Consider the following 72089-nt stretch of genomic DNA (forward strand, 5'->3'; position numbering starts at 1 on the left):
TGCCAAAATCTATCACACAAGCTCGGAGCATATCTTCAAGTGTTTGAATGGTTCGTTCGCTTTGACCGTCAGTCTGGGGGTGGTAGGTAGTACTCATATCAAGTAGGGTCCCCATTGCCTTCTGGAGTGACTGTCATAATCACGAGGTGAATCTACTATCTCGGTCAGAGATGACAGATATCGACACTCCATGTAGTCTCACCACCTCCTTGATTTAGATTCGGGTTAGTCTCTCCATCTTATAGTTTTCTTTAATTGGCAGGAAATGGGCGGACTTGGTCAACCGATCGAAAATTACCCAAATGGAATCAAGACCGTCTGTCGTCTTAGGTAATTTGGTTATAAAGTCCATGGTTATCCTTTCCCATTTCCACTCGGGTATGACAGGTTGTTGTAGCAATCCCGAGGGCTTCTGATATTCCACTTTAACCTTGACGCAAGTGAGGCACCTGCTCACGTAAGTGTCAATTTCTGCCTTCATGTTTGGCCACCAATATTGTTGCTTCAGATCCAAGTACATTTTATCAGCATCAGGATGGACTGAATATCTTATTTTGTGCGCATCGTTCATGACCACGTCTCTGAACCCTCCAAACTTTGGAATCCATATTCAGATCATGAGGTAATAAGCTCCACCCTCTTTGATTTTGAGATTCTTCTCCATCCCACGTAGCGCTTTGGTCGCAACGTTTTCTGGCTTCATGGCCTGCAATTGAGCATCCCTTATTTGCGTGGACAAGTGGGAGTGGATGGTCAATGTTAGGGTTTTCGTTCGCCGACTCGTGTATTCCTTCCTGCTCAGGGCATCGACCACCACATTAGCCTTGCCCGGATGGTACTTGATATACATTCTTAGTCGTTGAGCAGTTCTACTCACCTTCGCTGCCTCATGTTTAGCTCCTTTTGATTTAGAATGCGCTGGAGGCTTTTGTGGACCGTGAAGATGGTGCACTTTGTACCATAAAGGTAGTGCCTCTAAATCTTCAGGGCGAAGACCACAACTCCCAGCTCAAGATCATAGGCGGTGTAATTTACTTCGTGGGTATGTAATTGTCTGGACGTGTAAGCTATCACTTTTCCACGCTGCGTAAGAACACAACCTAACCCTTGATTTGAAGTGTAGCAATATACTACGAAGTCTTCAGTTCCCTATGGCAAGGATAGTAGCAGAGCACTACAGAGGGCTCGCTTCAGGGCTTGAAAAGAAGCTTCTTGCTTTCCAATCCAGTTGAAGGGTATGCCTTTTTGGGTTAGAGTGGTGAGGGGCTTGGCGATCTTAGAGAAATTCTGAATGAATCTTCTATAATATCCGACAAGACCCAAAAATTGCATGATCTCCGTTGGCGTCTTCAGAATTGCCCAGCCTTCAATAGCCTTGATCTTGAAAGGATCTACATGAATTCTTTCCTAACTGACTACATGACCCAAGAAATTCACACTGCGAATCCAAAACTCGCATTTGGAGAATTTTACATATAACTTATCTGCTCTCAACGTCTCCAGAATCTGTCGTAAGTGATGACCGTGCTCTTCCTTGTTTCGATAATAGATGAGTATTTCATCGATGAATACATTTACAAAGTTGTCTAGGAATGGGCGAAAAAATCGATTCATGAGGTCCATAAATGTTGCGAGGGCATTCGTTAGACCGAAGGGCATAACAACGAATTCATAGTGGCCATATCGAGTTCGGAAGGCAGTTTTGGGGATATCTTCTTCCCGGACTCGTCGCTGATGATATCCTGACCTTAGGTCTATTTTTGAAAAGTAACTGGCTCCTTGAAGCTGGTCGAATAGATCATGAATCTGAGGGAGGATCAGGCAAGGTCCTGGCATTGTCGTTGTTGAGTAAAATTATCATAAAAAGCCCATTTTTGCCAGTTCCTCCACATCCATAACAAGTATGACTGGCCCCGGCATTGTCGTTGTTGTTGTTGTTGTTAGGCTGTTGGTTTGGTTGGGGTTGAGATCTACAGTACCGGGGGGTATGCCCGTTGCGGTTGCAGTTGGTACATTGCATTTCTCGGCACTCGCCATTGTGATGATAGTTACATTTACCACACTTGGGTAGAGTACCAACGTAAGGCTTTGTAGGAGTTGGTGTGGTTGAGGTTGGAGCGGCGGGGGCTGGTGTGGTTTGAGCGGTAGCAGCGTGAACTGCCACTGTTTGCGGTTTCTTGGAAGATCCTGAAGGTTGTCCTCCTTTCCTTTTATTTCCCGAATTCTTCTTGTAACCTTCTTCCTTCTTGGCTTCAGTCTCAGTAGTTTTGGTACCTTTCTTGTTTCCATGGTCATAGAGCTTCTGAGCTAGGTGTTTTCCACTATCAAAAGTTTCAGGGTTTGCTGCAATCACGTTCCCTTGAATTGGGGGAGTTAACCCCCAAATGAATCCTTCGATCTTCTTTCCCTCTGAGGTGATCATTCCCAGACACAAAAGTGCTAACTCACTGAATCTGGAAATGTAAGCCTTGATTTCTGACTTTTGCACTGTGAGGTTCCATAACTCTTGTTCTAGTTTCTGTACTTCCCCACAGGGACAGGACTCTGCCATCAACATCTCCTTAAGCTCTTCCTAAGACATAGCGTTTGCGAACGGCAAGGTCATGGCCTTCACATGACCATTCCACCAGGATAGGGCTTGGTCAACAAATGTGCAGGCTACAAACTTCACCTTGCTTTCTTCCAGACATTCACAGATTTCAAAGACAAACTCGGTCTTTTCAATCCAGCGCTTCAAGGCTATCACGCCGCCGGTTCCATTGAATTTTCGGGGGTTTGTATTAGAGAATTCTTTGTAAGTACATGCTTTCGTAGTCCCTTGATTCATTCCCTGATTGGAGCTTCATGTTCCTTGACCATTTCCACCACCATTATTTCCATTATGAATGTGAGCCAATGCTGCCATCACTGCTTCCGAAACTGCTGCCTGGAAAGCAGTGGAGTTTATTTGGCTGGGTCGGCGGTGGTAGTGGTGATGCAGCCGTGTTGTTGTTTTTGGGCACCGGTCTTCGAGGCATCTTCTATCATGCCTAGATTAAACCTTGATCCATCTCTAGATCTCATGTGCCCATGGGGGTGTAGGGCCGTTGGGACCCATACTATGCGGGGGCACCCTAGCTACGTATGGCAGATTGATGACTTCGGACTCCGCGTCTGACTCATCCGCATCATCCCGTCCGACTCATCCGCATCATCCCGTCCGACTCCTCATCCTCTAATTCCACCACTGGTTCAGCGGGTCCCTCTCCGGGTTCCTCCTCTGGTTCCTCTTCTGGTTCTGGCTCCTCTTCTGGTTCTGGCTCCAACCATCCTCCGTTCCCCTGGTTGGGGAAGTAAGGATCTCCGGGTATATGAAATCTGACCATAGAGTCTGCATGGAACTATATGAATGCAACAAAATGGATACCATGTAAGAATACTCCTATAGTATTTTAATTGTTTATGCTTGGGTTCCTTAAAACTTCTTGGAGTTAGAATTGGTAAGATTCTAGATTCATTGCCCACCACAATCACTTCCAAGCATATGTTGGTCGTATTTTGCATAAATATAGTTGATCAGGCTATATTTATCCCCAATGCGACTACATAACTGCCCGAGTTTAACCGCGATGTTCAATTCCTCCAAAGACTTTTATTATTTCTTATCGTGATAGTACCCTAAAATGCACACATAGGTATGTATTTTATTTTTGTTCAGAGTATTTTAGTCCCAATGTATTTATAGTTCCATATCTTCTATGATTAGATATGTCAGTTCACTATAAACATTGCTCTCATACCAATCTGTCACACCCCCGAACCAGAACGGCGGAAACGTCCGGGGGCGGGTGACATCATCTTGTAATATCATCACAGTGTATATAAATGAATCATAGACAACATCATCACCATACATTTAATAATACAATATACAAGGTTTACATCATTGTATTTGTTCACAAGAATTACATGCCAAAATATTAAATGTATGATGGAAGCAAAAATACGACAAAAGTCCACATGTTCTTGATGACCGACCTGCTTAACGAGTCCCTGAGAATACAAGTTATTTTGAAAACGTCAACATATATAATGTTGGTGAGTTAATAAGCATGTTTGTATGAAAACTTTATATCATTTTGTAAACACCAGAAAATCCGATATTTTCTGTAAAAACGGTTTGTAAGTTTTGGTTCAAATCTTGTGTTAAAGCATGCATGTTCTTGTTTGATAATGTATAAAGAGAGTTTCCCAGAAAATCCTCTATTTCTTGTATAATGAAAAAGTGTGGTCTTAACCTCCAAGACCCGGGTAATGAAAATGTATAGTACGTAATTTGTATCACGAAGGAATATATGTATTTTGTAAATTTATTTGTTTGTTATTCTATATGTGAGTCACTATAACCATGCTTGATATGACTGATATGCATGTCATGACGTTCTTCAGGCGTCGCGTTAGGTAAGACATTTGTCACCCTATACTGGCCCGTCTAGCTGTAGCGAACATCTCAGGTGCGAGAGTGTCAACCCCGTATAGATTTATAACTACATGACTTATGATGTACACTACGTAGGTACGAATGAAGGCATGTCTCACAAGAGCCTTAACTAAATTTACGCAAACGGTGTATCACATTGTTTAGTGTTTTAAATAATGTTTCGACTATGTATTTTGACTACAAAGCATTGGTGATAAAAATATATATTTGTTTTTAGCAAAAATGTCAAATATTTAACGTTATCAACCCGATTAGTATAAAATGTGTCGTAAGGCCCAATAATAGAGTGAATGGGAATATAAGGCCCAAATAACATGTAATGAGAACACTGTTAGATAAGGTATCTAAGTCCGTAACTATATTTGGTATGTACTTGACCCGACCCGGCATGGTCCATTTGTGTTGCACTTCACCAAAACAATTTGTATGGATAATCTTTTGAGAATAGTATAGTTATGATTTATTAATATATTATAAGTTATAATATATTAATATGAAATCATATTATTTAATTAGTATTGATCAAGAATTAATTTAGAATTAATTTACTGATCAAAAGGAGCGAATTAAATATGCACTCTTATATATATAGAATGGGCCAAGTTCATTTAGGACGGGCTAATCTTGCATGGATAGTCCATGGAGTTTTTAACCCATGGATCCTATGGAAATGAAAGGTCATGGGTATTAGGGTTTACATGAATGTAACCCTAATCCTCCAGACTATATAAAGAGGTCTTTGGCCATTGAAATGGAACTAGTGTGTGTGAGAACAAGTGTGGGCCGATTTCCATAAGTGCTTCATATTCGCTCAAGCTTTCCAAGGTGTTTTGGTGATTTGTGATTCCACTTGAGGCATCCACATTATTGGTGCTAGGCTCTCAAGACTCCAAGCAATAAAACACAAGAAAAGGTTTATTATTCTACTAAGGTTTTATATTACAAGTACCCCATAACATGCTAGTTAGGTTGAGAACCTTGGAAAATGAATATTTGCATGTATAATAGAGAAAACATAGATTCAAGGTTTCTAGGGTTGCATGTACACCATAGGAGTCTTAGAATGCTCATATCCCATCAGTGGTATCATAGCCTATGCTTCTTTTCAATTATACTTGATGCTACATGTTTTTCCAAAGTTGAAATTCTGCCATTTTTTGCATCTGACTACTCACCACGATGTGGCAGTCTTTACCACGACGTGGTTGTTGGATTAATGTCTAAGTCCATAACTATATTTGGTATGTACTTGACCCGACCCGGCATGGTCCATTTGGGTTGCACTTTACCGGCATAATTTATATGGATAGTCTTTTTGTGAATAGTATATTTACGATTTATATGAATATATTATAAGTTCTAATATATTAATATGGAATCATATTATTTAATTAGTATTGATCAAGAATTAATTTAGAATTAATTAAGTGATCAAAAAGAACTAATTAAATATGGACTCTTATATATATGGAATGGGCTAAGTTCATTTAGGTTGGGCTAAGCTTTCATGGATGGTCCATGGAGCCTAATCCTCCATAATATATAAAGGGGTCCCTGGCTCACAAAATTGGCACAAGTGTGTGAAAATAAGAGTGGGCCGATTTTAGTGTGCATACATATTCTCTCAAGTTCTTCCAAGGTGTTTTGGTGATTTGTGATTCCATTTGAGGCTTCCACACTATTGGGGCTAAGCTCTTAAAGCTTGAAGACATCAAGCTACATCAAAAGGTATGTCATCTAACTAGAACTTTGTAGTATAGGTGCTTCATAATATGCTAGTTAGGATGAAACCTTGGAATAGTTAATATTTGCATGTATAATAGAGAAAACATAGATCCAAGGTTTATAGGGTTGCATGTACACCATAGGAGTGTTAGAATGCTCAAAACCCAATAGTGGTATCAAAGCCAGGTTGTTTTCTGTTATATTGATGCAAATGTTTTATTTTCAAGTTGAAAAAAAGGAAAAAAAAACATGACGTTTGTCAAATTTTAAGATAATTACTTGTTTTGTGAAAAACGAATTATTTGTAAAATTTGAATCATTTGTTATATGAGTTGAATTAGGTCAAATTTAGTAAAAGATAAAATGATATGATTATTTTATTAGTTTTAAAAGTTTGATATAAATGTTTTAAGGAGTTACATATTTTGTCATAAAATTTTGGAGCTCAAAAGTTTCTTTTAAAAGTTGTGATCTTAAGGGTTTTTGAAACTTCCATAAGTTATGGATATGAAAGTTTTTTTTAAAATTTTTTTTTTGATTCAAAGTTTTTATGGAGTTACAAAATTTGGTGTTAATGTTTTAAAGAATTCCATAACTTGTTCTTAAGTTATGGAACATGGAAAGTTTCATCATAAAACACCATTAATTCCATAAGTTATGAAATCCAAAGGTTTTCAAGAATTACAAAACTTGCCCTCAAGTTTTGGAATTTGAGAAAAGTTTTTTATGAAAAAAAGAATTGAATTCTAAAACTCTTGGGTTCATAACTTAAACAATTAATTAAATGGTTTTAATTTTGAGTTTAATAATTGGAATTATGATGTTTTCTTGAATAGTTCAAATTAACTCTTATGGACTTTATTAATAGTTAATTAAAGCGTTTAATTAAAAGAGTATTATTAATCCATAAATATATGGTTTGAGTTTAATTAAATTAAAAGTCTAGTTTAATTAATAGATTAAACCACCAAGTATTTTAAATGTCTAAAATACACCCTTATACTATTATAATATTAAAAGTTTAATATATTATATGTATAAGAGCAAGTCGTCTTACCATTAGTAGGCCTCATTCACGAAGTCGGTCTATAAGGGGGGTATAAGGTTACTGCCTATAAAATGGCAGTTTAATGGGTGTCCACTCTCACTCACCGCTTCCTTGACCGGTGGAGGGTCGTTAGCCGAACAGGTAGGACAAGGACTATAATTCTCCCTTCATTATAAGTATAATGATAAATACTAAGTAACTAAACACTTATAAATTCCCAATCTTAGTTACTTAGGAAAATGTGAATAAGGTGCTAATCCATGAAATTACACGTTGCACTTTGTTTAAGCTGTTAGTGGAGCGTGTGTGGTTAACCGGCACACTAACCTGGACTTAACAAGGTAGGCAAAGGGGGGTATAAGGTTGTTGCCTATTATAATATTAAAAGTTTAATATATTATATGTATAAGAGCAAGTCGTCTTATCATTAGTAGGCCTCATTCACGAAGCCGGTCTATAAGGGGGGTATAAGGTTGTTGCCTATAAAATGACAGCTTAATGGGTGTCCACTCTCACCCACCGCTTCCTTGACTGGTGGAGGGTCGTTAGCCGAACAGGTAGGACAAGGACTATAATTCTTCCTTCATTAAAAGTATTAAGTATAAATACTAAGTAACTAAACCTTTTATTAATTCCCAATCTTAGTTACTTAGGAAAATGTGAATAAGGTGCTAATCCATGAAATTACACTTTGCACTTTGTTTAAACCGTTAGTGGAGCGTGTGTGGTTAACCGGCACACTAACCTGGATTTAACAAAGTAGGCAAAGGGTAACTTAATATTTATCATAGTATCGGTGGAGCTCGTGTGGTTAACCGACACATCGATTGAGGGGTAAATATTAAGGGTACCAAGTATATTTGCATGGTTACTTCACACCTTGTTTTGTGATCCTCGGCATCCCAGTCACAAAACCTGAAGGGCACACTCGAGATTGAAACATGCCATTGAAAAGTTCAATGAATCTCAAAAGAATCAAGGAGTTTCAAAACCAATTAAAATCTAATAATACATTTCGTTTATCTTGGTGGAAATTGATGAATCATCATTCACCTACCTTCAAATATTTTATAGCTTGGATTACGGCATCCCTCTTCCAAGTTATAAAATAGTTTGTTGGGTCCTAGCCTTAATATATCATATTGGGTGTTATATTAAGGACTTAAATCAACTTTACGTGAATTTCTCCCATTGTTGATGTCTGGTTTAGACAACAATGATCTTCCCAAACCAAGATTTCCTAATGAATATGACTTCCCGAGTTTGGCTCATGGAAGTCATACTTCTCTTCCTCCACCTCCTCCAATTATTCTCCCTAACCCACAAGTTCAAGGGCACTCAAGCCCTAATGGCAAGCAAGGTCTATGTGTGATCACATCTTAGAGATGAAGTCACATATTGACAAGCCGGGAGACTTGGGTGTCAAAGTCTTGAGAAAGTTGGATGTTCAATCACTTTCTAAGTCACATAGTGAGTTCCTTTGGGACTACTATGAAATAGACTATGACATGAACCTTAATGATCATATCTATTTGCTTGGTGCTGCTGAATCAGCAATGATTTGGAACGATAGTAAAGAAAATTTGATTAGAAGATCAACTTCCCAAAAACTTTATGGACAGTGACAATGGTGACACTGGAAATCCAGAAAAAGCATTCTCTTCCCAATGGAAAGGGATTGACCATAGTCAACCCGGTTGACCAAATGGTAAAGAGAAAGGCTAAGTCTGAGATAGTCCCATTACCAAAGGGTCCATATGTTTATTTTGCCAAAGAAAGGGACGTTGATTGCAAAGCTGCCAAATTTACCTAAGGATGTTAAAGTCAATAAGTTTGAGTCTACATCAGGTAGAGCCCATTATCTAACTCTGTTAAGTTCTATTCTGAGATCCTCATTACATGATGTGACTGGGTCACATGTTGATGTTTTAAGAATCAAATAATAGAGAGAAATCTTAAAGGAAGTATATGCTGATTCTGATCGCGAAGGTGGATTTCGATCGAATCAGAATTTTGAGCAGTTGCTTAAGAAGTTATGATATATTGCTAAGGAATAGATAACAACAATTTTCCCTGTGGATTGTAAGGATAAGTTTTTCCGCAAAGTTTTAAAAATAAAAGAAAATTGTTTAATTTTATTTATTTGAAGTATCCTTACAATGACATTTGTGGAAAATTGTTGCTGACAGCAATATTGGAAAATGGATTTGATTCTTTCATTTGTGGTAGTGTCTAAATTTACCAAATCAGGAAAGTTCCTCATCACCCAAGTTTCAATTGAACCGAAACTTGGAATCATGCAAGTTGAATAGTATGATGAATGAGAACTTTCAAGCATTGGAAAATCAAGACTAATTACTTGTTCACATGGATGTGTGAGTCAATTGAAGGACTAAAGGGATCGAGTACACATTCTTGTGCACTGGTCATGTCCACCACAAAGCTCGTTAAGACTATTTGATTTACTAAAGTTTAGTAAATATGGTTATACTTACAAGTTTAAGTATAATTCTGAAACATTGGAAAAGTCTCAATGTATGGCAGAACGAATGGGAAGAATCAAATTAGGTAGAAAGATAAAAGTTTCTCAAATCTGAAAAGATGGGAGAGTACTTTAGTATCATGTTTGTGATCATCTTAATGATTTATAAATCATATCACAATTAGTCCTCTAAAGGTCATCTTAGTGCATTCTTATGACTAAGAAGAGGAGTCATGAATTGTTGAAATGGTTAGATCAGGAAGATGAGTCATACTTCGTTCCAAAACAATTCTTAGAGTCATACTCCAAGATTGTAACTTGAGTGACATATCTTAAAGAAAGGTTTAAAACACTTGTCAAATGTAAGAGTAAAAGTGTCCTACTCTTGTACATTTGAAATTGGTAAGTTGTGATGTTTTGGATAAAACAAAGACCAACTAAGGCCAATTGTGTGAAGTGTTTGTCTTGATAAAGAATCCGCACTATCTCTTGAATATTTGGCAAGATAGTCTTATATGTCAAGAAGATAGTGGGAGTCTTAAAGATCCTAAAAAGAATTTTAAGAACTAATCAAGAATAAAACCTGAGGTTCTTCACTAGCACACGACTTGAGGTTTATAACCTATCGTGTTGACATATTCTGTGCCCATTCCAGTTAAAGTTGGCTTTGCATAGGAGTTCTGAAAGTTCTCAATTGGTTGCATAACAACTTGGAAGCAATGGCAGGCCCTGTACTGCCAGGTGGCAAGAAGTTAAGATTGCATAAGTTCAGTCCATATGAGTTTGGATTTGTCATTATCCCTGTCTTGTGACTATGGTTTTGACGATTCACATGGATAAGAACACATACACCATAAAATCTAAGGGTCATAAGATTTCTCTCCGATTCATGAAAATGATGGTGAGGAAACACTTCCACCAAGTAGATTTGAAGCAGATGGCAAAAGGTCTAAACAATTGAGACTATGATTACGGCATCCCTTTTCATAGTTCTGAAATTGTTTAGACACACATGCATGCTATCTAAGGAAAGGTGTATGATTTTGATAAAGTTTTATCAAAGCATCTCGTATCAGAAATCTAAACTTTGGTAAGAAAGTCAATAAAGTATTGATTTCTAGAAGTCCAGCTGATTTCTGAGTACATGTCAAAGCTAGTGGGAGCATAAGTGTTATGCTAATAATCATCATGTTAGTAGGAGCATGATAATTATTGTTAGTGTTGCAAGTTAGCAATGTTAATTATAGAAAACAAAAGTTTCAATTCGTGAGGCTGCAGGGATTGAAAAAGTTGTTTTGCTATAATTAAGGGAGAGGATATACTTCATTTCAGTTCTAAAGGCTTAGATTGAGACCTTAATCATCTTTAGTCAAGAATATATATATGAATTTCATGTTGGATTGGTTCAACTTAAGGAAATTCTATATATTGCGTTCTCAAAATTCGATTATGATTACGGCATCCCTCTTCATAGTCAAATTTTGAAAACATGGCAAATAAAAATATTGTAGCAAAAGACTGGTCTAGAATCATGTCTTTATGTGAGACATCATGAATCGTGTACCATTTGCTTTCGGTACAGTATCGATTGCATGTGCTATAATATTTGTCATTTCTAAATTTTTCCAAATGCCCAGAGGCATTAAGAAGGGAAAAGGTCTAGAATTGGATATGACTAAAATGATTAAGCAATTGTCGAGGATAATCTGAGGTTTACCAAAGATTGGTTGCTCATGGACAGTTGGAAGTATAGTGCTAATTTTGGAAGGACCATATTGACATATTCTGAAAAGAGGCATCTCTTATTCAGAAGTGATAGTCAAAATGAGAATATGGAGTTGTCTCCATAGGTGGAAGTTATCTGTGTAAGATTAGAAAACTTAATGCAAGAAGCATGTCCAAAGCAATGTACTTTGAATATGAGACTTAGTTTCCATGGAGTTGATCTCCATTGGAATACCTTATAATGACTGTTGACAAGTCTTTGTGACTTTGTACATATTCATTACAGGAGGGTCAGTGCATATAAGTTTAAAATCTAAACAGATTTCGATAAATGATAGGAATTTGAAATTCTCACATTTTTCGATAAGGATTTGGGAGTGTGAAATTAGAATCATTGAAATTATGTTCAATTGGTTTATTTCACAAAGTAAGGATCATAGACAAACATAGAGTGCATACTTGGTGTATGGCAAAGCTATTGTTTAAGAAAAACATAGTGTACATGCTTGGAGCATGGGACAACTAGTGTTTTTAATTCAAGTATAAAGTTGATAAAACCGAAACAATGAATAATGAGTAATCAGTATGGTGATAAATAAAAGTGTTTATTTAGCGATGACACATGTGAGTGCTTGGCCAAGCCAGGACTGATTTGATTTGTTCAATCAGTCAGTCATCATAAATCGAAAATCGGGAAACAACAAATGGACAGAGAGAATGATTATAATCCATGTCTCAGTCCATATGATATCTAGAATGGAAGAATATATGATCCCTTATCTATTGGACAAGTCATTGACAAGGTCAGAGTTCGACAGCGGCTTTAAGAGCTACGAATGCCAGTTAGGTTTTGAAGTCATACTCAATAATAGCTTTAGACTTATCCAAGTGGGAGACTGTTGGATTAATGTCTAAGTCCATAACTATATTTGGTATGTACTTGACCCGACCCGGCATGGTCCATTTGGGTTGCACTTCACCGGCACAATTTATATGGATAGTCTTTTGAGAATAGTATATTTATGATTTATATTAATATATTATAAGTTCTAATATATTAATATGGAATCATATTATTTAATTAGTATTGATCAAGAAATAATTTAGAATTAATTAAGTGATCAAAAAGAACTAATTAAATATGGACTCTTATATATATGGAATGGGCCAAGTTCATTTAGGTTTGGCTAAGCTTTCATGGATGGTCCATGGAGCTTTTAACCCATGGATCCTATGTAAATGAAAGGTCATGGGTATTAGGGTTTACATGGATGTAACCCTAATCCTCCATAATATATAAAGGGGTCCTTGGCTCACAAAATTGGCACAAGTGTGTGAAAATAAGAGTGGGCCGATTTTTGTGTGCATACATATTCTCTCAACTTCTTCCAAGGTGTTTTGGTGATTTGTGATTCCATTTGAGGCTTCCACACTATTGGGGCTAAGCTCTTAAAGCTTGAAGACATCAAGCTACATCAAAAGGTATGTCATCTAACTAGAACTTTGTAGTATAGGTGCTTCATAATATGCTAGTTAGGATGAAACCTTGGAATAGTTAATATTTGCATGTATAATAGAGAAAACATAGATCCAAGGTTTATAGGGTTGCATGTACACCATAGGAGTGTTAGAATGCTCAAAACCCAACAGTGGTGATGCCCCTGTATGCAGAATTTCGGGGTTTTGCTCAGTATTGGATGAGGATCATTACCCTAAACTGTTTTTTGAGCCTAGAAACCTGTTTTTTTAAAAGGGTAATGTTCTTGCTTGTCCAATTGAAAGGTGATTGTCAAAATTTCATACTTTGTTTTAGTTGATATGATTAATCTAAATTACATGGAATTTGTTTAATTTGAATTACCTTAATCATATGAGTTTGATTTAGAACTTGAACATTCTTGTTAGTTGAATTGTTGTTCTTGATGATTTTAATGGACTCCATAACTTATCCTTAAGTTATGGAATTCCAAAAGTTTTCTTTTAAATGGATCATTAAAAGTCATAGGTTATAAAAAATGAAGAGTCTCATTTTCATGAACCATTAAACTCAGATGTTATGAAGTTTAAAGGTTTTTGAATAGTTTCAAAACTTGCCCTCAAGTTTTGGAATTTGTAAAGTCTCACACACACTTTAATTCCAAACCCTAGTTTTTTAAAAGTTAAAATTCAACCCTTATACTTTATAGTATTATAAGTCAACAATATATATATATATATATATATATATATATATATATATATATATATATATATATATATATATATATATATATATATATATGTATAAGAGCAAGTCAGTCTTACCGTTAGTAGGCCTCATTCACGAAGCCGGTCTATAAGGGGGTATAAGGTTGTTGCCTATAAAATGGCAGATTAATGGGTGTCCACTCTCACCCACCGCGTCCTTGACTGGTGGAGGGTCGTTAGCCGAACGAGTAGGACAAGGACTATAATTTTCATTAAAAGTATAATGATAAGTATAAAGTAACTAATTTGTTTTTAAATTTCCAATCTTAGTTACTTTAGGAAAATGTGAAATTGGTGCTAACCCATGAAATTACACTTTGTACCTTACCAAGTCGTTGGTGGAGCGTGTGTGGGTAACCGGCACACTAACATGGACTAGTAAGAGTGGCAAAGGGTGACTTAATGTTTATCATAGATCGGTTGAGCGCGTGTGGTGAACCTGCACATCGATTAGGTGATAAAAAAATTAAGGGTACCAAATTAATTTGCATGGTTATTCACACATTGTTTGTGATCCTCGACATCCCAGTCACAAAAATGGAGTGGGCACAATCAAGATTTAAACATGCCATTGAAAAGTTCAATGAATCTAAAAAGATCTAGGAGTTTCAATCCAATTAAAACCTAATAATTTATTTCGTTTTTCATTGTGGAAATTGGATAATCGTCATTCGCCTACCTTCAAATATTTTATAGCTTGGATTACGGCATCCCACTTCCAGGTTATAAAGTGTTGTGTTGGGTCCTAGCCTTAATATTACATTTGGGTGTCTTATTAAGGATTTTATATCTAATCTAAACTTGTCTTTCTTCTTTTCAGATGTCTTCCAACAATGCTGCTTCTGGCTCAAACCCTACGGGCTCCTTCTTTCTTATGAACCTCTCTGGGAGAGTTATCTTTGATGGTTCTAACGTTAATGATTGGATTAGGAACATCAGGATGGTCACACGTTACGAGGACAAGGAATATGTCCTCGACAAGGAGCTGAAAGAAATTGATGAGTCTACTTCTACTCCACAGGAGATCGCTGCCTTTAGGGCACATGAGAGAGATGCCACCAAGGTGACATGTATCATGTTGGCCACAATAACAACTGAACTCCAGAAGTCCTATGAGGACTTTTACTCTTTTGAGATGCACATGGACCTGATGGAAAGATACCATCACAGTGCTCGTCAAGAGAGGTATAAAATCATCTCCTCCATGATAACAACCCAAATGAAGGATGGTGAACCCATCACGGGCCACATGCAGAAAATGCAAAGGTTTATGGACCGTTTACTAAAGTTGAATGTGAACTTCCCCGAGGATTTGGCTATTGACATCATACTGCACTCCTTACCTACTTGTTATGATCAATTCCGAATGACCTATCACATGAACAAGGAAGAGGTCACACTCAGCAAGCTTCAAGGACTTTTGAAGACCGCCGAAAGTGGTCTCAAAGGTAAATCGGTTGTTACTACTCCTACTCCTAACACCGCCCATATTCTGGTAATCGGGAAAAGTAGAGGGAAAAAGAGGAAGACCCCTTCGAAGGGTACCAAGGGAAGGTCTCTTGATGGCTCCTATTCGAGTGGAACCAAAGGTGGTTTTGTCACTCCTTCTTCCAACCTAATGGAAGCTGAATGCTTATATTGTCATGATAATGGGCACTGGAAACGAAACTTCCCTAAGTATCTGCAAGATGTTAAGGATGGGAAGGTCAAACCTACCCATGCAGGTATTTACACTATATTGTCTAATAACTCACCGCATACTAATTCTTAGGTCGTTGATACAGGTTGTGGTATTTATATATGTTCTGATTTGCAGGACCTAAGAAGAAGTGAGGATGTGGAGCACGGAAAGATAAACTTGATCATGGGGAATAGGAAAGCTTCACCTGTCACCAATATTGTAGTTTATTCTTTGTTGCTAAGTAGCGGGTTAATGTTAGATTTTAATAAGTGTTGTTACTCGTCTGAAATGGCGACAAATATTATTTCTTTTCACGGTTTATACAAACAAGGATTTACTTTTTCATTTAATAATGAATGTGGTGGTATTAATGCTTTTTATAATAATGTTCTTTATTTTAAAGCATTACCTTGTGATGGTGTATATGAAATTGTGTCGGTTGTAAACAACTTAGGAAATAATGTGTTGCATATCGATTCTTCCACTAGTTTGGATAAGGCATCCTTGCGTTATTGTCGTCTTGGACATGTCAAGAAGAAGCGCATAGGCCAACTCCAAAAGGCTGGAGTCTTGGAGTCATTTGACTTAAAGTCGGATGATAGTTGCGAGTCTTGTTTGATTGGAAAAATGATAAAGTCACCCTTCACTGGTACTTGTGCTAGGGTGAAGGTTTGTTGGACCTCATACACAAAGATGTGTGTGGATCCTTCATAACCGCCACTAGGGATGCTAACCGTTTCTATGTGACTTTTGATGATGATTACAGTAGATATGGTTATGTCTACTTAATCAAGCATAAGTCAGAAACCTTTGAAAAGTTCAAAGAGTTTAAACAGGAAGTGGAGAATCAGCTGGGTAGGAACATTAAGATCCTATGATCCGATCGAGGGGGAGAGTATCTTAGTACAGAGTTCCTTGACCATCTTAAATAATGTGGAATTGTTTCACAACTGACACCTCCCAGAACACCACAGCTTAATGGTGTGGCTGAGAGGCGCAATCGAACCTTGTTAGACATGGTTCGTTCCATGATGAGTCGAGCTTCGTTACCAATCTCATTTTGGGGGTATGCCTTAGAGACTGCCGCCCATATCCTTAATCTAGTCCCTACCAAGAAGGTTGCCAAAACACCTCACGAGATGTGGACTGGGAAAGTTCCCAATTTAGACCACATCAAGATTTCGGGTTGCGAGGCTTTCATGAGACGTGAGACTCAGGTTAAGCTCAAACTTCATAGTGAGCGGTGTATTTTCATCGGCTACCCACATAAATCCGTTGGTTACCTCTTCTACAGAGCCAGAGATAATGTGGTCTTTGTGGCAAGGAGAACGGTCTTTCGCGAGAGAGAATTTATAAACAAAGGAAACAGTGGGAGGCAAATTGACCTTGAAGAGCTTCAAGAGTCAAGTGGTGAAGGAACCTCAAACCCTAGCAATCAACCTGAGGAGGAAACTCCTATTGAACCAACTGACGAGTCTGTATCTCTGAGGCGTTCCACTAGAGTTAGGAATCCACCTGAGCATTACTATGGTTTCCATATTACTGCGGAAGGTGATACATTTATCAGTGATAGTACACTGGTAAAATTGGATGAACCTAACAACTATAGGGAAGCCATGGTAGGCCCTGAGTCCGCTAAATGGAAAGAGGCTATGGACAGTGAGATTCAGTCCATGTATGACAATCAAGTTTGGAACTTGGTTGAAAATGTACCGGGTCGTAAGACGGTCGGGTGCAAATGGATCTTCAAGAAGAAGACCGACATGGATAGGAAAGTGCACACTTATAAGGCGCGACTGGTTGAGAAGGGCTTCACTCAAACCAGGGAGTGGATTATGATGAAACCTTCTCACCAGTAGCAAGGATTAAGTCTATTAGGGTAATGCTATCCATTGCTGCATTTCATGATTATGAAATATGGCAAATAGATGTCAAAACCGCTTTTCTTAATGGAAAGTTGGCTGAGGATGTTTACATGAGTCAGCCAGAGGGTTTTGTCAGTGCAGAGTACCCTAATAGAGTGTGCAAGCTTGAGAAATTCATTTATGGATTGAAACAAGTATCTTGCAGCTGGAATCTTTGTTTTGATGAAAAAGTCAAAGAGTTTGGTTTTTCGAAAAGCGAAGATGAGTCCTGTGTATATGTCAGAGCTAGTGGGAGTATAGTTAGCTTTTTGGTATTGTATGTAGATTACATACTACTCATGGGAAATGACATCCCAACTTTGCAAGAGATTAAGTCCTGGCTTGGGAAGTGTTTCACTATGAAGGACCTTGGAGAAGCTGCCTATATCCTAGGGATAAGGATATTGAGAGCAAGGAGTAAAAGACTAATTGGACTTAGTCAAAGCACCTACTTCGACAAGGTGTTGAAAAGGTTCAACATGCCGAATTCCATGAAGGTGACTTACCGATCCAACATAATGTCAAATTGAGCAAGGCTCAGACCCGAGTACAGAGGCTGAGATAGCTGAGATGAGTCGATTACCATATGCTTCCGTTGTGGGCTCGATCATGTGTGTTATGACTTGTACCCTCCCTGATGTGGCCTTTGCTTTGAGCATGGTCAGCAGATATCAGGGGAATCCTGACAAGGCTCACTGGACTGCGGTGAAGAACATTCTCAAGTACCTACAGAGGACTAAGTAACTGGGTCCTTACCCTTGGTGGGAGTGATGACTTGAGAGTAGTGGGGTATAGTGACGCTAGCTTTCAGACTGATAGGGATAATTTCCACTCTCAGTCGGGCTGGGTCTTTACCATGAATGGGGGAGCAATTACTTGGAAAAGTTCCAAACAGGAGACAGTAGCTGATTCGACGTGTGAATCAGAGTACATAGCAGCGAGTGAAGCGGCGAAGGAGGCGATATGGCTGAGGAACTTCATCGGAGACCTTGGAGTTTTACCAGCTATAAAGGAGCCTATGAAGATTTTATGTGACAAAAATATCGTCGTTGCCTTAGCTAAGGAACTGAGAGATCATGGCAGATCCAGACACATTGACAGAAAATATCACTTCATAAGACACAGGATAGAAGAAGGACTCCTCGTGGCAAAGAGGGTATCGTCAGAAGAGAACCCAACAGATCCCCTCACGAAGGGACTGACTAGGGTTAGGAATTTGCAGCATGCGAGGCGCATCGGGCTGAAGGACGATATTAGTTTTATATATTAGATAGCTATTTCTGAAACTTGTAAAATTTAATTGACATTTGATGATTAAATAAAAGTTATTGTTTATTTATAAGTAAGGTGGTACTATCTTGTGTCAATCGTTTACTATTGTTTCAAATTTGCATGTTTTGATTTCCAGAATAATTACTTTATTCAAACTCTCCACAGTCAGTCCTACTCTGGAAGTAGGTATGAATCAAGACTGTCATAAATTGGGTTTGTAGATGTCTAAGGTGTTAGACATAGCAAAAGTTGCTACAACATTCATGAGTGCTCATAAGTTCTGAGTATTAGATTAAACCCACGCTCACTTGTATCATTTCATGGAATTTGTCTCGAGTGATCGTGAGACGGTAATATCATATAAGTCTTCAAACCAAGAGATATGAGTTGTTGCCTATGAGTTGGTTATGCATTGATTGTACGAAAACGCATCAGTAACTTGATGTTATAAAATTTGCTTTTGTGTATGATTCAACAAGTAGTAGAACAAGCATATGAGTTGAAGTTTATTTGTTCCTTTTATTCCTTGGAGGATTAAAAGCGATATCTAGGCCCCTCGATGATTTTGTTTTGACCTATGTGTTGGGCCCGGTCAGAACCAAATTGATGTGTTCAGTTTAGTTCTATGTCAAAAAAATCGGAAATCAGGAAACAAACTGCTGGAAAATAAGTACGACATTATTCCATGTATTTGTCCAACTGATATCTAGAACAGAGGATTGTATGATCACTTATCTAAAATGACGCTTCATAGTTCAATAGAGTTTTAAGAGCTACGATTGCTGGTTGGTTCTTGAAGTCATACTTGCAACTATAGTTACCAGACTTATCCAAGTGGGAGACTGTTGGATAAGGTGTCGAAGTCCGTAACTATATTTGATATGTACTTGACCCCACCCGGCATGGTTCATTTGGGTTGCACTTCACCGAAACAATTTGTATGGATAATCTTTTGAGAATAGTATAGTTATGATTTATTAATATATTATAAGTTATAATATATTAATATGAAATAATATTATTTAATTAGTATTGATCAAGAATTAATTTAGAATTAATTTATTGATCAAAAGGAACTAATTAAATATGGACTCTTATATATATAGAATGGGCCAAGTTCATTTAGGATGGGGTAAGCTTGCATGGATAGTCCATGGAGTTTTTAACCCCTGGATCCTATGGAAATGAAAGGCCATGGGTATTAGGGTTTACATGAATGTAACCCTAATCCTCCATACTATATAAATATGTCTTTGGCACATGAAATGGCACTAGCCTATGTGAGAACAAGGGTGGGACGATTTCCATAACTGCTTCATATTCTCTCAAGCTTTCCAAGGTGTTTTGGTGATTTGTGATTCCGCTTGAGGCATCCACTTTATTGGTGCTAGGCTCTCAAGACTCCAAGCAATCAACCACAAGAAAAGGTATGTTATTCTACTAAGGTTTTATATTACAGGTACCCCATAACATGCTAGTTAGGTTGAGAACCTTGGAAAATGAATATTTGCATGTATAATAGAGAAAACATAGATCCAAGATTTCTAGGGTTGCATGTACACCATAGGAGTGTTAAAATGCTCAAATCTCATCAAACACAAGGCCCAATGAGCATGTAATGAGTATGTAAAGCCCAATAAACATGTAAATGAGTATATAAGTCCCAATAAGCATGTAAATGGGTATATGAGGACCAATAAACATGTAAAGAGGTATATGAGGCACATTAAACATGTAATGGGTATAACAAGGCCCAATTTGGGTAAAAATCTCGTAAAGAGACCATTTATTATCAAAATGAACGTTTTAGTCCAATTATTGCTAAAAATGACATAAAAGGCCCACTTTTATTAAAAATGACCATTTTGGTTCACAAAAAACAAAATTTGACAATAAAGACCATTATTTGCCAAAATTAATGTTTTTGGCCCAATAAAGCTAAAAATTACAACAAAGGCCTGTTTTTGTTGAGAATGACATTCATTAAAGCCGAAAATTACAATCAAGGCCCAGTTTTAGTAAAATGACATTTTTGGTCCATTAAGCTGTAAATTTACAAATAAAGCCCATTTTTGATAAAATGACATTTTTAGCCCATGAATCCGCAAATTTCCAAGTACGGCCCACTTTTTATTAGAAATTTACACTTTTGGCCCATAAAACCGTGAGTTGTCATAAAAAGACTCACTTTTGCATATTTGACAATTATGGCCTCTCTTTAGATTTTCTGTAGTTTTATGGTATCCATTAGCATACTTAATCTTTTCAACATTATAGTGATTTACATCAAGTAACTTGTTTTCCTAAGATCTTCAAGACTTGGAAGATATATCGATTTTATGAAGGTTTAACATAGTTTCATAACATATTTACACAACATATCATGAAAATACACACAAGCATGCATAAATACTTAGATTTAACACAAAACCAACTTGTCTTCTCCCCCAAAAGTTAGTAAATCATGAAAAAGGAGGGGTATGAAGCTCACCTTGTTGATGGATCGATTTTGATGAAGAAATGAAAGAGAATGAAGGTGTTTCTGGTCTTGGATGCTTCTTTGAGATGAGTTTTTGAATCTTATAGGGTTCTAAGAGTATGATCACGAAAAAAAGTGTTTATGAGGAATAATCTAGCTTAAAATGGAATAAATCAACTTGAGTTTATATTGTCTTTCCAAAATGTGGAGCTTGAAGTGATCTTCTTGAAAACACCCACACAAACTCACGAATTTTAAAGAAGGACAAGAGGGTTCTTGATGTTCTTAGAGAGATAAAGAATTGAGAGGATTTTGTGATTGGAAAATGGATGAAGTGAGGAGGGGTATGAGGATCTTCGACCGAGTTTAAGGAGAGGAGAGGGGAGGTAGGGTGGTTTTTGCATGAGGGTTATAAGTTAGATGCATGGAGATATGATAAACAATAACATTGTTATATAAAAGCCGAGAATATGTTAGCCCAATAAAGATTTTTTGGCCCAAGGAGGCCCAATATGGGTTTTCGGTCCATGAAGGCTAAATAAATGGGTTTTCGGCCCATAGAATTAAAGAAGATGGTTTTCTGCCCAATAAGGGCGATGAAGAGTCATATGGCCCAAAATACTATTGCTTACTGAATGTCGGCCCAATTAGGGCCCAAATAAGGGTTCTTGGCCCAAACAAACCAAGTTGATGGGTTACTGGCCTACTAGGCCCAATAAATGAATCCTGTTCCAATAAGAGGTTTGAACCGGGAAGTTAGGGTCACAAGCCCAAAGTTGAGTGAATGTAGTGTATGGAATTAGGTTTAGAGCTTGCACGAGTGAGTTTTGATTCGAATTGTCGTTTTTGAATGAATAATTTATATAACATTATACTTAGGGTTACAAGATACACCAAAAGTTAATTACACATGGACTGAATTTCCTAGCCTTAAAATCCTAGTTGTGACACTGGCTCAAGTTACGTTTGAGCTTCGCGAGTTCCACATCATTCTCTACCTATACTCTCAAATTGACGTGTCGGTTAACCACACGAGCTCCATCAACAAGTTATAAAGAGAATGTGCAACTTTTATGGATAACATAAGATTCACATTAAATAGATTGTAAATTAACCATGCAAATCACATGGTCCCCGACTTAAGTTACGCATGAGATTCGTGAGTTCTATATCATTCTCAACTTATACTCTCAAATTGATATGCCGGTTAACCATACGAGATCCACCAACAAAATATAAAGAGAATGTGCAATTTTCATCGATAATATGAACTTCACATTCTATTAATAAAACGAGATTTTGTTTTATACTTGTATTTATAATAATTTAATATTGATCATTATCACTATCAAACCCTTTCGGTAACTTCATTCTCAAAACGCAAGAGGTTGGTGAAGGTGGTAAGCGCGAAGCATATTAAAAACCGACCTCATTAGGAATCAAAGAGACCTCCTTAAACCCCTACATCAGAATGGGGGAGCCTAGTCATGGTAAGACTGACAATGTTAATATTTTAAATATACGAGGGTGCATGTGACTCTAACACGCACTAGAGGTGAGTTCATACCCCTACGTTTTCACTATTTTCAATGTTTTTAGGGGGCGATACAAGTTAAACAAAAGGACTCTTTTGTTATCATTCAAACCATTTTAAACCGTTACAAACCATTTGCAATTGTTTCAAACCGATTTATCACTGCAATTATCAAAATATATTTATTATACATTTTAACCCTTATGTAACATGCCGAGAAAAAGGGAACGTTATACAAATCTTTTATTTCTGCTTTATACACACTGATAAATTGCAAAGGTTTTCATTCATTACAGAGTATACATTCAAACTATAATAAACATCGTTTGTGAATCACTACATTATTTTGTTAAGTTCAACAAACGATACATGAACATACACTTAAACTATAATAGGTATAGTTTGGGAACCACTACAATATTTTACAAGTAAAAGAACATTATACATAAACAAGTATATAAACTATAATAGGTTTAGTTTACGGAACACTACTCTATTCCACTATTTCAAGGATACACTACTAGAAATAATTATATAAGTATAATTATTTTACATTACAAAGTACACTATTACAAGGCAATACATACAGTTTCAAGTACAAAAGAACACTACTACACTACACGTAAATTAGTTAATACAGGGTTGTGAGGCACTACTTCATTGTACCCATTAGGGTACAGGTCTAAATCCTACAAATTATAACCAGAGTCTCCTGGAGGGAGAGCATGAATTTGTGTATAGATCTATACGGGACTGACAATCTCGCACCTGAGCTGCTTGTAACAGCTAGGCCGGCAGGCCTGGGGTGACAAATGTCACAACATTCCGATGCCTGAAGAACGTCGTAGAGGTCACTAGGTCATATCATGCATGGTTATATGAAACTCACAATAGTATTAACTACAACATTTGTTTACGGGATCAACACTACTTCAGGGGTTTTATTTTAAATAATAAAACTACAGTACACTATGTACACTACAACTGGTGGATTTCCAGGCATTCATACAAAGGGTTTTATTTTAAATAATGAAACCACAGTACACTATTTTACACTACAGCTGGTGGATTTCAGGCACTCATACAATAAGGTTTTCATACAAATACTACTACATTACACTACTTTTCCAGTACAGAGTACACTAGTACACCATACCATTTCGAGAAACATTCATGATATAGTTTTGTTTATTAATAAGACTACCGTTCACTATTTCATAATACAGTAACTACATACATTTTGGCCTTAAGGCCTAAGACTACATTTCATTCACTAAGAAAATATAGGATTTTCTGGAAGTACATTATAACATTTTCAAAGAACAAAGACAAGCTTTCCATCTCAATTACATACTTATGAACTCACCAACTTAAATGTTTATACACTTTCAAAACCAATTGTATTCTCAAGGAACCGGTAGACAGGTACACCCACAGGTTTTGAGAAGACAGAGCTTAATGAGTCGCGTCTTTTATACTTTTGCTATACATTTTGATGTCATACAAACTATGTATTGAACAGATGTAAACACTATATTTTATCAATGTAATGGTTGTATTTGATTTGATTACTATTATGCAATTGTTGTGATACTGAACATGACGTCCTCCGCCCCCGAACGTTTCTGCCATTCAGGTTTGGGGGTGTGACACTAGGTTACTACAAACATTGCATTTTAAACTATTAGAACGAGCAGTTATCAAATGTACGTTGTAAACTGACATATTGAAGTAAAATGGAAATTCCTTGAGTTAGAAGTTAACTAGGGTTATTCAACTAGTTGACATGTACATATAATCAGTTCACTCTGATTTTCATATGAACAACTTGGAATGTCTATGAAGGAGTTATGTAGCATGTTGAGGTTTCCTTTTGGAACTAACATGGACAATCATAGAAACTCATAGTTCAAAACACTCTCATATTTTTACTATCATGACTAGAAGTGTCAAGAAGAAGAAAGCCAATTGCCCATGGGTTAAAAGGTGATTAGTGTTGGTATACCTAATCTAGTCCCAAATGCCAAGGACAAAGGAAGGCTTATTCTGAGACATGTTCTGATAGCTATTTGTTTCCATAACAAGAAAGGACTTAGAAAGCATACATGCCCAAAATATATATTTGAGGTGAAATGACTGAAACATGAAGAAGTTAAACTTGATCATGGATCACGAGCCCTTGCTACTTTCCATAGGATCAAAAGATAACTAGTTCTCCAATGTTTGGTGTTCAATCATATATATGGATTCATAATGCTATCAGAACATTACTTCTAAACCTTGAGTATTTTACTAATGATTAAGTACTGACATTTGCGAGAATGTGCAGTGAAAAAAATGAAGTAAGGAGAGTGAAATATGGATAAGATAAGTTGATCATGAATGTCAAGCCCTTGCTACTATTCATGGGTTCAAAAGACAACTCTTTTCCCAAATGTTTAGTCTATGGTATTATAATTGAAATTGTTTATACTATGATTCATGAGATAGTTCTGACTTATTTAAATGTGGAGCATTCTAAAATGTTAAAAGAAAGTCATGAAATCTACGAAGCACGTATAGTAACAATAGTTCAAAGTTGATTCAAATATTTGAATAAGATGTATTATTGTGGGAATATCTATTGAAATTAGTTCCCCTAATGGATCATTCAGATTGACCACAATATGTACGGACTCAAATACATCCAAAAGGTTTGGGTGAAGTGTATTTGTGGAATCATAGTCCTGGATACATAAATGAGAGATGCATTACCAAGTATCCAGTTGGATCAGATTTTGGATATAATTTGACCTCGAGTCTTGTGATAAATGCAAATATTGTTTATCAAGATAGATGATGAATACATCACTAGGTGATGTGAATATCTGTTGGAATTAGTTTGAACTAATGGACCGTTCAGATTAACCACGATACATGGTAAGACCGGCTTCGTATGAACATGAGTCTAGAACCTTTCAGGTGTTCAGAGCTCATAAAGAGAAGTTAATAATCAACTGGGCAAAAGGATGAGACACTCATAATGAGAATCTCAGTCCAAAGATAATCGATCATATGAGGAATTATGAAAGAGTTTCACGATCTATCTCCACCCAGAACACTACCACTAGGAAGTGTTAGTTGGATAGAGAAACAAATCATTCATTGATTTTTTACTATATGACTCGCACTATGCTTACTAACAATTCATGTACAGTACCATGAATAGTGTTACGAGAAGTCCTTTGGTCTTGTATCAACTAGTACGGTTCATAAAGCACTCTATGATATGTGAAGTGGGATTTAGTCCTCGCTACCACATATGGAAGTCTACGATTATGAGGCTTACACTCGTCGTGAAGCACTCGAGAATCTAGAAGTTTGAATAGAGATGTATTATCTCGTTGGAGAACCCATCAAGCATTTTGGATAATTATTTAACAATCCTTTTGAGAAAAAAATGTGTGTTGCTCGAAGGGCGGTCTTCCAAGAGAGGGAGCTGATTTCCAAAAGGGCTAGTGGGAGCCACAATGATCTTGATAAGATTCGGGAGTCAACCAACGAAGAGCCTAAAGTTGGACCTAACATTCAACTCGAGATTGAAAGAGCTTTTGAGCAAACTGACATATTTCCACTTTTTCCTTATAAATCTGATAGAGGAGGTCATATACACTAGTTATATAAGATTTTATATTGATAAGGTATATGAGTCACTGGTAGATAGAAATAAAAGTTTACCAGCTATCGGAAGCTATGGCAGGCCCTAAAGGCTACAACATAGAAGGAGGAAATGGAGAGCGAGATTTAGTCTATGTATGTGAAAACTTGGTAGATCAAGCACTTGGCCTTATCCATTAGGTGTAAGTGGATCTTCAAGAAGAGACAAACATGGATAAGAACAAGCACATAATCAAACCAAGATAGGTTGTGAAGGATGTGTAAACTTGATAAGTTCATTTATGGACCAAAATAAGCATCTCGCAAGTGGGATTATTATTTCAATGAGAAAGTACAAAGAGTTTGAATTTCGAGAAATAAAGATGAGCCATATATATGTCAAATCTAGTGGGAGTAATTGGAATCTTTGTTTCAATGAGAAAGTTCAAGGAGTTTGTATTTTGAGAAACATAGATAAACCATATATATGTCAATGCTAGTGGGAGCATTCTAGTCACCATTGTATTATACATAGATAATGTATGATTCATTGGAAAGTATATTCTAACTTAGCAAGTGTAAAAACTTTGCTTGGTATGAGAATTGTTTCGCTATGATATACATGGGAGTTACAAAACACGTACATAATAAGGATCTATAGAGATAGATCAAAGTGATTCGTTTGATTAAGCTCAAGTACATGGAATGTTGATGAAAGTCGACATGCAAAACTTGGAAAGGTTCATGCTAAATATGGCATAATATTAAGAAATGCTAATGTCCTAGTTTTACTATTGAACTAGAGGTTATGAGTCGTGTCCCACATGCTTCTGCTATGGGATCGATCATATATGGCATGACATGTACCAGTTTTGATGACTCGTATGCCTTTAGCATGACAAGTTCGATTAGATCAATTTGACGAGAATGAACGAATCAAGATCAATAACATTCTTAAGTGTCCTAGGAGGACAATGGAAATGATCTTGACAATATGGAAGAGATCATTAGAAAGGTTACATTGATGCTAAGTTCCATACTGATAAAGATTATTCAGTTCGCAGTCAGAATTCGTGCTTTTACTGAATGGTGAGATATTAGCATGGAAGAGTACCAAGTAATACACCATAGTGGATTTAAAAAACTTAGAGTATATTGCAGTTAGTTAAATTGCAAAGAAAACAATGTGAATAAAAGAGATTCATTAGTGAAATCTTTGTTGAAATTCAATCATTGATGGTCGTTTTGGAGGCTCTTTGTGAATTTAAGGGTGAACTTACCTCGAGTATGGATCCCAAGTCACACAAGCTCACATGATACATATTCAGCAAGTTCCATCACATTGGATAGTGAGTTAAATGTGAAGACATCATAGTCACTTAGTCATATCAAAAGATAATCTTTTCGATCCATTCCATAAGCCAATGTCACTAACAAGTCTGACAGTCAGATAAACTCAAGAGGCATTAGATTTGCAAATGAATTGGCTTCAACACTCTTAGTTTAGTTTGTTTTAAACCTGAGAAATTAAAGGAGTATAAGTGTTAATTCGTTTTGGCAATTATTAAGTGGAGATCTTAGTATATGATGGAGATCAGTCATTTCAATTAGCTTATTACTGTGTTCTCATTTTGCATGTTTGGAACTCACTTCCCGAGTATTAATTTACTCAAACTTCCACAATCGCTCATACTCTTGGAAGTAAGTAATGATTCAAGACTGTCATTAGTATTAGTGGATTTTCCATAGTGATTGGACATAGCATAGGGATTACGCTAACACTTGTGAGTACTTAATAGAGATTTAAGTATTGGACCAACCCACACTTAGAGATTACTTCATGGATTCCGTCACGAGTAATTCTAAGACGATAATATTTTCTATTCTTCAAACCTAGATACATGTAGGGTTTTGCTCTATGTTTCAGTTATGCATTGGTCTATTTCAACGCTACCCGTAACTGGTAGTTATAAAGGGTATGTCCATGTGCGACATGATGAAGTAGACAAAAACTATGTAGTCGAAGTTTATTTGAGTTGGGTTTTAAGCACTATAACACTCCTATGATGCACATGCAACCCTAAATGCTTTGGATCTATGTTTTCTCTAATTATACATGTATATTTTCAATTTTCCAAAGCATATATCCTAACTAGCATGCAAATTGTCAAATGAACTATACAACTAGTTAGATGACTTACCTCTTAGAAGGACTTGTAGTTCTTGACCTTTGAAAGCTTGAGCACCCCAAGTGTGATGCCTCTAATGGTTCACAAACACCAATATGCAAGAGGAGGCTTGAGAGAATAAGTTATTTTCACAAAATCAATATCACTCTCCAAGAATGTTGTGGCACACTTGTGCAACCGATTTTAGCCATGAGGGGTTTCTTTTATAGTGTAGCAAATGCTAGGGTTACACTTTGTAAACCCTAATGACCTTTCATATTACTTAGGATCCATGGGTTAACCTCCATGGGTTAATCTCCATGGACTATCCATGGATTATCTCACTGGTTTAGCCCATCCTAAATAATCATTGATTATTAGCCCACACTATTAGAATCATTGATTTACACAATCAATGCCCATATATTTAATTAGTCTCTTTTGATCACAAAATTAATTCCAAATTAATTCTTGATCAATACTAATTAAATAATATGATTTATCAATATATTATACTTATAATATATTAATAAAACACATATAACTTTATTCTCAAAAGTCCATCCTATCAAATTGCACTGGTGAAGGCAACCCAAAAGGACCATGCTACAATCGGGTCAAGTACATCCCAGTTATAGTTATGGGCTTAGACACCAAATCCAATAGTCTCCCACTTGGATAAGTCTAATAACTATAACTGGCAATGCAACTTGAGGATCCGACTTAGCAATCGTAAGCTTTCAAAAGCCGATGTCGAACTCTGACCTAGTCATTGACGCGTCCTTCAGATAAGGGATCATATACTCCTCTGTTCTCAAGATATCTATGCAGACAAATACATGGAACATAGTCATACTTATTGTCCTGCAATATGCTTCCCGATTTCCGATTTATCTGACATAGAACATAACTAAACACATCAATTTAGTTCTGACAGGGCCTGACACATAGTCAAAACAGAATCATTGAGGGGCCCAAGATATCGCTTTTAATCCTCTTATAATAAAAGGAACATATAAACTTCGACATTATATGCTTGTACTAACTACTGATTATGTCATGCATAATGATACGTTTTATAACATCAAGTTACTGATGCGTTTTCGTATCATCACTTGTGATAAATTCCATGAAGTGATTCAGGTGAGCGTGGGTTAATCCAATACTCAAATCTTATTTCAGGAGCACTCATGAATGGTGTAGCAAACGTTTGTTATGTCTAACGCCTTAGACAATCTACAAGCCAACCCATGACAGTCTTCTTTCATACTTACTTCCATCGTATGATCGAATGTGGATGGTTTGAATAATCTTATTATTCGGGAAGTCAAAACATGCAAAGTGAAACACAAGAATAATACTAATCCTATATGGCCCCAAAAATTTTGAGTGTAAATAAAACACCTTTTATGTAATCACCATATTGATTACAGATTATTCATTGTATATTGTTTCGATTTATCAACTAATACTTGAATTAAAACAATAGCTATCCAATGCCCCAAGCATGCACACTATGTTTACCTACGGTCCTTACTTGGTGAAATAGATCAATTGTACACATTTCCAACGATACTCATTTCACAATTCCAAATCCTTATCGTAAGTGTAAGAATACCAAGTTCTTGCCACTTACTGTAATTTGATAGATTCTAAACTTATATGCAGTGATCCTTTTGTAATGACTATGTACACAAGTCACAGAGACTTTGTCAATTATAAAACTTTCCATTGGAGATTGTTACAAGACAATTCCATAGATCCGAAGTCTCATATTCAAAGCACATTCCTTTGAACATCCTTCTTGCATAAAAGTTTCTAACTTTCTCATAGATTCTTGATATCCATCTCCCATTTTGGAAACATTTCCATATTTTCCATATGACAACTTATTGTTAATAGAATTTTGTATATTCATAATATTGTCAATACGGTCCATCCATTACTATACTTCCAACTTTCCATAAGCAACCAATCTTTGGCGAACCTTGGATTGTTCTTAGCAGCTGTTTAATAACTTTAGTCATATCCACTTCTAGTCCTTTTTCCCTCTCAACGCCCTAGGCATTTGGAAAAATTAGACCACATGAATATTACAACATATGCAATCGATCCTATACTTGAAGCATATGGGATACGATTCATAATGTCTTACATAAAGACATGATACTTGACCAGTCTTTTGCTATAATACTACCATATATAGAATTTCCAATGTTGAAGCATTTCAACATGGTATTCATATAAATCCTTGACTAAATATGATTAAAATATAAATCTAAACTTTTAGAATTGAAATGAAGTATAAGTTCCTCTCCCGTAATTATAGCAAAACAACTTTTCAACCCTGCAACTTTGCGAATTTAAACTTTGTTTTCTATAATTGACATTGCTAAATTGCAACACTTACCAAAATAGTTATGCTCCCACTAGCATAACAATTATTTCTTTAATAGCATAACACTTATGCTCCCACTAGATTTGACATGTACTCAGAAATAGTTGGACTTCTAGAAATCAATACTTGTTGATTTTCTTACCAAAGTTCAGATTTCTGATGCAAGATGCTTTGATAAGACTTTATCTAGGCTTCTCAAACTCATACACCTTTCCTTAATGTCACAACTGGAAATTCTGATACCTTGTAAAACCCTTAACAAGGATAACATTGTAGTTAAAGCTTAGAAAACATGTATGGTGTTTATTCAATAACAACAAAATTCCGTCAAATACCCTATACAAACCTTCAAATAGTCAACAAAAGCTGGAAACCCTAAAAATCCCGGTGCAAGTCCATTTTGGACTAGGATTTTCTTATTGGGCCTAATTGACCAATAAGCTTCCAATTTGACTTTTTGGGCTTAGAACTCTTAAATGGGCCCTAATTGGACCCATTTTCATGAAACTTAATATTTTGGGCCTTATAAGCCTAAAATGAACTAGGTTATCTTTAATGGGCCTTATTGGGCCATAACAAATCTAATTAGCCCTAATGGGCCATAAAACTCATTCTTTGACTTATTTTGGGCCGTGAACCATCTCCAAAGACCAATTGGGCCGAAAATCATCAAATGGGCCATAATATGGATTTAAGCACAAAAAGGCCCCAAATTCTTTCTTCCTCTACCTCTCTCGGCCCAACTACAAAACATGGGGAGAAAGAGTTGACTTTTATATGCCACCTCACAATTATACTTGGGATATCCATGCAACTATCTCATACTTCCAAGCATCTATCACTTCACTCTCTCTCTTCTTCCCTCTCTTTTTCTCCTTCGGCCGAGAACCCATCACACACACTCACACTCTTCCAAATTCTCCCAAACACTCACTAGAACACTCTCACATCTTCTCTCAATTTTTCGAGAATTTTAACATCTTCAAGAAGAGTTTCATCATCAAAAATCATCAATTCTTGGTAAGTCCTACCACACTTAAGTTGTATAACTTCATCTTCATGTTAGATCACTCATTCTAAGTAAGTTTTTGGTGATCATACTCCTAAAAACCTACTAAGTTCGAGATTCATCCAAGAAAGCTTGCTAGGGCTGAAAATAGCACCAAACTCTTTCACTTCTTCTACAAAACCGAGATCCACAATAAAAGGTGAGTTCATACCCCTCTCTTTTCGGTTTTCACAAGTTTTATAGGGGAGAATACAAGTAAAATGTGTAGATCTATGTGTATGTGTATGTTATGTATGATTTCATGTATGTATGTGTGATTTTATGTGTTTATGTGTTAAATATGTAAACAAAAAGGAAAGAAATCTTGAGATCTATGGCACAAGAAGGAAAGAAAACTTGATCTAAGATATATTACACTAAACAAGTCAAGAAAATTACCCTCTAAGATTTATAATCGACATATTGCAACATAAAACCAATTTTTGGGCTTAATTTCTCAAAGAAACAAAAGTTGGGTTAAAATTGCCATTCACGGTTTTTCTTAAGGATCAAAAGAGTCAAAACAGTTAAAATAAATGTTGTTATGAATATTATGCTCTTCAAAGGACTAGAAATGTAATTTGTAGCTTAATGGGCCAATTTTTGGGCTTTTCGGCCCATTGAGCCCAAAATTGCGAAAAACATATTTTTCAAGGGACTGAAATGATAAACTCCTCAAAACAGGGGATAAAAAGGGTAAACAAAACCAATTAAGGGGTTAAAGTGATTTATTTTCCAAACAAGGATAAAAAATGTAAACTTTTTGGATTTTGGGCCAAAATTGTAAAAGTTACGAAAAGTTTGGGTTTTAACTGAAAAATTCCTTACTGGAAGGGCTGAAACTGCCAAAGAGAAATTTTTGAACTAAAAACATCACTTAAACAAGTCTATGGGTCAAAAATGCCAAGAAAATGGTTTAAGGGCCTAAAATGTTCTTTTTTCAAAATAAGGGACTAAAATTGTTATTTTTATTAAAGAAGGGCTGAAAAGGTCAAACCAACATTTTGAAGCAATTATTTTGTTCTTAAGATTTTTGAGTCAAAAATACCAAACTACAACTCATGAAAGTAGAAAGATGAATATACGTATAATTCCAAATATCGTTATAAACAATCGACCGGCCTCGTGCCGATACGAAGATACCAATCGTTCAATCAAACTTTCCAACAATTATACTATACCTAAAACAAGTAAATATCCAAATAGTTGGGCTTGAAAGATCCTAATCATGCTTATTGGACCTTCGTGGCCCATTGACATGACGTTTGGGCCTAACACTAATAATAAATGTTTATTGGGCCTCCGGTGACCCAATTACATGTTTAAGGGACCCTCAATGGCATATATATGCTATTGGGCCTTGGTGGCCTATTAGCATTGCTAGTAAGGTCCTAGTTAAATCAAATATGAAATGGGCCAATGCGTCCTTCGTATAACCCACAGCCTTAAATAACACACGTAATTAGCAGGACCTTGTAATCCTCTTCTCCTCGTTTATTAGGCTTATCTTCAATTCAAGTAAACAAATATAGGTCCTTAATCAATAGTAATCAAGGAGTGGATGTAGCCTGATCAACTACATTTTCTCCGAAGTACAACTATTACATGCCCCGGGGAAACCTCGATGGACGGTAAACCTAAAAACATACCCCTTGTTACCACGAAAAGAACATCAACTCAATTTACATAATAATTAAAACATCTTAGGAATAATATTAGTACATTTATATACTCACGCAGGCAGTATGGCCGGCTTCCATCACCCCGGAGATCCGTATTTCCCTAATCAGGGAAATAATGGATGGCTGGAGGAGGAACATGAAGAAGACCCTGAGGAAGGGCCTGAAGAGGAACCTGAGGCGGAAGTCGAGGGCGGACCTGCTGAGCTAGTGGTGGACCTGGAAGAAGAGGAAGACGAAGAAGACCTTGAAGAGGAACCCAGCGATGACGGTGATTCGGACGCGGAGTCCGAAGTCATCCACCTCCCTTACCCGACTAGGGTGCCTGCTCATCGGATGGGCCCGACTGGCCCTACACCCCCCTGGGGTATCGATCTTTGGAGGTGGAGTAGACAGCAGGGACAGCGACCCCCGTTTGGCATGGCACGCAAGTTCTACGACTTGAGGGAGGGAGGACCAGCTGATCGCACGCTTCCGTTCATGGTGAGACGACTGCGGAACACTGGCGACCTAGCTCAGAGCACCGCTGATCAGATGCACCAGATGCGGACTAGAGTCGAGCGTGCAGAACAGGAGACGCGAGAAGTTATCCGAGAGTTCCACATGAGGCAGGTGAGATGGGAGACTCGCCTCCGAGACGCTGAACGACAGGTGGCTCGCCTTCAGGGAGCGTCCACTTCTTCAGCACCACCCCCTGGCGCATCCCACCATGACTAGGGCTAGTCATATCTATCTTTAGTATTATCCTTATATGATCTATGCTATGTACCAGCGACCCTATGTTTAAGTGATTACACTACTCATAGAGTCGTTACGCTGCCGAACTTGCACCACTTATGTATGCTCTTACGAGCAAATTTTCATGTATCAAAGTGCGGATAATATTAATGGAAAATTTTATGTGATTTATTGTGATGTTGTGATCTGCTATGTGTTATGTATCCATGATTGTATGCTAAATTATGAAACCACTTAAGTTCATGCAATACACCTAGTTTATAGGACCACAATCTCACAAAAATCATAAGCACTCAACATCTTTCCGTTCCATGACAGAAAGATGCAACAGCGACCAACCCGTGGAAACCCTGGACCAACCCCACCCGAAGTCAACTCAGTTGCATTCCAAGCAACTGTATCTGCTGCGGTAACTGCAGCCATGGTGCAGATCCACCAAGGGAACAATGGTGGAGGCAATGGACAAGGGGTTGGAAGTTCGAACAACGGAATAAATCAAGGACCTACCAAGACATGCTCTTACAAATATTTCACCAATGCCAAGCCACGAACCTTTAATGGCACGGGTGGAATGATAACCCTAAAGAGATGGATGGAAAAAGTGGAATCGGTGTTTGAGATATGTGAATGCCCCGAGGAGGTGAAAGTGCAGTTTGCCGCATGCACATTTGTTGACCAGGCTCTCACCTGGTGGAATGGACATGTAGAGGCCATGACTCTCCCCGTAGCCAACGCTATGCCGTGGACGGAGTTGAAAGAAATGCTGATGGCTGAGTACTGCCCACGAGGCGAAATTCAGAAAATGGAGCAAGAGCTGTGGAATCTCACTGTCCGAAATTTTGATATAGATGCATACATATCAAGGTTTAGCGAACTGTCACTGTTCTGCCCTGGCATGATTACTTCAGAGGGAAAGAAAATCGAACGATTCATCTGGGGATTAACCTCCCCAATTCAAGGAAATGTGATAGCTGCAAATCCTGAAACCTTCGACAGTGCCAAGAGGTTGGCCAAGAAACTGTACGACCACAACAACAAGAAGGGCGAGAAGCCAGTGGAAATTGAAGGCAAGAAGGAGAGTGACAACAAGAAGGGAAAGAACAACAAGAGAAAAGGGCGACAAGGCTCAGAGTCGTCATAGAAGCAACAAACAGTGACAGTCAATGCTGCAACCACCCAAGTACCCTCCACACCACATGCTCCAGCCTCAGCTAATCCAAGTGCCCCTAGGCAGTATTCCGGGAATCTCCCAAAGTGCAACAAGTGCAGTCTCCACCATAATGGCGAATGCAGGGAGATGCATTGTACCAGCTGCAATCGGAAGGGTCACACGGCAAAATATTGCAGGACCTATCCTCCCCAGAACCAACAGCAAGGAAACAACAACAACAAGCGCAACAACAACAACACCAACAACATCGGCAACAATGCAGGACCAAGGGACTCTTGTTATAGATGTGGAAAGACTGGGCATTTCCGTCGAAACTACCCCAACAACAACCCTGGGAATGGAGGAACAGGAAGAGTGCTGACCATGTGTCCGGGAGAAGCGGTTCAGGATCCCGCTGTTGTCACCGGTACGTTTCTCCTAAACCACACCTATGCATGCATCCTATTTGATACCGGGGCAGAACGAAGCTTTGTGAGTAATAAATTCAAAAACTTGTTAAAACAACAACCCCAGAAGCTTAATGAAACCTTTACGGTGGAAATGGCTAATGGGAAAACAGAATCCACTGGGGAAATCTACATCGGATGTATCCTGACCTTAAATCATCACGTCTTTCAAATAAACTTAATGCCTGTTTCCATTAGGAGTTTTGATGTGATTATCGGCATCGACTGGTTAAGCCCCCACCATGCTGAAATTATATGTCACGAGAAGGCCGTTCGCCTTCACCTCCCAAATCGCGAAACCCTAACTATATACGAAGACAAACCCAGCACGAACCTTCGTCTTATCTCGTGTATTAAGGCACAGAAGTATCTATGTAAGAAGGACTTGACGTTTCTAGCTCATATAATGGATAAGTCCAAAGAAGAGATCAATATTCGAAACATCCCTGTGGCTTGCGATTTCCCGGATGTCTTTCCGGAAGATCTTCCGGGGATACCCCCAAAGAGACAATTCGAGTTCCGAATTGACCTCGTGCCAGGAGCTACACCCATCGCCAAATCGCCCTACAGATTGGCTCCTGTGGAAATGCAAGAGTTGTCCAGTCAACTCAGCGAAATTTTGGACAAAGGATTCATCCGACCCAGTTTCTCACCTTGGGGAGCTCCAGTTCTCTTTGTTAAGAAGAAAGACGGTACCTTTAGGATGTGTATTGACTACAGGGAACTTAATAAGCTCACTATCAAAAATCGCTATCCACTTCCGAGAATCGACGATCTATTTGACCAACTCCAAGGAGCAAGTTACTTCTCTAAGATAGATCTGCGATCCGGATACCATCAACTCAAAGTCCGGGAGGAGGATATCCTCAAAACAGCCTTCCGAACTCGTTATGGACATTATGAATTTGTCGTAATGCCCTTCGGTCTAACGAATGCCCCTGCCGCATTCATGGACCTAATGAATCGAATCTGCCGACCATTCCTCGACAACTTTGTCATCGTTTTCATCGACGATATCCTAATCTATTCTCAAAGTAAAGAGGAACACGGCCGACATCTCCGACAAATCCTAGAAACCATGCGAACCGAAAAGTTATACGCAAAACTCTCTAAGTGTGAATTCTGGCTTCGTAGTGTGAACTTTTTGGGTCATGTTGTTAGTCAGGAAGGGATACATGTGGATCCCTCTAAGGTCAAAGCCGTTGAAGGATGGGCGATCCCAACAACACCCACCGAAATTCGTCAATTCTTAGGTCTCGCAGGCTACTACAGGAGGTTCATTCAGAACTTCTCCAAAACAGCCAAGCCACTTACCTTGCTTACGCAAAAGGGCGTACCCTTTGAATGGACGGATAAGCAAGAAGCTGCATTCCGAACTCTGAAGCAAGCACTCTGCAGTGCACCGGTACTATCACTACCGGAAGGAACATAAGACTTTGTAGTCTAATGCGATGCGTCGAATCAAGGTTTAGGCTGTGTGCTCATGCAGCGTGGGAAGGTGATAGCTTATGCGTACCGACAACTAAAGACGCATGAGGTGAATTATACAACCCATGATCTTGAATTAGGAGCTGTGGTCTTCGCCTTGAAGATTTGGAGGCACAACCTTTACAGTACCAAGTGCACCATTTTCACGGACCATAAGAGTCTCCAACACATTTTAAATCAAAAAGAGTTGAACATGAGGCAACGATGATGGGTTGAACTGCTAAACGACTATGAGTGCGAAATCAAGTACCACCCAGGTAAGGCTAACGTGGTAGCTGATGCCTTGAGTCGGAAAGAATACTCGAATCGTCGTTTGAAGACTCTCTCCATAACCATTCGATCCCACCTGACCTCTCAAATCAGGGCAACCCAGTTCGATGCCATGAAGGCAGAAAACAAAATAAGCGAATCGTTACGTGGAATGGAAAAGAATTTCGAAGTGAAGGAGGACGGAGCATATTACTTCATGAACCGCATTTAGGTCCCTAAATTCGGGGGATTCAGAGAGGTAGTCATGAATGAAGCCCACAAGACACGATACTCCATCCATCCGGGTTCAGATAAAATGTACTTGGATGTCAAGCAACATTATTGGTGGCCTAACATGAAGGCAGAAATTGCCACTTACGTTAGCAAGTCCCTCACATGTGCTAAAGTAAAGGTGGAATATCAAAAGCCCTCGGGATTACTACATCAACCAGTGATTCCCGAGTGGAAATGGGAAAGGATTACTATGGACTTTGTGACCAAACTACCAAGACGACTGATGGTTTGGATACCATATGGGTAATAGTTGATAGGTTGACAAAATCCGCTCATTTCATGCCAATAAAAGAATCATACAAGATGGAACGTCTGACAAGGATCAATATCAAGGAAATCGTGAGACTCGACGGAGTGCCCATATCTATCATCTCAGATAGAGATAGTAGGTTTACTTCACGCTTTTGGCAATCGCTTCAGAAAGCTATGGGAACACAACTTGATATGAGCACTGCCTACCACCCACAAACGGATGGGCAAAGCGAGCGAACCATTCAAACGCTAGAGGATATGCTTCGGGCATGTGTGATAGACTTTGGAAAATCGTGGGATACCCACTTGCCTTTAATCGAATTCTCGTACGATAACAGTTATCACTCAAGCATCAAAGTCGCTCCTTTCGAGGCATTGTACGGGCGTAAATGTAGATCACCGTTGTGTTGGGATGAGGTAGGAGCCACTCAGTTAGCAAAAGGACAAACATCAGACAATGCATTAACGGGACCAGAAATCATACGCGAAACGACCGAGAAGATAATTCAGATCAGGGCCCGACTGAAATCATCACGAGATAGAAAAAAGAGCTACGCCGATAAGCGGCGAAAGCCCTTGGAATTTAGAGTCGGGGATAGGGTGTTATTAATGGTCTCTCCCTGGAAAGGGGTGATTCGTTTTGGGAAGCGGGGAAAACTAAACCCTCGATACATTGGACCCTTTGAGATTCTTGCCCGAATAGGTCCAGTGGCTTATAGACTGCAGCTACCCGCTGAGCTCAGCAGTGTACACCCCGTGTTCCATGTTTCCAATTTAAAGAAGTGCTTATCCGACAAAACTCTCATCATTCCATTAGAAGAAATCGAAATCAACGAGAATCTCCTGTTCATCGAAGAACCAGTCGAAATCATGGACATGGAAGTGAAGCGTACTAAGCAGAGTCGCATTCCGATTGTGAAAGTTTGATGGAACGCGAGACGCGGACCAGAGTTCACATGGGAACGCGAAGATCAGATGAAGCAGAAGTACCCTTAGCTATTCTCGCATCCTCAAATTTAACTTTAAAAAGAATTTCGGGACGAAATTCCCTCTAACGGGGGGATGATATCACAACTGGAAATTCTGATACCTTGTAAAACCCTTAACAAGCATAACATTGTAGTTAAAGCTTAGAAAACATGTATGGTGTTTATTCAGTAACAACAAAATTCCATTAAATACCCTATACAAACTTTCAAATAGTCAACAAAAGCTGGAAACCCCAAAAATCCCGGTGTAAGTCCATTTTGGACTAGGATTTTCTTATTGGGCCTAAAGGACCAATAAGCTTCCAATTTGACTTTTTGGGCTTAGAACTCTTAAATGGGCCCTAATTGGACCCATTTGCATGAAACTTAATATTTTGGGCCTTATAAGCCTAAAATGAACTAGGTTATCTTTAATGGGCCTTATTGGGCCATAACAAATCTAATTAGCCCTAATGGGCCATAAAACTCATTCTTTGACTTATTTTGGGTCGTGAACCATCTCCAAAGACCAATTGGGCCGAAAATCATCAAATGGGCCATAATATGGATTTATGCACAAAAAGGCCCCAAATTCTTTCTTCCTCTACCTCTCTCGGCCCAACTACAAAACATGGGGAGAAAGAGTTGACTTTTATATGCCACCTCACAATTATACTTGGGATATCCATGCAACTATCTCATACTTCCAAGTATCTATCACTTCACTCTCTCTCTTCTTCCCTCTCTTTTTCTCCTTCGGCCGAGAACCCATCACACACACTCACACTCTTCCAAATTCTCCCAAACACTCACTAGAACACTCTTACATCTTCTCTCAAATTTTCGAGAATTTGAACATCTTCAAGAAGAGATTCATCATCAAAAATCATCAATTCTTGGTAAGTCCTACCACACTTAAATTGTATAACTCCATCTTCATGTTAGATCACTCATTCTAAGTAAGTTTTTGGTGATCATACTCCTAGAAACCTACTAAGTTCGAGATCCATCCAAGAAAGCTTGCTAGGGCTGAAAATAGCACCAAACTCTTTCACTTCTTCTTCAAAACCGAGATCCACAAGAAAAGGTGAGTTCATACTCCTCTCTTTTCGGTTTTCACAAGTTTTATGGGGGAGAATACAAGTAAAATGTGTAGATATATGTATATGTGTATGTTATGTATGATTTCATGTGTGTATGTGTTATTTTATGTGTTTATGTGTTAAATATGTAAACAAAAAGGAAAGAAATCTCGAGATCTATGGCACAAGAAGGAAAGCAAACTTGATCTAAGATATATTACACTAAACAAGTCAAGAAAATTACCCTCTAAGATTTATAATCGACATATTGCAACATAAAACCAATTTTTGGGCTTAATTTGTCAAATAAACAAAAGTTGGGTTAAAACTGCCATTCACGGTTTTTCTTAAGGATCAAAAGAGTCAAAAAAGTTAAAATAAATGTTGTTATGAATATTATGCTCTTCAAAGGACTAGAAATGTAATTTGTAGCTTAATGGGCCAATTTTTGGGCTTTTCGGCCCATTGAGCCCAAAATTGCGAAAAACATAATTTTCAAGGGACTGAAATGATAAACTCCTCAAAACAGGGGATAAAAAGGGTAAACAAAACCAATTCAGGGGTTAAAATGATTTATTTTCCAAACAAGGATCAAAAATGTAAACTTTTTGGATTTTGGGCGAAAATTGTAAAAGTTGCGAAAAGTTTGGGTTTTAACTGAAAAATTCCTTACTGGATGGGCTGAAACAGCCAAAGAGAAACTTTTGAACTAAAAACATCACTTAAACAAGTCTATGGGTTAAAAATGCGAAGAAAATGGTTTAAGGGCCTAAAATGTTCTTTTTTCCAAATAAGGGACTAAAATTGTTATTTTTATAAAAGAAGGGCTGAAAAGGTCAAACCAACATTTTGAAGCAATTATTTTGTTCTTAAGATTTTTGAGTCAAAAATACCAAACTAAAACTCATGAAAGTAGAAAGATGAATATACGTATAATTCCAAATATTGTTATAAACAATCGACCGGCCTCGTGCCGATACTAAGATAACAATCGTTCAATCAAACTTTCCAACAATTATACTATACCTAAAACAAGTAAATATCCAAATAGTTGGGCTTGAAAGATCGTAATCATGCTTATTGGACCTTCGTGGCCCATTGACATGACTTTTGGGCCTAACACTAATAATAAATGTTTATTGGGCCTCCGGTGACCCAATTACATGTTTAAGGGACCCTCTGTTAGGGTCGAAATGTTGTAATAGTCGAAGTTTGTATTTAGGGTCTTCGAACATTTATATAATGTATTTTACTAGGGCATAATATTCGAAGCTTCATGTTTAGTCCTTAGTATATTTTTTGTACGCTTTTCTCTTCTATAAATAGGAGTGGTTACTAGTGTCTTAGTAACGAAGTCTTTACAGAATATTCATTGTACTCTGTAAGATTTGCAAAAGCGTAATAGAGCCAAATAGATCATATTTACATCGGTGTTCAAATCTTTCAATTCTACTTTGAATCTACTCTCTAATTCGTTCAATACTTGATTCATTGTCACATCAATTGGTATCAGAGCAGGAATCATATCTCTGATCTGATTTTCACTTTGTTCAAAAGGTTTTTGAGTCAACTTTTTGATTCAAAAGTTTCCGCACTTTTTGAAAGTGAAAAATTGTTTAGATCAAAGTATGTGATTCGATTCTGCACTTAATTCATTGAATCGAGTATTCTAAGAGTGATTGTGATTTGAATCATACAGTTTGTTGTCAAATTCTCAAAGTTTCTTCAAAAATTCTCAAGGATCTATTCCGTACAACAATGGCGTCATTCAATCTGAATTCCATGACTTCATTTTCTCATCTTCTAGGATCATCCACCAAAATTCCTATGCTCATCCCTGAGTATTACGATCAGTGGGCTGATCGTATGCAGGATTATCTCAATGGATTGGATGAAGAACTGTGGAATTGCATTTCTGGCAATCTTAATCCACCATCGAATGTTCAACCAATTGGTTCTTCCTCTAGAAACTCTGAAGTTGAAAATCAATCTAATCGTCTGAAAAAGCTGCAGAAAAGGTGTGTAAGAGAGCTAAGAGGAGCTTTACCTCCAGTTGTTTACAACTACGTGAGGAGTTGTACAACTGCAAAGGAAATCTGGAACAATCTCAAGGAAAAGTTTCAGGGAAGTGAGAAGACGAAAGTTAATTCTGTGAAGCAATGTTTAGTGGAGCTGAAGGACTTCGGACAGAAAGATGGTGAAACAATTGAAGTTTATTACGATCGTCTTAATGAATTGATATATCGATGCAATCGATATGGTATCACTAGATCAGCCATGGAATTCAATCTGATATTTGTTATGGGACTTCGAAAGGAATGGCGTAGTGTGAGCATGATGGTGAAGAATCAACAGAGCTTTGATACGTCAACATTGAATGACTTGTACAACCAACTTAAGACTCATGAAAGCGAAGTGAACGAAATAGCTGAAGAATCGAAGGCTATGTTGGGAGGTCCACTAGCTTTGGTTTCGAAGATCTCTGAAAAAGATGCTGAGAAAGATGTTTCGGATGAAGATGAAGGGTTCATCATGAACTCAGATGATGAGGCAGTTGCCTTTTATTCAAACAATCGTGTGAAAAAGTTCTTCAAAAAGCCTTTCAATCCGAAGGCAAAGTCGTCTGAGACAAAAGGGAACTTTCTGAGTAAAAGTGCTGGGGAAGAGAAAAAGAAAGATGAGATGAAAGATTCGAAGCCTGTTGAGGGAAAGTATGAGAAGAAGCTAAAGGGAGATGCTGGGATTGATTGTCATTATTGCAATGGTGCTAATCACCTTGCTAATGACTGTCTGCTTCGAAAGAAGGATGAGAGAAAGAATAAGGTCAAGGATGAGGCGTACTATGCTGAAAAGTTGGAGGAGGTTCGTGCGAAAGCCAAGAATTTGTCTCTGGTTGCAAAGGATGTGAATGAGGATGAAAATGGTACTTATCAAATCTGGTCATCTGGATCAGATGATGAGGAAATGCGAAATCCAACCCATGGAGCTATGTTTGCAAAAATGGAGGAAGAATCAGAGGAGGAAACATACGAAGTGCATGGAAGATCCTTCGTATCAAAAGTTGTTGACAAATCACCAATGACCACAAAGGTACGAAACATTCTTGAATCTTTTAATATTCCAGTACATGCTTATAATTCTGAATTAGTATCTTTTGATGAAACTGTTACTTATTTTGATTCGATTGTGGTATCTGCTAGCAATGAGGCTAAGAAGCTGTCAATGCAATTGCTAGAGACACAAAAGAAATTAGATTCGAAAATCACTAAGATAGATTGTCTAGAACTTCAAATAACGAATATCATGGTTGATAGGGACAATTTATCTAGTGATAATAAACTGTTGTTAGCACAAAGAAACATTTACTGTAATGCTGCTAAAAGATTATATGGGAAAATAACTGAACTTCATCATTCATGCGAAATCAGTAAAGAACACATAGAAAATTGCTGCCATTTTTAGCTTATGAAAGAGCTAAGGTAGATAACATTTCGTATGACTGTGAAAAAGAAATAGCTGATTTTGACAAAGTTCTGAATGACAAGTATAGATATGGAATTGTCAAAGTTGATGAATGTCTTGATTCGAATGATTTAGTTAACATTGTAAATGATACTTTGACTAAATCTGAACAAATTCACATTTTGAAAAAGACTAAGAATTCATCATCTGATTCTCAATCTAATTTTGCTGAAATTGAAGATAATTCTGACAATATTAGTGAAATTAGTGAGCTTGAAGATGTTGATTGTTCTCAATTGTCTATTGTTAATGTTGCTTTGAATTCTAAAGGGAAAGAAAAAGTTAAGGATTTGATAGTTGAGAAAGAAATTGATATTCTCACAACTTCGAAAGTTAGTGAAATGAACTTCGTGGATCTCAAAGATTACCAAACTGATGATAGTGATGATGAAGATGTAGAGAGAGTTTCGAAAGAAAAGAAATCTTCAAGGAAAGAAGTAATTCCACGAATAGTTGTTGACCAAGTGTATGGTGATACATAAAACTTTGAAAAAGTGATGAATGAAAAAGGTGAACATTATCTTGAAACAAACACGGTGGTTTTTCCAAATTTCAAATGCACAGATGATGTCATTTTTCCAAATCAAGTTTTCGTAACTACCAGAAATGTTGAGAATATCAAACCAGAGTTCAAGAAGATGGTTGAGGAGGATAATTCAAAAACAACTGAGGAAGGTTTTTTCGCAAATCAAAACACAGTTGAAAACAACTTAACAAAGAATTCATATATTTTTCAACGACAAAAACCACAAAAACAATGGGTTGAAAAATCAAAAGTTGAAAAAGAGAAAGTAATTCGTGTTGAAAAGGAAAATGAAAAAGTTGTCAAATTAAACTCTAAGGAATTTAAAGATCAAATTGACAAATTTTCGAAGGAAAACAACATTTCAAAAAGACAAGCACGAAAGAAAATATTTTGGCAAAATATTGAGTCTCAAACGATGTCTGAATCACAATCCATCAAAAAGGTTTTCAAAGTTAAAAATGATTCTTTTTCAAAAACTCAACAATCATCTCAATCAAATGAAACAAGGTCTGAAGTACATAAGCAAACAAAGTTTTCGAAAGTTTCTGAAACTAACAAAACAAGAGATTTTTCAGAAAGATCCAATTCAAATCAAAAAGTTTTTCAACGTCAACATTTTAAATCAAAAATTGATACATCCTATGCTTACTCTTATGTTACCAAACCCAAAGTTGATTTTGTACCTCAAAAGCCAAATTTTCCTAATTACACAAAGAAAGAAACTATGAGGATGTCACGGGAAAAAGGAATGACTTCAAGGAAGAACATTGATCATTGGCTTGACGGAAGAGGAAAAATGTATCAGTCAAATAAATATTCAAAAGAGCAAATTCATGAAGCATACGAAAAGTATGTCAATACTTCTTCGAATGGCAGCTCATCATCTAAGGATTCGAATATCTCAGTCAAAACATGGAGACCTGTCACAAAAGCGAAGACTGTTCAATCAGAAACTCAAGATGCGAAGGGAAAACTCAATGAACATTCGAAACTATCAAACACTTATGTTTCAGTTCGTTTAGATGATGAAGTGAACTTAATTAATAGTCTCAAAACCAAAGTTTGTGATTGGGTTAAAAGTTCTTCATTTCATTCGAAATTAAAATCTAATTTCCAAGGACCCAAAAAGCCTTGGGTACCTAAAATTTTTCATTGATTGCAGGTATTGTGTGACGAGCAATATGATAACAAATGGTACATTGATAGTGGTTGCTCTCGTCACATGACTGGAAAGAAGGAGAATTTAAGAGATTTTCGAAGTCTCAAAAATGCTGGAGTAGTAAAGTTTGGGAACAATCAAAAGTGTCAATTCATGAGATATGGAAAAATCACAAATGGACAATTCACAGTGAATCGTGTTGCATATGTTGAAGGTCTTCAACATAACTTGATTAGTGTTTCTCAACTTGTTGTGGGCACTGGCAATCAAGTTCTTTTCAACGAAGAAGGAAGTGTTATTTCGAATGTTAACACAAACGAAATATTACTGAAATCTAAAAGGAAAGGTGACATGTTCACTTTGGACATCAATCCAATTGTAGGCAAACCAGCAGTATGTCTTCTTTCGAAAGCTACATCTGATTTAAGCTGGTTATGGCATCGAAGACTTTCACATCTCAACTTTCGAAACATAAATAAACTTGTGGTACAAGATCTGGTAAGAGGTTTACCTATACTTAATTTTGACAATGATTATTTATATGCAGCTTGTGAAGTTGGAAAGCAACATAAACAAGGTCATCCAATCACAATTGATTCGAAAATTGTTGCACCTCTTGAGTTGATACATATTGATTTGTGTGGTCCTTCGACTGTTTCAACTCTCAACAATAAACGGTACATTTTAGTTATTGTTGACGATTTTTCCAGATTTACGTGGGTTTATTTTCTCAGGCTCAAATCTGAAGTTGCACAAATTATGATTGACTTTATCAAAAAGATAGAAACCACGTTGAAGAAGACTGTTAGAAAAATCAAGAGTGATCATGGAACTGAATTTAAGAACAATGTTCTTGATTCATTTTTGGTGGACAAAGGAATTTCGCATAATTTTTCATCACCATATACACCACAACAAAATGGTGTTGTAGAACGAAGGAATCGCTCCTTATGCGAAGCAGCAAGAACCATGTTGGCATATGCGAATTTACCTCAATATCTATGGGCTGAAGCTGTTTCAACTGCATGTTTTACTCAAAACATATCGTTCATTCATCGTCGATTTAATATTACACCATATGAAATTCTGAATAATCGTAAACCTAATGTGAAGTTTTTTCATGTTTTCGGATGTAGGTGTTTTATTATGAATCTCAAGGATCATCTTTCGAAGTTTCAAGCAAAAGCTGATGAAGGAATTTTTCTTGGATATTCGCACAATTCAGTGGCATATCGAGTGTTAAATAAGCGAACACGAAAAGTGGAAGAAACGTTCAATCTCACATTCGATGATTATTATGTTAAAACAAATGAGCATAAATTTACGAATCATCCAATTTTACAAGAAACACAAGTTGAAACTGAATCTATACAAATGGATGATATTGATTATGATTTGATTTTTGGAATTTCAGATCATGAAGTTGATGCTGAAGTTCATGCTCCTGATAATCACATACCAGAATTTTCAAAACTTACTGATGATTCACCATCGACTCCTCAAGAAGGCGAAACTATGAGTGATAGTCCACTGGAGGGGGAGCAATTGGATTTGAATACTTTAGATGATGAAGAGCATTCTTTCGAGGGGGAGAAAGAACAATTGAATGCTGAAATTGAGGGGGAGCATGCTGTTGAGGGGGAGCATAATGTTGATGATACTTGTTCGAATGCAAGCTCAGAAAATGATGAAATATACAAAGATGCCCCTTTGGAATTTAATCCAGCATATCCACCCATGGAAAAATGGACAAGAGACCATCCGAAGGATCAAGTTATTGGGAATCCACAAGAGGGAGTTCTGACAAGAGCTCAAATTTGTGCAAAGAATGAGGTATTGAATACTCATCAAGAATTTTGCATGTTTAATGATTTCATCTCTAAAATTGAACCAAAAACAATTAAGAATGCAATGGAACACTCAGATTGGGTTGTTGCAATGCAATCGGAGTTGTCTGAATTTGAACGAAACAAGGTTTGGAGATTAATTCCTAAACCTGAAAATGTTTCGATTGTCGGGTTAAAATGGATTTTTAAAAATAAAACCGACAAAGATGGAAACATTATTCGAAATAAAGCCAGACTTGTTGTAAAAGGATATTCACAACAAGAAGGAATCGACTATGAAGAAACTTTTGCCCCTGTCGCAAGACTCGATGCGGTTCGAATATTTTTGGCTTATGCAGCTCACAAAGATTTTGATGTTTATCAAATGGACGTGAAATGTGCATTTCTTAATGGAGAGCTTGAAGAAACAGTTTATGTGGAACAACCCCCAGGTTTTACTAACGAAGAATATCCTAATCATGTTTATATTTTAGATAAGGCAGTTTATGGTTTGAAACAAGCACCAAGAGCATGGTATGCAACACTTACATCAATTTTGAAACAATCTAAATTTAAACAAGGATCAGTTGATCCCACATTATTTCGAAAGAAAGTGGGGAATCATCTAATGCTTGTTCAAATTTATGTTGATGATATTATTTTTGGCTCGACTGACCCTGCTTTGTCTAGAGAATTCGAAGATTTGATGAAAAGCAAATTTGAAATGAGCATGATGGGAAAAATCAATAATTTCCTTGGATTGAATATTCATCAAAACAGAGAAGGGATTTTCATTAATCAGGAAAAATATACGAAAAGTCTGTTAGAAAAGCTTGGATTGACGAATAACACAAAGCTTCGTGTACCAATGGCAACAGGCATAAAGCTAACACCATCGTTGGAAAAACCTGCTGTTTATATAACGTTGTATAGGAGCATGATTGGTTCATTACTTTATCTAACAGCAAGTAGACCTGATATCATGTTTTCTGTGTGTCATTATGCTAGGTATCAGTCTAATCCACGCGAACCACATCTTACTGCAGTGAAGAATATTTTTCGTTACCTTAAAGGCACAATTTCGTTAGGATTGTGGTATCCTTCGAAAACTGGATTCTTCGTTCAAGCATACTCAGATGCAGACTTGGGTGGTTGTAATCTTGATCGAAAAAGCACAAGTGGAGGATGTCAATTTCTTGATGGCAAATTAGTCAGCTGGCAGTCGAAAAAGCAAACGTGTGTGTCAATTTCCACAGCTGAAGAAAAATATGTGGCTGCTGCTGCTTGCACTTCGCAAATAATATGGATCCAAAGTCAATTGCGTGATTATGCAATTAATATGAAAAATATTCCATTATATTGTGATTCTCAAAGTGCAATAAGAGTTTGTCATAATCCTGTGCAACATTCAAAGACTAAACACATAGCTCTTCGTTATCATTTCATTCAAGATCATGTAGAGGATGGAAACATTGAAGTACATTTCGTGAAAACAACTGATCGGTTAGCTGATATATTCACGAAAGCTTTGGATGAAAAATCTCTAATGCGAATAATAGAAGGTCTTGGAATAATCGATGGCAATTCTGTTCCATGCGAAAAAGAAGAATGATAGGCGAAAAAGAATAAATCAGAGCCGCTGAATAAAAGATAACACAAAGTCATTCAGCATTCAGAGGTTACTGTTCATGGTCAACGCTTCGACCGCTTCGAATTCGCATGATTGTCACTTATTTTCAGCGTTGAGTTAATGGTTACTGTTCATAGTCAACGCTTCGAATTCGCATGATTGTCACTTATTCTCAGCGTTGAGTTAATGGTTACTGTTCATAGTCAACGCTTCGAATTCGTACATTTGTCACTTTTCAAGGAATACCAAATATTCGTCTGTTTAAAAAAAAAAAAAAAGATTTTCTTTTGTTTTGTATTTAAATTTTCGAAAAATTAAAAAAAAAAAAAATCAAAAATATTTTCTTTTGTTTTGTCCTTAAATTTTCGAGAAATCAAATTGTTGCAGATTATGATGATGATTCAGAGGGGACAATGCAGGCAGTTTTAGGGTCAGGTAAAATTTTTCGTATGAATTAATATATTTTTTATTATTCAAATTAGTTAGGTTGTCCCTAGAAGCATGCTGCTGCATGTCGTCCAAAGCCTCCATGACTCAATGTGTGTGTACGAAAGCCTTAATGAAATGTTTCGTACGAAAATTTCTTCCCAATCAGGCTTATATTCACATTTGTCTCTGAGCTACCTTACTCTTCTCATAATGAGTTAAGAGTTTCCTGTTTGGTCCAAAACATAACAGAGGTACTTTTCGTGTCTTACACCAATCTTTTTCATCCAAAACATTCTCACACGATCACACACAAAGACGTATATCCGAGAGGTCTCTGATCAAACCCATCGAGACTTAGATATATAAAAACTCTGTGTTTATGATCTGACATCATGAGTCCGTGATGGAAGTGAAACCCAAAAAATCTTACAAATTAAGGAATTGACGGGGAACATTGTTCCAGATATATACGAAACTTTTGTTTCTGTACCAATGTTCGAAACTCCAAATCATATTCATTTCGAATGAGTGGTCTTGATCAAGCATTCGAAACCCACGATGTTTGTTACCCAACAAGATCCAGTATACAAATGTTTTTTATGAATATGATTTCCGTGTGAGTTTCATTCGAATGTCCTAGTCATGTTAAAATTTTTCAAAGCCGACTTGTCACTGACTACACTGGTCATACAAGTAATTTCTGTTACACTTTATCACCTTATGTTTAGGTTGACATGTAACGAAATTTTGAACCTACCCATGAAGCATTCTTAAAAGAAGCCCTTTGATACTTATCAACAAGTATTCGATTGTAATTCACGGGAACATACACAAGCTGTTGATCATCTCTCTTGATGATTAACGAAGCAACCTTTGCCCGGGGTTTAACTGCCTTCGTGTCAAATTAAAATTTTGACATCACAAAATTAAAAAAAAAAAAAAAAAATTGTTTCTTGTCTAAACTTTCTTTGGCACACTACACACACGAAATCCTTGAGGTTCTGAGTAATACCAACTCAGGCTGATGATTTCGAACATCTGGCAAATGACTTTGCTTTTTATCCCAAAAGTGAAAGAGCTTTGCCTCCATTCGAAGGGTTCTAACGGTTACAATTCTATTAAGGGGATAATGACAGGCTGTGTATACGTGACGTATGGTATTTTGCCCGGTTTTCCAGGTGATGTGATAGACACTTTTTGACGCATGGCTACCTTTCCGCTGTACAGGTCCGATTTTCAAGGTGCCACGTCGGATCTCATTAAATGCATCCCGCTTCAAATTCAAATCATTTAGGGTTACATATAAAAGGGGGTTCAAGAGTACTTTATACGTTTATGCGATCAAAACTCAAAACTTCCCAAATTCTCTGTTCTTCATCTTTTTCAAACCCTAACAATGGCGACTACTGCTCATGTCGATCCTTCTACTGAAGATACTTCTTCTGCACCAGTTATGAAGATTCAATCTACCAATTATTATGTGGATGGTGAACTTTCTCAATGTCCAGAAGAATTCAAGATGCTTAGTCTTTCTTTAAAACACTATGTTTTATCCAAAGCAATGTTCAATTCCTTTTCTGTTCCGGTATCCTGGCTTTCTCAAGCAGGATCTACTGCCACATACAACAAAGCCTCTGATTCGATTACTTTTCACCTAATCAATGACAAAAAGGTTAGGCTTTCCAAGAAACTGTTTTGTCAGATTCTTGACATTCCAAATACACCTCCTTTTGTTGAATTTCAATTCTCCCAAATAATTCATATGTTTAATGAAATGGGATATCAGCCCCCATTGTCAAAGATAAGTGACTTTAAGAAGTCTGGTCTTCCAAAATTATGGAATTTTTTGTTTGGGATATTTTTGCGTTGTTTAACCGGAAGAACAGTTGGATTAGATAAAGGAAGGATGGAGGTTTATGCCATGGTGGCTGGTTTATACTATGATCTTCCAGCAGACTACTCTACACAGCTATGGAAGGAATTCCAAAAAGGAGTAGAACATACGAATGTTGTTCATGGCATTTCGTGTGCTAGGTACTGGAGTCTAATTCTGCAACATTTTTACAACAAGGAAGGCATATTGGTTTCAAATGAAGAAGAGAAGGTTACTTTTCAATCTTATCACTTTCCGAAGGAAGTTGTTGACAATGATGATGAATTTCCAAACGTTGCTCGGATTCCAGACGCGATGCTTAAAAGGGTGGATCCTACGAATCCTGTTTTGATTGCATATCTGAAAACATTTGATTCTTCTATTCCTACGGGAATTTTGTTGCCACGAGAAGAAAAGAAGATCAAAAAGTCGAAGAAAGCTAATCCTGCTTCACCTGAAAAGAAAACGAAGGGTTCAACATCCTCTAAATCTTCAAAGAAGAAGACAGAAAATGTTGCAGTGACAGTTGAAGCAACACAAGTGATTGAGCCAATAGTGGAAGAGACTCAAGAGAACGTGATGATTCCTTCGAAAACAGGGATGTTTCGAAGAATCAAGATGAAATCCACTCACAAACGAAAGTCACCATCACAGAAGTTGATTCGCAAGCCTCAAATTACTCACCAAGGAGTTTTAATTCGTGAGGTACATGTTCCTGTTTCTCCCGGATCCAAGAAAAGAGCAGCAGAAGATATGGCAAAACACTTGTCACAACCGAAAAAGAAGAAGACGAAGAAGACTCGAAAGATTGTTTTATCTACTGAGTCTACAGAAGAGGATGAACGAATACTAGAAACTCCAGAGTTCACTTCTATCATTACAAGTTCCATTCCTGAGAAGACTGTTATCATACCACCCGAAGTTTCGATTACCAAGTCAATTTTTGAGGAGGTTAGGACTTCAGGCATCCCTGCACACGTATCTGATACGGATGCAAATGTCAACATGGGTGAAGGTGGTTCGAAAGATGCAGATCAAGGTCCAATTATCTCTACTCCTTTCGAATCATTGGTTTCTGTTACACCAACATCTACTATTCCTCTCACATCAACCACTGTTTCACCAACCTTTGAACATATCATCAATCAACCAATTACTTCCATTTTTTCCTCTCAATCCACTGATACACCCAAATCATCTTCACCCACTGAAACTGATAATGAAGGGTTTGGTGGAACATTCGAAGACCTAGACTTTCATGATGAAGAAGAAGAATTTCCTGATCATATGTTAATGAAAATGAAGCAATACAAAATTCTTAATCAAAAGTTGAACTCCATCATTCAATCTCAAGCTGATCTTGGCGGAGGTTCATCTATTTCAAGTTTGGAGGTTGATTATATGCTCAAGATGTTTGAATCAAGAGTAATCAACAAAGTTTCTGGAATAATAAAAGCCTCAGAGTCTGTTATTTTAGAAAAGGTTCATTATACAGATCAGAATTCTGAGCTTCGTGTTAAAACTCTCAGATCTGATTTTATGGGAGAAGTTAAGGATCTGCGAAGCATAACAAGAGAACGACATGTTCTTTTTGTTCAGGAAGTTAAGAAACTGAGGGAGGATGTTAACTCCCAAATTCACGAACTTCGTGAAGACATGAAAAAGGAAATTTTATCTGTTCAACATGATTATGCGTCCTTGAATCAGAAGGTCGATATCATTTGTGATGTTGTCACTCGATTTGTCAAGCTATACGAAGGTTTGAGTCCTCAAATAACTCAAATCTCCAAGTCTGAAAGTGAAAATTTTGAAGGTGTGATCAAGTTGTTAAAGGAGTTGAAGGAGATCTCAACGAAACCGGTTTCGTCACCGTTGATTACTCTAGAATTTTTGTCCCAGAAGTTTGTGCAGTTTGAAGCCATACTTAACAAGCAACTTGCTCCACTGTTTCGCATCTAGTCTTCTGCCCACAACTACTGCCCCTCCTGTTTTCACAGGGGTGCAAGGGGGAGAAAGGAAGTCAACAGAACAAGAAGCGAAAGTGGTGGGCAAGGTATTTCCATCTAGCATCCCTTCAACAAAACCAGTAATTGTGTCTGCTCAACCAGTGACCTCAACAATCGTAACAACATTACCAATTACAAGAACAATTTCGAAAGGAATTGTAATTGGTAAACCTTTGGAATCTGGTGGAAGTGGTTCGAAGCTAAAAGACATAACTGAAAAATCTGCTTTGAAAGACAAAGGAAAATCAATTCTGGTTGAAAAATCTAAAGAAGAAAAGAAGGCTGAAGCTGAAGCTGAACTCGAGAAAATGAGGCTTATTCAAAGCATCATGACTCAGAGGGCTGGTGATCCGAAGGGCATGAATAAAGGTGATCCAGCAAAACATTACAACTATGAAACAATCGAAGCCTTGGTTGCTTTTAATCACATGTACTCATTTGATAAGAAGCCAAAACAAAGTTATGTGGTTACAAACACTGATGCATGCCAGTTGGATTTCCCTATAAATGAGATGATGTTCATCATGCCTCAGTTCAAAGCTGAAGGGAATTTCAAAGAAAAAGATGAAGGGACTCATATGAAAATTCATTTTCATGCAGTACTTGGCAAAGCCCCTGAGGATGTATTGACACTGATCAAGATCAAGAAGGTGATAAGCATGAAAAAGGATGTGGTCTTTGAAAACATTGTTCAAAATGTTAAATATGTTGTGGCCAGGGAAAATGGAAAAACATGCGAATTCACTATTGCAGATTTTCCTCTGATGAACTTGTATGACCTTATACAAGTGGCATTGCTTCTGAAAGACAAATCCTTTTCTTTTCTACAAAATACAGATCCAGAGAATTCAAACTTGGAGTTGCTCACATCAAAATCTTCATTGAGAATTATTATGAGTGCCTAGCACTGACTGATGTGGAGTTGGCTACTGCAAAAGGAATGGAAGTAAAAGTTCCAATGGCTCCTTCTATGACTCAGACTGAGTTAAAGAAATATGCTGATGGAGAAATATGTTTAAAGCCATTTGGAATAGTTTTTGCTGGAAAGGATAAAGCTGGAAAAGCGAAGCGGTTTTTGTTCCAAGCTAGCGAAGTGGAGAGATATTCTACATCTCAATATACGAACTTCATTGTTCGTATGAACCACTGCAAAAAGAACAATGAAGGAGACAAGAAGGAATTGAAGAAAATTATTTCTTGGTATACTGAGGTTCGAAGAGTTTTGCTGTACTCCATTACTCTACTTACAAACTGAAGACTTCGACTTTGATTACAAAGGGGGAGATTGTTAGGGTCGAAATGTTGTAATAGTCGAAGTTTGTATTTAGGGTCTTCGAACATTTATATAATGTATTTTACTAGGGCATAATATTCGAAGCTTCATGTTTAGTCCTTAGTATATTTTTTGTACGCTTTTCTCTTCTATAAATAGGAGTGGTTACTAGTGTCTTAGTAACGAAGTCTTTACAGAATACTCATTGTACTTTGTAAAATTTGCAAAAGCGTAATAGAGCCAAACAGATCATATTTACATCGGTGTTCAAATCTTTCAATTCTACTTTGAATTTACTCTCTAATTCGTTCAATACTTGATTCATTGTCACACCACCCTCAATGGCATATATATGCTATTGGGCATTGGTGGCCCATTAGCATTGCTAGTAAGGTCCAAGTTAAATCAAATATGAAATGGGCCAATGCGTCCTTCGTATAACCCACAGCCTTAAATAAAACACGTAATTAGCAGGACCTTGTAATCCTCTTCTCCTCGTTTATTAGGCTTATGTTCAATTCAAGTAAACAAATACAGGTCGTTAATCAATAGTAATCAATTTCGTTTGGATTAAGTGAGTAATAACGGGCGACTCCTCTGAGGGTCATTCGTAGCCTGTAGTTATAATCAAAGTCTCCTGGAAGGAGAGCGAGAGTTTGTGTATAGATCTATACGTGGGTGACTCCCCCACACCTCATCTGTTCGCTACAGTTAGACTCGGCCAGTCTAGGGTGACAAAATCTTAAGATCAATTGCGCCGTACATTAGGATGCCAAGACAGACGAAATAGTCATTATTATGCATGGTTATAACGACTCACGTAATTAAATAAATCCAATACTATCCGAGTAATCAAGGAAAAGTAATCAAAATCACTCGTGTAGCAGTATAACAATTTGAAAACAATTATATTTTATGTTATCGGAAAACATCGGGTTTTTCGAGGAAATCAGAACCACTCGCTTGTATTTTTCTATAACTATAATACAAAACTTCCCATTTATACAAGTTTTGAAATCATCCGTGCACCAACTTATGGATCTTCACACTTTGGTATAAACAATTGCTCTTTCAGAAAATATCGGATTTTCTGGGTTTTATAAACTACACAAATCATTTTTATCACAACCCTGCTTATGAACTCACCAACATTTCATATGTTGACGTTTTTCAAAATAACTTGTATTCTCAGGTAACAGGTAAGCTGAAGGGTAATATCAAGTATGTTAGGATGTTATGTTTTGAAAACTCTCAAACAATTGATGCTACGGATATGTAATATTTAAACAATGTACTGGATGTGAACAATGTCAATCGTTATGTATTAATGCATGGTGAAGTTTATGTTGTGTTTCATGTATAATCATTGTGATGAAATTCAATTTGAGTCACGCGAGCCCTCAGACGTTTCCGCCGTCTGGTTCGGGGGTGTGACACTTAGATAGCTCATATGTGTGTCTAAACTATTCAGAACATGCAACAATAGGTTCCAAACGTTGAAACTATTTTCCATTTCTCACAATTCGAACTATGAAGAGGGATGCCGTAATCATAATCGTATTTGAGAATGCAAATATCACAATTTTTATCTCCTTAAAATCTACTTAGTGAAAGCGTTTCCTCACAATCATTTTCAGGAAGCGGAAAGAAACCTTATGATACTTAGATTTTTATGGTGTATGTGATCCTAACCATGTGAATTTGTTAAAACCATAATCACAAGACAAGGTTAGTGACAAATCCAAACCCATATGGATCGAACTTGTTCAATCTTAATTTCTTGCCACCTGGCAGCTCAAGGGCCTACCATTGCTTCAAAGTTGTTATGCAAACAATTGAGGACTCATAGAACTCACATGCATAGTCAACTTTAACTGGAATGGCCACAGAAACAAGAATATGTCAACATGATAGGTTACAAACCTCAAGCCGTGTGCTAGTGATTAACATAAGTTTACTCTTCAATAGTTCTTGAAACTTTTCAAGACCTTTAAGACTCCCATTGACCTCTTGCCATATAAGATTCTCTATGTCAAGAAACATTACTTGACAACAAATATTCAAGAGTTAGTGTGGTTTCTTATCAAGACAAACACTTTTGACAATCGGTCTTAGTTGATCTTTGTTTTATCCAAAACATCACAACTTACCAATTTCAAATGTACATGAGTAGAAAACATTTTACTCTACATTTGGTGATATGTCACTCAATATACAATCTTGGAGTATAAGTCTAAGATTTCATTTTGGAACGAAGTATGATTTATCTTCTTGATTTAACTTTTTCAACAATTCACGATTCCTCTTCTTAGCCATACAAATGCACTAACGTGTCCTTAGAGTATCAAATTGAGATGTGGTTTTCATAATCATTAAGATAATCATAAAACACGATAATCAAGTACTCTCCCATCCTTTCAGATTGGAGAAACTTTTATCTTTCTGCCGACTTCGATTCTTCTTATTCGTTCTGCTATACAATGAAAATTTTTTCAATGACTCAGAATTATACTTAATCTTGTAAGCATAACCATATTTACTAACTTTAGTAAACCATAACGAATAGTCTTATCGTTCTTTGTGGTGGACCTGACCAGCGCACAACCAAGTGTACCTGATCCCCTAGTCCTTCACTTGACTGACATTTACATGTGAACAAGGAATTAACCTTAATTCCCCAAAGATGAGGGTTCTCATTCATCACACAATACAACCTGCATGATTCCAAGTTTCTATCCAATTGAAACTTGGCTGATGAGAATCTTTCCTTATTTGGTAAATTTAGACACTACCACAAACGAAAGAATCAAATCCATATTGCTAAAAAAATACAAACATCAATTTTCACAAATGCCATTGCAAGGAAATATAAATAAGATAAAATTTCAAAATTTTATTTATTTATAAAAGGTACGAAAAAACTTTTCTTTACAATGCAATTACAAATGAAAACTATGTTATTACAAATTTCTAAGCAATCTATCATAACTCTTAAGCAGCGGCTCAAAAATCCGATCATCGAACAATGCGATCGAAATCCATCTTTTCGCGATCAGACTCTGCATGCCTTTCCTTTAAGCTTCCTTTGATCCTACAAAACATCTAAATGTAATGTTATCACATCATGTATTAAGAATCTACAAACAGGAACTTAATAGAATTAGATAGTGGACTTACCTGAACTAGAGTCAAACCTTTTTGACTTTACCTTCTCTTAGATCTTTCAGGTATTCAGGGCAGCTTCACTTCCAATGTCCCTTCAAATAGCAGTAGAAACAAGTGGACTCTTTGGCATTTGCACATGGAACTATCTCAGAAATGGCTTTTCTCTTATGGTCAAATCTTTTGACCATAGCCAATTCCCTTCCCATAGGAGAAGGGTTATTTTTTGGACTATCTATGTCATTGCCTATGTCCATGGCAGCTTGGGAAGTAGATCTTCCAATCAAATTTGTTTGATCATTGCGCCAAATCATTTATGATTCAGCAGCAATAAGCAAATAGGTAAGATCAATAAGGGTCACATCGCGATCTGTCATATAGTAGTTTTTAACAAACTGACTATACGACTCAGAAAGTAATTGAAGAACCAAGTTAACAGCCCACTTCCTCGGGAAAAGGACACCCAACATTCCCAGCTTGTCAATGTGTGATTTCATATCCAAGACATGCGCACATAAAGACCTTCCATTTTGGTGTTTACTAGCCAAAAGGGCTTGAGTGACCTTGAACTTTTCAAGTCTTCGAACTTCTGGGTTAGGGAGAATAACTGGAGGAGATGGAGGAAGTGAAGTATGATATTATGGAATATCATCTTCATGTGGAAAGTGTTTTCCAAAAGATTCGGGAAGACCATAGTTTTCAGAACTAGACATCTACAAGGGAGAAATTCAAGTTAGTGGATTTAAGTCCTTAATATAACACCCAAAACGAAATGTTAAGGTTAGGACCCAACAAAATATTTTACAATTGCGAAGAGGGATGTCGTAATCCAATTGTAAAATATTTGAAGGTAGGTAAATGATGATTTACCAATTTCCACCATGAAAAACGAAATAGATTATTAAGTTTTAATTGGATTGAAATTCCTAGATCCTTTTAGGTTCATTGAACTTTTCAATGGCATGTTTAAATCTCAATTGTGCCCTTCAAGTTTGTGACTGGGATGCCGAGCATCACAAACAAGGTGTGAATAACCATGCAAATTAGCTTGGTACACTCAATGTTACAAATCACCTAATGAATGTGCCGGTTAACCACACACGCTCCATTGATCTATGATTAACATCAAGCTACCCTTTGCCACACATTGTCAGTCCCAGATTAGGGTGGCGGTTAACCACACACGCTCCACTAATGACTTAACAAGGTGTAAAGTGTAATTTCATGGATTAACACCATTTCACATTTTCCTAAAGTAACTAATAATGGGAATTTAAATATGTGACATCCCCAAATTCACAGTCATTTTAAAAATTTTATTTATGCTTATTTTAAAATCAGAGTAACCTTTTAAAGAAAAGTGTTGCAGAATTTTTTTCCCAGAAAAACATGATAAATACGTTCTCAAGCATTTCCGAAGAAATGTATTTTATTCATTTTTAAAACATTGGGATGTCATTGTCAATACAGAAAGATAAGCATAAACAGAACTTACATTCATTATCACTAGTGATTTACATCTCCTTAATCTCTTAGTGTAATGTAACTTCATATAGACACCTGTGATATAAATAAACTAAGTGGGTCAGGTTGGGAAACCTGGTGAGTAAATAGGGTTTTCAACCCACAATAATATAATTATTATGTTTAATCATCAAACAATTAACCCAATTACCCATCCCCAATATCTTATTTATTCTTAAGGGTCTACCCTAAGAATCATTTATCCTACATTCGTTCAATCCGAATTCCATTGCTTCCAGGGTTTATACGACATGCACTAAGTCCATAGCTGCCAATGCTCATTCGTAAAGCACTAATTCCATAGCTGCTAAAGTTCATTCATCGGGTAGTAAATCCATAGCTACCAGTGTTTATCTAATAGGTACTAAGTCCATAGCTACCAACGTTTATCTAACACATACTAAGTCCATAGCTACCAGCGTTTATCCAGTAGGCACTAAGTCCATAGCTACCGATGTTATTTATTAGGCACTATGTCTATACCTGCCAATGTTCACTCATATCATCCTTCATTTCTCATCATTCATCTACCCGTGTTTTACCCAACATATTCGTAGATATAAAATTCATATAAAGTTTAAATAATTTAAAACATGTATAAAATCGTTCATCCATCATAGATAGCAAGTATACAGGTTATATGCACACATAGCATGTAATTTATATAAAATACTTCATATCTATATGTAAGATGAAAGTAACCATGCACTCACTTGTTAAAGTGATGATTCCAAACTCGGGCAGCGCTTCGCTTCTAACGATTCTATTTTCCTTCGACAAAACCTAGCATTATTATCGCTAAGTTTTAGTCTAATCTTTATTGCGACTAATTATTAGTCTATATTTGTCATTAACTGAAAGTCTACTTTCATGATCTATCAAGTAAGGAACAACCAGGTAGGATCATATCGGAGGTAGGGTCCGTTTGGTATACGAAGTATACTGTTTGGAAATCCCACTTTTCGATTTTTGGCCAGTTTTTTGATTAAGATAATTACCATAACTCGTTTTTAATGCCTAAAATCGATTTTTTGATATGGTAATGAATATCCTCATCAAATTGAAGGATAATGGTCAAATTTTAAGATAATTACAAGATTATATGACATATTAAATTTTTGTAAAATTCGATTTGAATTATCTTTACCAAATAAAACTAGATTAGGTCAAATTTTAGATAAAGATAAAATTATATGATTATTTTATATTACTATAAATTTGATCTAGAAGTTTTGAAAAGTTTCAAAATTTGGCCTCAAGTTTTGGAATTTTATATTCTATTAAAAATGTTTTAATTTTGGAATAATAAATTCTAAAACCCTAGTAATTTGAAAAACTTTCAAAAGTGCACCTCTTGGTTTTGTAATTTGAAATTTAATTAAGTAACTTTAAATTTGGAATCTTAAATTTAGAACCTTGACCTTTTGAGTAGTTCAAATTACACTCTTATGGATCTTATTAAATTAATTAAGTATTTAATTAAAAGAGAATTAATAAATCTATAATTGTATAGTTTAAACCAATTAGTATTTTAAATGTATAAAATACACCCTTATACTATATAAAATTAAAAGTCTAATATATTATATATATTTATAAGTAAAAGTCAGTCTTACTGTTAGTAGGCCTCATTCACGAAGCTGGTCTATAAGGGGTGTTTAAGGAAGCGGCCTGTAAAATGACAACCATTGGGTATCCACTCTTACCCACCGCACCCTTGAGTAGTGGAGGGTCGTTAGCCGAACGGCTAGGATAGGACACAAACTCTCATTAATAAGTATAATGAAATACGAAGTAACTAAACACTTTTATGAATTCCCAAATCTTAGTTACTTTAGGAAAAATGTGAATTTGGTGTTAATCCATGAAATTGCACATTGCACCTTGTTGGTCGTTTGTGGAGCGTGTGTGGTTAACCGACACACTAATATGGGACTAATGAAGGATGGAAATGGGTAGCTTGTAGATTATCATAGATCAATGGAGCGTGAGTGGTTAACGACACGTTGATTAGGTGATAAACGTCTTTGAGAGTACCAAGCTAATTTGAAAGGTTATTCACACCTTGTTTGTGATCCTCGGTATCCCAGTCACAAACTTGAAGGGCATAATCGAGATTAAACATGCCATTGAAAAGTTCAATGAATCTCAAAGGATCTAGGAGTTTGAATTCATTTAAAACCTAATGTTTAATTTTTGTTTTTCATCGTGGAAATTGGTAAATCGTCATTTACCTACCTTCAAATATTTTACAATTGGATTACAACATCACTCTTCCAAATTGTAGAATATCGTTTTGGATCCTAGCCTTGTTATTTCATGTAAGTGTTATATTAAGGACTTCAATAAACTAATTTGGATTTCTCCCTTTTGTGGATGTCAAATTCTAACAACTATGGTCTTCTCGAATCCTTGGGAAAAAGCTTTCCACATGAAGATGATTTTCCACAATTGGATCATGGAAATGGAAATTATTCTTCACTTCCTCCACCTCGTGAAGTGATTGAAATTGATTTGAGAAATTGTAAACTTATGGGAGAAATAATCTCATAATTAAGTATGAAAAAGGGTCTGGAGAATGATCAGTTAAAATGACCAATTAATAATTTGAGTAAGTAATTCAAGTAAATGATTAGACTGAATTGAGTGAATGATCTGTGTGATTGAGTGAGATTGAACATAATGATTAATATTGATCAGGGTGATTGATTTGACTGGTTGATTATTCTGAGTAATTTAAGTGATTCAATCGTGTGATTTATAGTGATCGAAGAGATAGATATGAATGATTGATATTGACCTGGGTAATTAAAATTAATCTGAATAATTGATATCGATCGGAGTGACTGATTACAGTAATTAATTTGAGTGGATTATCTGTGAGATTGACCTATTTATATAAGAAATTAAATTTAACAATAGATCATTAATTAGAATAATTCGTGTGATTAACCCGAATGATTTATAGATATTCGAGTGAATTAACTACATTGTAAGTACCATAGGGGATAACAAGATTAATTTGAGTATTATGAGAACTAGTAGAACAAGAGAAGTGAGTGATAGCACTTGAGATGTGATTCGCCATGGATTAATATGTGAACTGCTTAATCGATATTCATTATGTGAAAGACTTAATAAATTTCTAGTTTACATGTTTAATAATTAGTAATGCACTTGTAGCTTAGAACTATATATAAGTCGAGTACCAGTCGATAATTGAGAAAATGCTAACAGAAATAGCTGACTTTAAATGATAATATATGAACTATTACCGATTGTGAATTAATAGTAGAGATATTGATTGATTTTGATAATTGAGAAAAATGTTAATGATTAAGAGGTGTATCGATTTTGTAATGGTTGGACTATTTTTCCCTAGAAATTCAAATTGATCATTGCCAAAGAGTTAGATAAAAGGAGAGTAATTTAAAGACAAAAGAAGTGTCTAAATATATGATGAGTTGAGATGAATGAATAATTATACTTTGAGACTATGACTAATGAGTTATTGGAGCAAATTTGATAAATGGATTAATTTAAACGACTTACAAGTATTTTATGATATAAGAAAAGAGATTTAGTTGATATACACTTACTTAGTGAGATTCCAAGGACGAAATCTTTTTAGGGCGAGAGAACTTGTAATACATGTCTTTCGTGACCAAGTATCATTTCAAAAGATATGAAATGATACGAGGCGAGAAAGAGAAATAGAGTGTGGAGTTAGTTTAAATTGAGAAATGATATTTAGCAAAATATAATTGTGGAATGTTTTAGAGCTTGTTGAGAGGATTTTGTGGTTATAAAGATCTTTGAAAACGGAGTTCGTATGAGAAATTTATGGCCATTTGAAGTTTAGATGAAAGTACGCTGCTATTATGAGAAAGTCAACAAAAGTGAAGTCAAAGGTTAGTGACTAAATCTTACGATTAAAAGATTTAGTTGATACTGTAGGGGTTATAAACCCTAATATTTGTGGAATGATCGTTATGATAGATTTAACTAACGACTTAAAGGTTAAGCCTATTATGTCAATATTATGATATTTGATTAGTTTGGGGACAAGAAATCATTCTTCACTTCCTCCACCTCCTCCAATAGTTCTCCCTGACCCACATGTTCGAAGACTTGAAAAGTTCAAGGTCACTCAAGCCCTATTGGCAAGCAAACACGAAGATGGAAAGTTTATATGTGCTCACATCTTAGGGATGAAGTTGCATATTGACAAGTTGGGAATGTTGGGTGTCGATGTCTCAAGGAAGTTGGTTGTTGACTTGGTTTTTCAGTCACTTCCTAACTCATATAGTGAGTTCATAAAAGATTACTATATGAAAGACCACGACGTGAACCTTATCGATCTTACCTATTTGCTAATTGTTGTTGAATCAGCAATGATTTGGCACACTGGTCTAGCAAATTCGTCTGGTAGATCAACCTCCCAAAATTCCATGGATATTGACAATGGCAACATTGGAAGTCCAGAAAAGTCTTCTCTTCCCAATGGAAAGGGATTGGCCAAGGTCAAACCGTTTGACCAACTGGTAAAGATAAAGGCTAGGCCTGAGTTTGTCCCGTGTGCTATTCCGAAAGAGTCCGTTTGTTTCTGTTGCCAAGAGAAGGGGCATTGGTTGCGAAGCTGGTCTGACTACCTGAGAGATCTAAGAGATGGTAAAATCAAATTGTATGGCTCTACTTCAGGTAAAATCAAATTGTGTGCTATTCCGAAAGAGTCCGTTTGTTTCTTAATACATGATGTGATATGATTGCATTTTGATGTTTTTGTAGGATCGAAGAAAAGAAAGGAAGCTTAAAAGGAAGTATGAGCTGAGTCTGATCGCGAAGAAATGGATTTCGATCACATGGTTTGATGATCGGATTTTTGAGCTGCTGCTTAGGAGATAGAAATAAATTGCTTAGGAATATTTAGTAACATAGTTTTCATTTGTAATTGCGTTGTCATTACAAGTTTTTCCACACTTTTATAAATAAAGAAAATTTTTGATTTGTCTTATTTTATATTTCCTTGCAATGACATTTGTGAAAATTAATGTTTGTATGTTTCTATTATTAGCAATATTGAAAATGGGTGTGATTTTTAGTTATGTTATTTGTGGTAGTGTCAGAAACTTACCAAATAAGGAATAATTCTCATCACCCAAGTTTCAATTGGACAGAAACTTGGAATCATGCAACTTGTATTGTGTGATGAATGAGAACCTTCATCTTTGGGAATATAAGACTAATTCCTTGTTCACATATAGATGTGAGTCAAGTGAAAGTGTTGGGGTGCAAAGTTATTCATGATTGACTTTGTAATTGTTTGACTTTTGTAAAACCCACTTGCATGTGGTGCATTAGCCTTTAGACTCATGAGTTAGTGAGAGTGAGAGAGACACATGTAAACACCTCTATATGAGGTGGGTTTAGTCCACTTGTAGAGGTGTGCTTGAGAGATGTAAAAGTGAGTGTGTAAGTGTGTGTTATTTATGTAGTCTAGATCTAGATCCTTTTTGTGTAACACCATATACAATCAATACATCTCTTGAACACCCAAATCACCATGTTCATTGTGCAAACTTTAATTCCGCATGCCAAACCATGTTCTTATGTCACTACAATTGGTATCAGAGCGGGTCTTCGAAAATCAACATGATTTTTTGAAGAAACGGTTCTCGGTTTGGCTAAATTTTTCACAATTGGAGCATTTTTGGTGAGTCTCTCTCCACGATCTCTCTTAATCTTGTTGATTTGTGCGTTGCATTCTTGATTTTAGATCATTTTGATTCACTGGATCAAATTTGTTTTGAGCCAAATTGTTATGATCCAATACATTTCTTTCAATTGATCTTTTCCTAAACCAAAATTGTCATCGTTCACTGTTCATCAAATTGAATTCAAAATCCCAATCAAAAGTTTTAATCCATTTCATTCATTCAAATCCAAATGTCTCGAGTTGTTTACTGTTCAGTTGATCGAGTTTTTAAGCCCAAATGATAATAATCTTTTACTGTTCATCTCATTGAAAAGCCCAATTTATGATACAGATTAATTTGTTCCGATTTTTCTTTGTTCATATCTCGTTTATTCTTGATCTGTTTGTTCCATCTACTTATTCGATTCAAGATTAATATTCATAATGATTTACATTCTTTATAGAACTTCAAGAATCAACTGATTGGTGATTCAATCCAATTTTTTTTGTGATCGTATTTTCAAATATGTTCATTTCGTGTCTTACGAATCTCATTTTAATCTGATTTGTGATAATCGAAATCGATTTGAATGATGATTTCGATTCTTCATGCTTAATGATTGAATCGATGATTGAATCTGTTCTTGGCTGGGCAAATGAAGTTCTTGAAGATGGATGAAGAGTCAAACAAGAAAAGACAACAATTGATTCTTATGAATCCATAATTCAAAATTCGAAAGAAAATCTAATGGGTAAAGAATCGATTTGAGTTGAATTAACTGATTTTAAGAATCGATTTGTGAATGAATTTGAGTTTTGGAATTGAAATCTCCATTTTGTTCACATCGAATTGACGTGTTGGGGTTATAGATCGAAGGCAGAGATGATGGTAATCAAGATTTCGATGTCAATGAATTTGAGTTCGATGTCAATGATGGACGATGACTATGTGCCGATATCAAATATTTTGATGGAATTGAACTTTGATAAGTTCGAAATTGATTCTTGATTTTGAAGTTGTGAGACGAAGGTTAAGAATGAACTATGAAAATGTTTTGGGTGTTCAATGTTCATTCGATGGTTTGGGGATGAACATAACTTAGAGTTGGAACGAATCATGAATGGTTGATTGAATGGGTTTGACATGGAAATCGGGTTTGGAGTCAATGATTCTATTTTGGAACTGGAAAACGACATTGGTTCGGAGTTCGTTTCTTGATGACGAAATGATTTTGGAATCAGTCGACATTCGAATGAAGTGTTTTGATTTTTAAGACGTCGATTGTTGGTATTGACTGATTTCGAAAAAGAAGATACAAATAACGAAAGATCGAATTCGGTTTTGCAAATGATCGAATTGTTGATGGTCAAGGTTTGGAATTGTAGCTGTGATGACGCTGTGTTAAAAGTTACAAATCGAAATGTTGGTGTCTAGTTTGGAGTCGATTTCGAAAGTTTGGAGTCTGGGTGTGATTTTTGTTCGATTGTTGTTGAGGTCTTGATTCAAAAAGGAAGGCTGTGAAATCAGTCGAAAATTTTTATAAAATCTTGATGGCTTTTAGCAACTAACGAAGATTTTGGGTACGAGAATTCGACAAATTAAGGCACGAAGCAAAGAAAAAAAATAATTTCGTTAAAATGGGCAGATGATTTCGTTCGAAGGGATGAAGTTTCGTATGTTGCCTATAATTTCGTTAAAATGAGTTAGGGAAGAAGAAAGCTTAAAAGTTTCGTAAATGGCCCTTAAAGTTTCGACTATTTGGCAATTTTTTCCCACTTTCGTAAGATGGGTTAAGTTTCGAACGTTTGTCAAAATTTCGGATGTTTGGAGGACAAAAGGCATATCTTTCGAAGTCAGTCCCTGAAGTTTCAGAAATTTTGCAGTTTTTGCCCAAATTCGAAAATGGACTGATTTTGCTGAGAAATTGAAGAAAATGCATTTCAGGCCAATGCGGTTTGTGCAAATTGACGCTTTCTACCCAGCTTTGGAAAAGGGGGAGAGTTTTGCATATTTTGTTGTTTTGGGCGCACCGGGTCATTGCAGAATTTTGAAATTGACAATTTCTACCCATTTTTGAGAAATTTTGTCAAAGGCGGTCCGTGAACGAAGCTAAAAATTGAATATTTTTTGGGTTTTCCGGATTGAAGCACAAAGTTTATGCCACATGTTAAGGGGGAGTTTTGACACGAAAAATTCCGAATAGAGCACGTTCTCTTTCCTTGAAGGTTTTATAATCAAATTTAGATTATAAAAAGGGGGAGAAATTTATATGGAAATTCGAACTTGAATTTTTCATATTACGCGGATTTGAAGACCGAAGTGACCTTGAATTTTTGAAGCTTACGAAATGATGCAATTGGATGTTCGGAAGTGATGAATTCGAAATGGGTTTGATTTTATTGAAGATTTTTGGGGTGTGTTTTTATGTTCAACTTTTGGGTGATCAATTTAGAGTTTGAGAAGCTCGTGATCATTCGTTGATGCTCAGTTTGTTTGGTCTCACATCCTAGAGCCCAAATTGAAGAATCATGGAAGAATTGAAGATTGAAGTTCGTTTCGTCATGTGTCACCTTTGAGGCTCAGATCGCGTAGTTGCTTGATTTTAGAAGATTTGAAGGGGGTCATTCATTCCTAACTTTGAGGGGGAGAATGTCGGGGTGCAAAGTTATTCATGATTGACTTTGTAATTGTTTGACTTTTGTAAAACCCACTTGCATGTGGTGCATTAGCCTTTAGACTCATGAGTTAGTGAGAGTGAGAGAGAGACATGTAAACACCTCTATATGAGGTGGGTTTAGTCCACTTGTAGAGGTGTGCTTGAGAGATGTAAAAGTGAGTGTTATTTATGTAGTCTAGATCTAGATCCTTTTTGTGTAACACCATATACAATCAATACATCTCTTGAACACCCAAATTACCATGTTCATTGTGCAAACTTTAATTCCATATGCAAAACCATGTTCTTATGTCACTACAGAAAGACTAAAGGATCTAGTACGCATTGATGTGAACTGGTCAAGTCCACCACAAAGAGCGATAAGACTATTCGTCATGATTTTACTAAAAGTTTAGTAAATATGGTTATGCTTACAAGATTAAGTGTAATTCTAAATCATTGGAAAAGTTTCAATGTATGGCAGAACGAATAAGAAGAATCAATTAGGCAGAAAGATAAAAGTTTCTCCAATCTGAAAGGAAAGGAGAATACTTAAGTATCATGTTTTACTGATCATCTTAGTGATTATGAAACCATATCACAATTGATACTCTAAGGACACCTTAGTGCATTCATATGGCTAAGATGAGGAATCAGAAATTGCTGAAATGGTTAAATCAAAAGGTGAACAATACTTCGTTCCAAAATCGAGTCTTAGAGTCATACTCCAAGATTGTGACTTGAGTGATATATCTTAAGAAGGTTTATAACACTCATAAAATGTGGAGTAAAAAATGTTTCTTACTCTTGCACATTTGAAATTGGTAAGTTGTGATGTCTTGGATAAGACAAAGAACAACTAAGACCAATTGTGTGAAGTGTTTATCTTGATAAGAATCTGCACTAAATCTTGAATATTTGTTTGTCAAGGAATGTTTCTTGACAGGAGAATCTTATATGTAAAGTGGTCAGTGGGAGTCTTAGAGATCTTGAAAAGGTTTCAAGAACTAATCAAGAGTAAACCTATTATTTATCACTAGCACACGACTTGAGTTTTTTTTAACCTATCGTGTTGACATATTCTTGTTTCTGTGCCCATTCCATTTAAAGTTGACTATGCATGTGAGTACTATGAGTTCTCATTTGAATTCATAAAGGGAAAGAACCTTGATCAATGAAAGTGCATTGACTAGTACAGGTGAGCTGCTAAACAACTTGGAAGACATGGTAGGCCCTTGTGCTACCAGGTGGCAAGAAATTAAGATTGAGCAAGCTCAGTCCATATGATTTTGGATTTGTCACAAACATTGTCTTGTGATTATGGTTATGACAAATTCACATGGATAAGAACACATACACCATAAAATCTAAGTGACAAGGTTTCTCTCCACTTCATAAAAATGAGTGTGAGGAAACGCTTTCACTAAGTGGATTTTAAAGAGTTAGAAATTGTGATATTTGCATTCTCAAATTCGATTATGATTACGACATCCCTCTTCATAAGTTCGAATTGTAAGAAATGGCAAATAGTTTGAACATTCGGAACTTACTGCCGTAAGTTCTGAAAAGCTTTAGACACACATATGGGCTTTCTTATAAAAAGTGTATGGGCTTAGATAAAGGCTTATCGAAGCATCTCGTGTCAGAAATCTGAACCTTGGTAAGAAAGGCAATAAGTATTGATTTCTAGAGGTTCAACTGATTTCTGAATACATGTCAAAGCTAGTGGAAGCATAAGTGTTATGCTAGTAAGGACATAATTATTGTGCTAGTGGGAGCATAATTATTATGGTAAGTGTTGCAAGGTAGCAATATTACGTATAGGAGACAAAGTTTTGATTTGCAAAGTTGCAGAGTTTGAAAAGTTGTTTCGCTATAGTAAGGGAGAGGAACTCGTACTTCATTCCAAATCTAAAAGCTGAGATTAAGATTTTAATCAAATTTATTCAAGGATATATATGAATAGCATGTTAGAATTCTTCAACATTAGAAATTATATATATGGAAATATTATAGCAAGATATTGGTCAAGTATCATGTCTTTATGTAAGACATTATAAATCGTATCCCATACACTTTGGGTACAGGATCGATTGCATATGCTGTAATATTCAACCGTTCTGTCTATTTCAAAATGCCCGGGGCATTAAGAGGGAAAACGACTAGAACAAGACATGACCAAGGTAGTTAAACATGATGGATTTTGTATACTACAACATCCAATGGTGCACATACAACACTGAACACCTTGGATCTGTGTTTTCACAAATTATACATGCAAATGGTTTCCAAGGCCTTAAACCTAAAACTAGCATGCATTTGACATAAACCATATAAGATACTAGTTAGGGTAACACGCCTTTAATATAGCTTGAATTTTTGATGCATTTGGCCTTAAGAGCTTAGCCCCAATAGTGTGGAAGCCTCAAAGGAAGTCACAACACATCATGGACAAGGATGAAACTTGAGAGAGAATTCATACACACCAAAACCGTCCATATCCTCCAAGAATACATTAGTGCTGATTTTGGCTATGAAGTAACATATTTATATGTGGAATTCCAAAGGTCATGGGTTAACCCAACCCCATACCCATGGGTTTATGATCCATGGTTCATGTGGCCCAACTCTTTATATATCCATACATAAACTTGGTCCAACATGGATCATAAGCCCAACACATATAAATATAACTAATTACCATAATTAGTCCCCATAGATTAGTTTAGTCTCTTCTGATCACTAAATTAATTCCAAATTAATTCTTGATCAATACTAATTAAAACATATGATTTCATATTAATATATTATAACTTATAATATATTAATAAATCATATATAAATCCTTCACTCAAGAGTCTATCCTAACAAATTGTCCTGATGATATGCAACCCAAATGGACCATGCTACTCTCGGGTCAAGTACATACCAATAATAGTTATGGGCTTAGACATCTAATCCAACAGTCTCCCACTTGGATAAGTCTAAAACTATTATTGCAAGTATGACTCCAAAACCCGACTAGCAATCGTAGCTCTTAAAAGCTGCTGTCGAACTCTGACCTAGTCAAATGACGTGTCCATTAGATAAGGGATCATATAATCCTCAATTCTAGATATCCTCTCTGTCCATTTGTTGTTTCCATTTGTTGTTTCCCGATTTCCCGATGATTACTCATTATTCATTGTATAATGTTTCGAATAATCAACTTAATACTTGAACTGAAACAATCTTCATGCCATGCTCCAAGCATGCACACTATGTTTTCCCATACAACAGTTATGCTATACTCCAAGTATACACACTATGTTTTTCTATGATCCTTACTTTGTGAAATAGACCAATTGAACATGATTCCAATGATGCCCATTTCATAATCCCAAATCCTTACCGTAAATGTAAGAATACCAAATTCTTGTCATTTACTGTAATCTATTAGATTTTAAACTTATATGTAATTATCCTCTTGTAAAGACTATGCACAAAAGTCACAGAGACTCGGGAACAAAGATTACAAAGTATTCCAATGGAGAGCAATTCCATGGAAACGAACTCTCAAATTCAAAGTACATTCCATTGAACATCCTTCTTGCATTAAGTTTTCTAATCTTACACAGATTTAATGAATAACTTCCACCTATGGAAACATTTCCACATTCCCATATTGACTATCACTTCTGAGCAAGAGTTGCCTCCTTTCAGAATATGTCAATATGGTCCTTCCAAAAATTTACACCATACTTCCAACTGTCCATGAGCAACCAATCTTTGGTACACCTTAGATTGTCTTCGACAATTGCTTAATCATTTTAGTCATATGTAATTCTAGACCTTTTCCCCTCTTAATGCCCTACGCATTTGGAAAATTTAGAAAGGATAAATATTATAGCACATGTAATCAATCCTATACCCGAAGCATATGGGACACGATTCATGATGTCTCACATAAAGACATGATCCTACACAAGTCTTTTGCTACAATTTTTTTATTTGCCATGTTTTCCTAATTCGACTATGTAGAGGGATGCCGTAATCATAATCGAATTTTGAGAACGCACTATATATAGAATTTCCTTATGTTGAACCATTCCAACATAAAATTCATATATGTATCCTTGACTAAAGATGATTAAAATCTCAATCTAAGCTTTTAGAATTGAAATGAAGTATAATTTCCTCTCCCTTAATTATAGCAAAACAACTTTTCTCAATTGAAACTTTTGTTTTCTATAATTAACATTACTAACTTGCAACACTTATCATAATTGATTATGCTCCCACTAGCATAATAATTATTAGCATAACAATTATGCTCCCACTAGCTTTGACATGTACTCAGAAATCAGCTGGACTTCTAGAAATCAATACTTTATTGACTTTCTTACCAAATTTCTGATTTTCGATACGAGATGATTTGATAAGACTTTATCAATATCATACACCTTTCCTTAGATAGCTCACATGTGTGTCTAAACAATTTTTAGAACTATGAAAAGGGATGTCGTAATCATAGTCTCAATTGTTTAGACCTTTGCCATTTCTCACAAGTCCATGTTAGTGTGCCGGTTAACCACACATGCTCCACTAACGACTTTGAGAATGCAAATATCACA

The sequence above is a fragment of the Lactuca virosa genome, chromosome 8 (genome assembly GCF_052849685.1).
Source record: "Lactuca virosa cultivar CGN04683 chromosome 8, Lactuca_virosa_CGN04683_v6, whole genome shotgun sequence".
NCBI lineage: Eukaryota > Viridiplantae > Streptophyta > Magnoliopsida > Asterales > Asteraceae > Lactuca > Lactuca virosa.